This window comes from Stenella coeruleoalba (assembly GCF_951394435.1).
Source record: "Stenella coeruleoalba genome assembly, chromosome: 18".
Lineage (NCBI taxonomy): Eukaryota > Metazoa > Chordata > Mammalia > Artiodactyla > Delphinidae > Stenella > Stenella coeruleoalba.
Window position 1 is genome coordinate 51789648 of NC_137164.1, and position 72089 is coordinate 51861736.

Sequence of the window (72089 nt, forward strand, 5' to 3'; positions counted from 1 at the left end):
GGAGGGAGAGAAGGTAGGGAGTTTTACCAGGTGTTTGGTCTTTAGCAAAGCAAAGCAGTGCTAAGCATTTGCTCTTTAAATCTAAATGAAGTAGTTTGGGGTCTAACTTAACTCAGAAAAAAAATCTCTCCATCAGTATGTATAAAAAGAAATTTGTAGCTGCTATAATGGAATAGAAAGAAACCAGAAATAAATTTGTTTAATAAAGGAAATTGAGCATGCTGTATATATCTCTAGATATTCTAGCCAAACTATCTCACTAGCTTAATCTAGTTACCTAGTAGTAAGGCAATTACACAATGAAGATTTAGCGTTTGGTGTATATTTAGGGTTCTGTTGTGATCCTGGATGCTTATTAACAAAATACTTCTTGTAGGAGAGCAAGCCCCCTGGCAATATTTGCATTGTTATATTCAATTAAGCAACAATTTACTCTGTTTTTGTTTTTAATGGGACTCACCATTTACTGTCACCACTGGTCCACCAGAGAGAACACTTAATGCTCTCTACTTTTCTCTTCAGAACAGAATCTGCACTAAACCATCAGAGTTTGCTTTTCTAGCAATGAAAAAGCTTGTGACTTATGGAAAGCCGGCTCCATCTAGCTGTCCATCCTGTATCATTCCTCCATCCATGTTCCATAAATATAAAATAATATATACAAGCTATCATTAAAATAATATTTTCTTCTAAAATGGACAGATCAGTGACCTCATGTATAAATAATTTTAAATATATAGATATGTATCCATTTATTTCTATCACATTTTTGTCTTTACTGAAAATAGAGCTGGTTATTCTAAGGAAAGACTCTAAGATCAGCATTATATTAAAACACACACACTTTACTTCCTTTCGAAGTAAAGTTTGAAATCTAGTTCTAACATTTCATGAAGGTTAAAAGGTTACTAGATTAAATGTTCAAATGATATTACATGTGAGGTTGTTTATTGAGTGCATAGGGGGTCTTTATCAGAAATATGCTAAAATGGTTCTCCTGAGACTTCTGAAGGAATGTTCTCCAATCTCTCATGTTGAAATCAATCTAAAAATATTTAGCACTGTGTAAATCTTATAATAGCCTCATGTATCTTTATTAGGTCATGCCAATATTAAAGAGATTTACCAAAAATATTGAGTTTTGTAGCATATATTTTCTATATTGTTATTATTAAATTATTCTTAAATTGGAAAATTAATAAACCCTATAGTTAATCTACGTTCTTGGATGAGGTTAGGAATTTCCATTGTCACAGCAATTTTATCACTAAAAAGATGTACTAACATCTTTATGAATTCACTTAAAACCATCATTTCACTTCAAAGAGCTCTACAAACATTTCAAAATATGTTGCTTTAACACATTTTCAGTGCCATTTTCACCAATATTTTATTTCACTATCACTCAGCCTTACCTCTAGTCACAAACAATAAAGCAGGGCAGTCAGGCAGTTTAACACAGCTTGAGTTCAGCAACCACCTTACACTATGATCTTCATTCAAATCTCAAAATGAACTCTAAGGGACAAAAAAGAATTTATTCACAATTAGAACATATGACTTTACAAACTGCTCAAAGTTTAAAAAACTCTGAACACACTCATCACATTGGACTTCTTACAAACTACCATATTCTATTTGACTTAGAACGTATATTTGTACAGATAGCATCGCTATTCATAAAGAGTAAAAAGAAGGATATCACAAGTGGAAATCCACTTAAACTGCCCTTCTGCTGAGGCTGAATGCTGCCTATCAACTCATTCATTCATCCTAACAGTACAATTTGCAAGTCTGCTATACACATATAACTCTGCAGTGTGCTATATCCTTAGATTCTTCAAAGAAAATATAACCTGAATTTTCCTACCTGCAAGCACTATACAGGCAATGTAAAGAGTGATGACAAGCTTCATATTTCTGCCACTGGTTCTCTTCAGGGTTAACATATAAGCCTTTGTTAAAAGACATTGATGGCCACTAATACCATAGCATGATTTTGTTTATCAGAAGAACCAACAGAAAGAGATGCACTGAGGAAGAGGAGTCAGGACTCATAACTCTATCAGAAGCATGACAACCAGTAAGAATGGCCAGCATCCAAAACTTTACAAATAATAAATGCTAGAGAGGGTGTGGAGAAAAAGGAACCCTCCCACCCTGTTGGTGGCAATGTGAACTGGTGGAGAACAGCATGGAGCTTTCTTAAAAAAATTAAAAATAGAGTTATCATATCATCCAAGAGTTCCACTCCTGGGCATATGTCTGGAAAAGATGAAGGCTTTATTTCGAAAAAAAACATACACCCCAGTGTTAATAGCGCCACTATATACAATAGCCAAGACATGGAGACAACCTAGGTATCCATCAACAGATGAATGGATAAAGAAGATGTGGAGTGTATATATATATATACACACACATACACACACAGACAATGGAATATTACTCGGCCATAAAAAAGAATGAAGTATTGCCATTTGCAACAACACGGATGGACCTAGAGATTATCATACTAAATGAATTCATACAGAGAAAGACAAATATTATATAACACTTATATGTGGAATCCAAAAAAATAACAATAATACAAATGAACTTATTTGTAAGACAGAAATAAATTCACAGACATAGAAAGAAACTTATGGTTATGGCAGTAGGGGGAGGGATAAATTAGGAGTATGGGATTGACAGATGCACACTACCATGTATAAAATATTCATAGATATATAAAATGTATTTACTGTAGAGCACAGGGAACTATATTCAATATCTTGTGATAACTTATAATGGAAAAGAATCTGCAAAAGTATATATATATACACACACACACACACGTATATATATATCGCCAAATCCCTTTGTTATACACCTGAAACTAACATAATATTGTAGGTCATTTATGCTTCAATAAAATTTTAAAAAAGGAGAAGCAGCAGCAGCATGACAGAGCACCAGGCAAAATCTAAGCTAATGATGAAGAACATAATGAGTGGTACAGAAAGAGTGCGTGTCTAGAGTCTAGTGTCAAGCGTGTGTGTTGACTCCCAGCATCACCACCACTGACCGTATGGCAATAGTGATGCATTTTGTTTTGCTGAATTTCTGTTTCTTCACAGGCATACTAGAAAGAACAAAATTTTGAGGCTTCCCTGGTGGCGCAGTGGTTGGGAGTCCGCGTGCCGATGCAGGGGACACGGATTCGTGCCCCAGTCCGGGAAGATCCCACATGCCGCGGAGCGCCTGGGCCCGTGAGCCATGGCCGCTGAGCTTGCGCGTCCGGAGCCTGTGCTCCGCAGCGGGAGAGGCCACAACAGTGAGAGGCCCGCGTACCGCAACATCAACAAAAAAAGAATAAAATTTTTTCAAAGGTCTAACATGAGGATTAATGAGATAACATATGTGGAACTACAAGGCACTGACAAATCACAGAATTTTGTAGCTGCTTTTTCCCTCCTTTCTTTGGGATGGACACAGGTGTGAAGCAGAGGGCTATCAGAAGATACTAGGCGTTATGCAGGTGGGGAGGACTAAATTTGGGTGACCAAAATTCTATCAGCTTAGGGGCCTGAAAACCAACTTCAGACTTGCCTAGGACAAGGACACACCCTATCTTAGATCCAAAAATCAAAAAAAAGTTTTGGTAGAGCACACAGGAGGGCTTTACAGGTCCTTCTAAATGCTCTAAATATTTATATGTACCCCAGGTGTTCCCAAAATCTATTTGAGCCTCTAAAATGTGCTCTTACCACATGAGATTCGTCCTTAGTCGGCAGAACACTCTCAAACTCAACTGCAGCGCTTCTTCCTTCTTCCATCCTTTCTCACAGCACACCCCTACGGTTTCTCTCCTGCTCTACGCATCTTTAAATGGTTCCTACTCCTTCTTGGCCTCCGTAGTGCGTAGTGCGTCCTCTCGTAAAGCGACGCGCCTAAGAGTGACGCCATCCGAGGGCGCCGCCGCCAGGAACCGCGTGCGGGAGGTCGCGCCGAGAAGCGCGCCTAAGGCAAATGATTCAGTCGCTGGTTTGCCGCGAAATTCCTCTACGGGGAGGGCTCCAAGGCCGCGTGGACCAACCTCTTCAAGCACTACAAGCAGTGCGTTCAGAAAGCAGTAGAGGAGACGGAGGCTCCCACTGAAGGACTGGAGTTCATGTGCCATGGCAAAGCTCTTCTCGACCTTGACAGTCATCTTGAAAATGGAAATCAGGAGATTGAGGACTCTGGATTGTGTCAGTTAAAGCTGTGAAGATAGCGATCAAGCTATTTGATGAGTTTTGGAGGGAGAAGTTTCCTTTCCACCTTCTTGATGTTTTTCTCTCACTTGCAAAAGATGATGAACCATCACTGCTTTGAGACGATTTCTGGCTTTGGCTTCTCATAGAAACTCAGTGTGCTAAATAATGGGATTTTTCAGGATTATGGTTGCAATACTTGGTCTGGGATCAATTTTAAATATACCTTGTATGTGAATACTGATAAGCTTGTCGGGATGATCAAGGTTGCCTGACCTCTTGGGTTAGGCTGTGAAGGACATTACTACACTGTTATTGTTCATGGAAACCACTTGTTAGGACCTCTCTTTTCTCTCACGGAGCTAATGCTCTGGAAAGGGTTCCCAGCACAACAGTTTCAACCAATGCTTGGGAGCATGGTTCTATTTTTATATAGTAACTTAACTGTTAAGGTTGCTGGTGATCGGGGTTAGCCAAGAGGAAGACAACTTTTAACAGTTCCCTGCCTTAACAAGAGGTGTCAGATCTCAAATTAAGATGCGAAAGCTTCAAGAATGCTGCGGTGAACACCATTTCAGAACTCAGTGTAGTTCGGGAATTGAGATCCTTGAAGTAGCTATGGAGGAAGATACTAAACTGCAAAGATTTGCTGTTGCTAGCTTTTAACCCGTCAATGAATTAAGTCAACCTGTGTATCATAAAAATGCCAAAATGCTGCATCTGGTTAAATGGGGGGAGAAAAGAATTTGTTTTATTTTCCTTGTTTACCCTGTCCTGTAATGCCTGTAATCATGAAGATGAAATAAACTGTAACATTTAGTTCAAATAAAAAATAAATATTTCCTAGTATAGAAGTTTGTGGAAAACATAAACATTCCCCTTAAGTTTCAGGATGCTCAAGAAGAGTTAATAAACCAACTAGACATGCTAAGTGAAAATGTTTCCAGAGGAAATTTAATCATTGTACAAATCAACTAAATTCAAAACCTCCATGAAACACAATAGATTAGAAACTATCTCCTCTCTTCTCATACTCATCTGCTTTTATGAGATTACTAACATGGAGCCTCACACGGAGTAGAATATATATATATTTATTTATTATATTTATTATATATCTATATATTATATTTATTTATTTTATATATGTATATAAAATAAGCATGGGCAAATTAGCCAAATCACTGGGTTCTAAGGCCTTTGGTTCATCTATTTTATCTAGTCCAAGCACCTAAAAATGTAGAACCAACCTCTATGGAGACATATATTATAGGGTGCCAATACACAATTTTTCCTTCCATTCTTGAATTTGGCAAATATCTTCAGCACTGTTATGGCTGACACTTATGCAAATTAGCAGTCATTTTTTTGTCCATAATTAAATCACTTGATCTTCAGTTAATCTACCATAAACTTTATATTTATTAATATATAAACTCTCACTAGTCTTCTCTATAATGTCCTTGAAGTTTGGGAAACTCTGAAGAGGCTATTAGTGAATAATGTTTAATTGATATTGAAGAAGAACCTTTAACCTAGTGGTACCAGAAATGACCCTGCTAATCCCAAAAGATACGAAACAGGGAAGATTACCTAAACTATAAAATCAACAAAGCCCAGAGTTTTCATCCTCATTTGTGAATTTTGGCAAATGTGGTTTGATTTACCCTAATACTTTTTTTTTTTTTTTGCAGTACGCAGGCCTCTCACAGTTGTGGCCTCTCCCGTCGCGGAGCACAGGCTCCGGACGCGCAGGCTCAGCGGCCACGGCTCACGGGCCCAGCCGCTCCACGGCATGTGGGATCTTCCCAGACCGGGGCACGAACCCGTGTCCCCTGCATAGGCAGGCGGACTCTCAACCACTGCGCCACCAGGGAAGCCCTAATACTTTTTATTTACAAAATCCTCATGCAGTGCTCACTACATGCCAGTCACTACTCCATGTGCTTTGCAAATAAATACCATCTATGCCAAAATTCCTTTTCTAAAACATATTGTTGAAACTGCCTTTTATTCGAAAGACAGACACAAAAGTAAAAGCTCTCTTCAGCTACTGTGTCATGTCAAGAACAAAACAGGAAGCAAATTAGCTTTGATAGCACTGGTTCTCATTTCTATTAGAATCCCCTCTCTTGCTACTCTTACATATTCATAGCATTGTAACAACTGATGATTTCTAAATTTCTTTAGAAATCAATTCAGATTATGAAACTTGACTCTCAGAATACCTAGCTGTTACCAATCTGACTTTACCCACGGGGACAAAGTGTTGTTTCATTACATTTCTACCTTACATTGATCTCGTTTCACGGTGAAAATCAAGCTCCAAGCATTCACAAACTCCAAGTTGTTCTCACCTCCCAGGGAGATTTCCTTGGAGAGCCATTTGCTTCATCTTTAAGTCCCTGCAGCTCCCATAAACCTCACAGGGGCAATACTATAGAAAGGGAACTGAAAGATGAAGGAGGTGGCTCCGTAAGACAAATATAAAGGCTAATTTAAATGGCTCATAGGAATTCACCACACTGCAGTGGGGAGACCAGGTAAACAGGCTACCACTTCCACATTCACTATGCTGAGATGCAAGCCCAGCAGCACTGCACCTGACAGAATCTACCTACTCTGAATACCAAAGAGCTGAAAGGTGCCAAAGCAGATGGCAATAGCATCAAGGACTCGAAAGCACCTAGTTTCTACACTCTTCTGCATTCTGTTTCAAGAAATGTGGTCCATCTATAAGCAAAAACAAAACAAAACCAAAAAATTAAAAACTGGAGGAGCTAAGATGAGAATGATCAAAGAGGGATGGAGGCTAGTCACACTTGAAGTCTCTACTGAAAATCTGAGAAAGCTTCAATGCCCCAAACAAAGGACAAAGCAAAAGTTGAAGATAAAAAGACTGAAAGGCAACACCATTCATAGTTATGTTTAGACTTCTGTTTAAAAAAAATAATAAATTGAGAGTAATTTATTGGGGAGAGGGGAAGCTTTTTCTCTTGCTTATTTCTTACGCTTCCTTACTGTGAAGCAAGGATATTACCATCTTTCCAGCCTCTTCCTCATTCCAGTCCCAGGGAGGAAGAGTGGCTTTGTGCTTGGTAAATGTGGAGAAGAGTTTGGTGACTTATCCTTGTGTAGTGGCCTGCCCCAATCTAGTACTGCCAAGATGGGGTGCAGACAGCAAGTCTGCCCAGTTCTGGGTTCAAGATCAGAAAGGTCACTATAGTAACAAGCCCAAAGCTCTGAACTCTACCAGTGGCAAAGGGAGTTGTTTTTTGTTTTTTGTTTTTTTAATATCCCATATTTATTCTCTGTTTTATTTATTAGTTTGCTTGGAACCCAGGTGAGGAAAAGGGCTGCTGATTATTGGAGGCCACCTTGGAGATTCCTTACACCTACGCTGTTCAAATAAAATATGACTCAGAAGGCATTCTTGCACACACAGGGCTACTTCTAGAAAAAATCCAGTCTTTAGCTTGTTCGAGGTCCCCATCCTTCAAATTCCCCACTCCCCTTTCACCAGTGACTCTTCAGGCATCTCCTTCCCAAACTCCTCCTACCCTCTTGCCTCTCAACTTCCTGTCCCTATCAAAACCTTCTTCCATTTGCTTCATTCACACCTATATGTAAATGACTGATAACAATTTATAGTGTACTCGCTCGTCACAATCCATCCCTTTGTATCCTGTGGGATTCTTTAACCTACCAGACCCGGAAGACCTCAAAAGTAAACCTGATATCCCTATAGGAAATGCAGTGGCAATGGGACAACCAGAAATAACAAATGCGTCTGAGAAAAGTTACTGATTTTAACCACTGTGTCTTTGTGGGAAGGAAAAAATCTGGGACTATTCATTTCCAAGTGTATTTTTACCATATAAGCAAATAACTGAGAAGGAGAGAGATTAGGTTAAAAATATTTTTTTCTAACCAATTTGTAGTCATTCTTTAAGAGTGATTTTATATGTTGCCCTCTTGTTAAGATCCGATCCAATTTTCCCATGTATGGCAAGGTTCTTCCTCATCGGTGCCCCTCACAAAAGCCACAGGGCTCTTCTCCCCCCCTGTTTTCTACATTGCTTTGGATTGTCTGCATATATGTCTGCTTAAGCTTAAGGTCTCCTCAAGGATACAGGCATTTCTGCTTGTCTTTGCATTCTCAATCTGCTACCCAGAATTTTTTTATAAATATTTGGGGAGTTGAATGGAATTGTACCAAATAATCAGAGCTCAGTGAAAAACAGAAGGTGGCTCACATGTCTTGAAAAAGTAACCTTTTCCTGAGAAAACAAGAAGTATCAGGGAAATTCTAGGAGGCAGAAGAAAGCAGAAAAATGGAAAGAGAAGAAAAGTTGAAGAACACAATAGAAATAACTTCAGAGACAGATGAGAGCATGACAGCCACATTTAGAAGTGTCCGAGGGGTTGGAATATCAGAATATGACAGCAGAGAGGACAATCCTGTGGGGACAGAATGGAGAATGACTGTGCAACAGCACAGTCACCACAGCGGTGGTGGCAGTACAAGGACAACAAGGCAGATGATTAGGACCACTCAGACCCGGAAGCAAACGGCCACAGCCCAGGACCTTAAGAGGTCCATCTTCCACTATGTAGGAAACATGACTGTAAAACCTGCTCACTCTCTCAAGCAGTATAGCCAAGGTCAAAGACCTGTAGCTTTAAGCTAAAGAGTTAAAACCCCCAAAGAGGAATTTTAGTAAGTATGAAAAAATTTGAAGACATAGCAAGGTCTTCCATTTAAGGAATTGGATCTTTTGATTAATAAAAAAAAAAAGAATAGGGCTTCCCTGGTGGCGCAGTGGTTGAGAGTCCGCCTGCCGATGCAGGGGACACGGGTTCGTGCCCCTGTCCGGGAGGATCCCACATGCCGCGGAGCGGCTGGGCCCGTGAGCCATGGCCGCTGAGCCTGTGCGTCCGGAGCCTGTGCTCCGCGATGGGAGAGGCCACAGCAGTGAGAGGCCCGCGTACCGCAAAAAAAAAAAAAAAAAAAAAGAACAAAGACAAAACTGAATAAACATTCAAAAGTCAAATTTTCATAACTTTTATATCATGCAGCCTTAAAAAAGAAGGAAATTCTGATACATGCTAAAATATGCATGACCTGAGGTAATTATGCTAATTGAAATATGCCAGTCACAGTTGGTCACAAGACAAATACTCTATGATTCCATTTACATGAGGTATCTATGAGTAGTCAAATTCATAGAAACAGAAACCAACATAGTGGAATGGTGGTTGCCAGAGGCTGAGGAGAAGGAGAAATGGAAAGTTGCTTAATGGGTATAGAATTTCAGTTTTACAAGATGAAAAGTTCCGGAGATTAGTTATATAAGAATGTGAATATACTTAACGCTACTGAACTGTATACTTAGAAATGCTAAAGATGGTAAATTTTATGTACTTTTTACCACAATAAAAAATACAAATTTTTTACATTAATAACTTCGTTATAAACCAATAATGTCACAAGTGATTTTCATTCAATTGGCTTCAAAACAGACAAGAAAGGAAGAGAAATACTTCCATTATAGCCCACATCAGATGAATATATTGGGATCAATCAACCATTTTAAATTTTCACAGAATTAACAACCATTTCTCTTTAAAAAAAAAATCAAAAGTCCAAACCAACAACCAATATGCTTTTAGTTTATTTCACAGCTAAATCTTGAGTTTGGTTTAAAAAACACAACGTAAAAAATTCTCTGATACTGGAAATATTCAATATTTCCCCACCCACCCCAAAACTAGATAAATTCTGCATTCTTGTACATTTCTTTCTGATTTTATGCTTAGATTACTTTTTTCTTTTGGCCTTTCAAAAGCACCTGAAACCTTATACCTATGCTGTAATGAGAAAGAAAAAAAATGCATTTGTTTAATTGGAAATATTTAGGGGTGAGCAGAAAAATTTGCATTCCTGCTGACAATTTCCGTACTGAGTTTGGTCTAGTGGAATTAGAAGTCTCTGAGATATTAAACCCTGGAAAGAAGGATTTGTAATGGAAAGGCTGAAAGAACTGAATTATAGCCAGTAGCACCACTTGAATACTTTAAGCATACTCAAATGTGCTGTGTTATCATAAGAGCTTTAAAAAAAAAACAACACGCAGAAATGATGGAGGTTATGGAACAGACATTAGACATCGCCGGAGAAGCAGCTTCACCTCTGGGTCATTTGAGGTGGCCAGCCTAACCACAAAGGAACATCTGCAGTGCTATTCAGGGAGCTAAGAGAGATGCCACACTCATTTAGACTCCTGAGATCGTTAAATCTGACAATGACTTTGGTTAACTCCTCACAGGCATCTCACTCCAGACACCTGTCCTGCGTGTATTTGATGTCTAGACTGGGGAGAATCAATTGAGTTTCTCTTCTTTTCAAATAGAAGACACATTGAAAGGTCTTTGTGTTTATTTGCAAGAAATACAATTCTCCTATAATATATCCCAGAGTTGTCCTCCCTTTCAGCAGAAATATCTTTCCAAGTCCACCTCTCTCAGCGGCCCCTCTGAGCTGGGAAATGTGATGATCTGCTCACAGGAAAACACAAGGACATTCCTGAATTTCTCACTTTCCTACACACACCCCAGCTGAACACAGGGTCCCGCAGGAAGGATCTATCCCAAACTTGTGTGCGCCCGTAGTGCTGGGGAATCAGTTCCTACATCTGGCAAGATGAAAATAGTCTTTGACTCCAATAATTCCTGTGTCAGAATAATTAGACAAGTCCTATTTTCTGAAAGGTGCTCTCATTCTTTTGGCCCTTCGAATTCCTGAAATCCAATCCCTTATCTATCTTAACCACCTTTCCTACAAGTTCTTCCTCACCTTGATTGATTTCATGACTATTGTAGCTTTAGCTTCCTTTTGTATCCAAGACCACAGACTTCTGAAGTCAGCTTGATTTCCTGGGCTCCAAGCACATGGTGCAATTCTACCCATTAATTGCCATTAATCTTATGACCACTGATACCCTTCCTCTTTCCCAAAACTTAGTCCAAACTCTCAATAGCTATTAGAATTGAATTTTCTGGGGCCTGAATTCCCGCCCCCACACACACCCAAATCCTTCCCATTTCTGATTCCTTGCCTGAATCCCTCTCTCTTCCATTCCATGGACTAACATATCTTCTCATTTCTCATGGATTTCTAGGATCTGGGGGACTGAAGTTGCAGATAATTTTCCATGCTCTTTACTTCAATTCTGAACTCCAAAGTTACAAAAGTAACACAATGAAGTACTAAAGTATTAAAGTATTTCCTTCATCATTCAGGTAAATTTCCACAGTCAGTTGGTGTGAAATGATTAAAGTTGTAACCAGGAGCAGACTCCAGGCCATATCTTGCCTGCCTGGGAAACCTTTTTAATGTAACAACTTCAGAGCATTCTGCCCCTGGAGGCATCTTTCTTACACCTTTAGACCATAAAGAACACCACTGATAGAAATGCCTTCCTAGAAGACAGCTGGAAAACAGAGGAAGTTTTATAAGAGATAACCTCGGCCATGGGGGTCAAATAATCTAGAATCTACCTAAATAAAAAAAGTCAAGCCACTCCCTTCTTAATATATGTTATTTATTTCTATATATTCATGTTTTTCACTACGGAATAGACAGCAACTAGACAGGAACCCTGCCCTCAAAGAGTGGACCCCTCATGGCTGTCTGACTGATTTGACTAGCTCTTTTTATTCTTTATCTTTTTCACTGGTCATATCAGGAGCAGCTGTGAAACCAATTTGTGATTGTAGCTACTTAGCGCTAATCTCTTCATTCAATTATGTACAGTCTCTTTTCCTATCAGTACTTCCAAGTTAAGCTTTTTTTTTTTACTCTTTATATGCTTTACCAAAATAAATTGCTCATTTTGAGGCCATTTTAGCATCACAAAAGACACTTTCGTGACCCTCCTTAAAGCTGTCAATATGTACCCAGCAAGCCAGATGTATCCTGTTGATACTGAACTTCATATACTGCTCTGAATATAAAATGATGTAATAGGGTTTCAGATAGGTTTGCAAGGTCATCTTTCATTGGAGGACATTGGTTAGCCTTTAAACCAAACCAAACAAATCACAACAGCAATACAAACACTTTGTGAGTAGAAAATACAGTAACTCTTACACACTCTGTAGATGATCTGAATCAAATTTCTCATACAAGCAACCTTTCCTTAACCTTTGAGCCGTATTACCTTTCCCCACTCTTACCTCCCCCCAATGTCAGTCAGTATGATTTACAAAAATACACTCATTTTTAGTACCAGCCTAGAGAGTGAGGGTGATAAAAAATGCATATGATGCATTATAAACTCAAAATATGAGATTTTTAATTGCCTACCCTAAGAATTTCCTGTGATGTCGTTCTGTCTCTAATAGAAAGTATTTTACAAAAATTAAAATTTCTAAATAATAACTCTTTAAAAAGAGAGAGAAGAGATACTTCCTTCTCATGCAATAGCATGAGAAGGGTTCCATGGCAATAGCACATTCAGGCTAATGAAGATGGGGCACATTCAGGCTAATGAAGATGGGGACTACTGTTTATTAAAAGCCTTAAAACTTGCAGCACCAAAGGTTCGCCATTGTGGTCTTATTTATCTTCACACAACCCTAGTAAGTAGATATTAATATCCTCCTTTTCTAGATGAAGAAACAGAGTTAAAAAAAATGAGAGTAGATTAAAATTAGTCTTAAATTAGACCTTATTAGTAACATTTTCTTCTCTTTCTCTTCTCTTTATGTCACCATTCCCTCCTTAAAACACACACACACACACACACACACCTCACAACACAGTGTTAAAGAGCTTATGTTATCCACATACCTAAAAAAAAGGCAAGTTAACATTAAAAAATCACTTCATTGTGCCAAAACTGTGAACCAAAGGCAAACTTATGGAAGGATCTAGAAATTAGCGTATTCTGAACTAACTTGAAAATCCTCACTCTAGACTGAAAATCAGATTTCCAGTGATGAACTTCACATATGCACTTCTTGGGTGGAATACAGGGAACAGAATAGCAATACAAAGTCTTCCTCTGTTCCACATAGATCAAAGCAATGCTTTCCCTGCCTCATAATTCCCATGAAGTTTAAACTCACCCACCTCGGACTTAATATCTTTTTCTTTTCCCACAGTGAGGACATGCTGCCAGTGAGATGACCCAGGCAGAGGTTCAAGGCCTTGGTACTCTTGTGCCTCAGGCCTTTCACTAAGAAAATTGAGTGTGAGAACTTTATCTCCAATAGCTTCTGCCTATTGTGACATCTCTCCTGGGTCTCTTCGCCCCTAAATTCTTCACTTCTTCTCAGAATTTAGCTGAAGAGCACTTTTCCCCCACCTGTTTATCTCAATGTCTGTCTCTCACTGCTAGTATTTATTGCATATCACTGTAAGTCTTTATTGAATGTAATCTGTTTGGGGATATAGTTGGCATGAAAGATGCTTCACCAAATGAAGTTGTAAAGTATTATACATAAATACTTAATTCCTGGATTTATTTATTATCATCATTACTTATTTACATACAGGACACCTTTGAAAGAAATAAATCTGGTCGGTTACTCTCCCAAATTTTATCAGAATATTCTTTTATCAAAATGTCTCCCAAATGGTATCAAAGTCTCTTATAAGATATAAATTAATGCTAATATATAGTAATTATTAATATTCTTCACACACTATAATTTACAAAACCTTGTGCACATATAGCGTTAGTTATTTTATAATTTAATCTCTCAGCTATCCAGTGCTAGGAGAGTTTTTGTCTCCATATGACAGGTCAGGAAAGTGAGACTCTGAAAGTTTGAATGATAACCCAAAGGTCAGATGAATAATGAGTTTCAGAGCTGGCTTCAAACTCAGGTCTCCTGCATTAGGTCCTAAGTGTTTTTTCTCTCCCACAGCTGCCTATAGCATCAGCAGGATGAAGGGAAACCAAGCAAGGGTCAGGTTGAGAAACAAAATGAGCTCCATTGTCTCCTTTGTGAGGCTTTCACAAGAGTCTACGGTTTGGTGTGGATATATGTGTCACATGCTGCTACATTAATTCAACTTGATATTTAATTTGGGGTTTTTGGAGACTGAGTTTAAATTTGAAGTCCCCAAACCGAATTAATTTTTATTTGCAACAGTAGGCATTCTGGAAAGGGTCATTGCAATTAGCTCTAATTAATGTAATTTTTCTCTGGGTGCCCAAGAAATGCTAGCGATGCCTGGGCTACGATGATGCCATGAAGCGGAAATACCCCAGGAAGTACAGGATTGGGATCCTGATCAGAGAGAGGTGCACCAGCTAAGGGGACACAGATCTGTGTGGAATACAGAAATGGTGTTATTGGTTCATATGAGTGGATATGCACATTTGGAAGTCTGATGGGCCTTGGCATTACAATCAATCACATTCATTTCATCCCATACATCCTCACTCTCCCAATTGTGGATACAGAGAAACAGAGGCAGAAACTCTATGCAGTAATACTTTCCATGGCTAAACAGGGAAATAAATTTTAGAGGATCCTTAGAAGCACTTCATTGGGGTGGTAAACTCATAGCCTCTTGCAACTTCCTTTCTCTGGTGTGTGTACACCTCTCCTTGTTTACGAGAGTTTTCAACATGGCAAATTACTTTTCCATCCATTTTTTTGGAAGTATTCTAGATTTTACCATCTTTTTCAGGAAGATCCCTACCTTTCATTCAGGGATTCCTACACTAAATCCAGTCTCACATGCTCACTCAGGGAATAGGAAAAGGAATGTGAGTTATACATTCCTGTGGGAAGTCTCCTGAACAAACCAAAAGAGAGAATTTCAAAATAATGTTTGCTCCTGTTGCTGGGAGTTATGCAAACAATCTTTGCTTATATAGTACTTTTCAATATAATTGATATTACAATGAAACTCCAGCTCTAGAATCCCTTCCTAAAGGAGCATTTAACTGCAAAACCCAAAGGCTGTGGACATGCTATTCCATAAGAGGAATAAATTAACTACCAAATCTTACACTGGCAGTCCACGGAGTACATTAAGTCACCACAAAATACACTGCCTGGGAAATTTGACTCAGTTCATAATAAAATAAATTGTCACCTCGAACTGAAAAATAATTACTCTTGAACTAAGTATAACAGACCAGATACATCCATTTTGGACAAGAAAAACAAAGAAAAAGGAAGAGTAGAAAATGTAATTTCTAAGTTTACCTAAAAACCATCAGAAATGAAAGAAATAAACAGAAAAGAAGGAATGTAATTAATCATTTATACAAGCAAACAATGTAAATGTCTTCCATGTTTTCTATTCACATCATTGATTTTAGCTGTGTAATTGAAGAGAAGTTAAGAAACACATAGATTGAAAATTGGGTACCAAAATAACTAACTTATTCTTTATGTCAAGTGGGTAAAAATTAAGCTATTATGGTGAGACCTATAATATGTTAATCTACAAGTCATTAATAGAGTTAGTAGTAATTTAATTTACCGTATTTATTTATATCCCAAAAAGAATGGATTATAATAATTACCAGGATTTGTGGTGATTTACAACAAAGGTTATTTAGACAAATATAATAAAATGGAAAAGTAGGAAGTCAAGATTTGAGATAGCAGACAAGTTATGCTAACTGTGAAAACTATAACATTATTACAAATCAATATACAAATTTGGCTCTGAGTGTCCACTGAACGATGAAAGAAAGGAAATATGACAAGACGTTTCATGTTCATTATCTCAAAGAGGGAACACCAATTTCTTCGAAGTTACAATGTAGTTCTGGGCACTAAATCTTTTTTTTCTTTTTAACATCTTTATGGGAGTATAATTACTTTACATTGTTGTGTTAGTTGCTGCTGTATAACAAAGTGAATCAGCTATATGTACACATATATCCCCATATCTCCTCCCTCTTTTTTTTTTTAACATCCTTATTGGGGTATAATTGCTTTACAATGGTGTGTTAGTTTCTGCCTTATAACAAAGTGAATCAGTTATACATATACATATGTCCCCATATCTCTTCCCTCTTGCGTCTCCCTCCCTCCCACCCTCCCTATCCCACCCCTCTAGGTGGTCACAAAGCACCAAGCTGATCTCCCTGTGCTATGCAGCTGCTTCCCACTAGCTATCTATTTTACATTTGGTAGTGTATATATGTCCACGCCACTCTTTCATTTCATCTCAGCTTACCCTTCCCCCTCCTTGTGTCCTCAAGTCCATTCTCTACGTCTGCGTCTTTATTCCTGTCCTGCCCCTAGGTTCTTCAGAACCATAAATCTTTAAATAATATTCTCAAGTAGACTTACACAGAGTACTCTGAGTAAAGTAATGGACAAAAATCCTCAATAACAACAAAACACAATTTGTTGTTGTTGTCTGTTTGTTTAGAATTGCAGAAGTTTTCTTTTTCAGATTGCTTTTATTTGTAATAAATCTCAAAGCCCATGTACTAAATAAATGTAAAATGTATTAAAGGCAGTTTAGTAGGAACTACAGTAATATAGCCCATATATTAGCTTTCTGGTAACCTAACTTGGTCTAAGATTAGGAAAAGCATGTTCCTGAGACTGCCTTCTTTAAATATCATGTCTCTTCAGTCAAGTTTAGCATAAGATCCAAAAAGCTTATTATTGGAGTTTATAGTACCCCAAAATGGGGTCAAGACTTTTTTAAAGAATATATTTTATAAAGTACAATTCTCAAAATCAAAAAGGAAACTTCATTGAGCCATGCCATCTGTCTGCAATCCCCATTTCTGAGCTTTCTCATTGTCAATAGCAGCTAAATTGTTCAAACGTTGATTCTACACAGCCAAAATGGTTTGACCATTTTATCTCCATTAACTGGCTAATATCTAATAGCTAGTATCTGTGTTGATTAAAGTAGCTTGACCTACTACAGTAATAAATCTGATCTGGGTTTACTCAAGCAAACTGAACTGAAAATAACTGTGTGAATTCAACTAATTTGAACACATTTTAAGTTTAATCAAACAGCCAGTACGCAATCAATAAATCTGTAAATATGGTCAAATTTGATCCTTTGTGTCAAATCTGGCTTAAACTGTACTCTGAAAGAAAGGCCAGTAGATCTCTGTGGTAAAACCAATTTTGATGCCCCACCTAGATCCCCTTTGCTGGGATAATACACTCTCTCCAAGAGATCAATTAGTTAGTTAACAGCAAATTGTTTGCATCAGACTTCTCCCATCCTGGAAACGAGAGAGATGCATTCTAACCAGGATTAACACACACGTAGAGGTTTGCCTTTCTTGTCCACAGGTTCTCAGCCAGTCCCACTACCCAAGGGCTCACATTATGTCTGACTCATGGAATTCTGCGTGAAGTCACTCCAGATCAAGAGACCCCACTTTATGGCCAAGAAGGTGTGGCAGTGGGCATATATATCTATATCTATATACAGATATAAATATAGATACATATATATGGGATACACAGTTCTACCACTTTCTATACCATCAAAAAGCTCCTGTGCAGATAGAGTGATGAAACAGCCTCTTAAAGATATAGCCAAGACACCAGCTTGAACCACTTTAATTAACATTTTGAAGTTGTAAACATCCTTGGAATGATAGGTGCTATTCTGCATGATTTGATAAATTCCTTAAAGCAAGGTCCCTCGCGTGGGTTGTGTCTCCACTAAACAGAATATGTAGATCCAGGTATCAAGCAGTAGAAATGTAGGAGTAGCCCCGCTCACCAACACTTCCAGTGATTCACCTAAAGAACCTGTGCTTCCCATTTCCATATGTTTACAGTCTCTGAATCTCGGTATCCTGATTGCAATATAGTGGACAGGCCTACCCAAAAGACATAGGAAAACTAACTGCAACCAAATTCAAAGCAATGGCTGCTACAGGTCACACTGAGCTCCTTATGCCAGTAGTCCAACAGGTACCAAAAAGAGCTATCCTAATCTAATGATCAGGAAAATCAACGCTGATCATTATGAGGAATTAGAACTACCACCTAATAATAAGGACATAAATGAATATGTCTGATACCTCTGCTGGGGCACTTCCTGGCACATTCATGCCATTTGTAGCAAGTACAGTAACCCCAGGTTCAAAAAGGCATGGTAACCAGAGACTTAGACTCCTCGGAGATGACAGCTGCCAGATTTTTTTTTTTTCCAAAATATATTAGATTTGGTTTTTATTGTAGAGCACACATAACAGGGCAAAGTGCTGCACACACAACTACAAATCATTTTTGGGAAAAAAGCTGTAAAAAAAATAATAAAACTGCAACTGCTTTAGTTATGCAGCCCCAACTTGAGGAATCCACACTGGAAAAGGAGTTCTGGCCCCTGAGAGGGGCTTCTTGATGGTGGCTGCCCCCCAGCTTTCTGCAGCCTCTTCTGTAAGACCAGCCCCCTGGGATGGTAGCAGCCTGGGGACTGGGAGGGCCTCTGCTCTCAGCAGGCCTGGGTCTTGGCCCTGGCTGGCAAGAGGACATTCCTAATGAACCCAGATCAGCAAAACCTTGCAGCCTTCAAGGATCTGAGCAGGTGGAAACTGCCAAAGACTTCACTTATTTTTTCCCTTCCTTCCCCAGCTCTCATGCCCCTGAGGCGGAGGAGGCACCAACCCAGTCTGCAGGCCTGAGCTCTGGCCTTGGATGCATGCTGCAGGCGGACAGAGGGGACGGGCAGCTTCCTATGGGGACCGACATAGGGAGAAGGCGCAAGGAGGGCTGATGGAGAAGAAAGGAAAGGGAAAGGAAAAAGCCAGGAGACCAAAGGAAAAAATGAAAACTCAGAACAAAAGAAAACAAAAACCCTACCACACACCACAACAATTTTCCGTAGCCCACACACTAGAGTCAGAAGGACACCAGTCCCTCTAGCTTGAAACCTAGAGGCAAGACACCTAGATCAGTCAGAGTGCTAGCTGGGGGTGAGGGGTGTCAGAAACAGGTGGTAGAGGAGGGAGATGATGAGTATCAATTAGGACACTGGTGCCAGTTGCAGTAGCGGGAGCTGTAGTTTATCCCACCAACCCTCCTCTTAAGTTTCCCTAAGAACTGTGATCATGGGATCTGTATTATCAGAGTGAATTTAATGTGAGAAGCAAGTGGACCTGAGCAATGCAAGGGGTAGACTGTGATGAATGCTGTTTTAATGCCCCACCCAAATCCCCTTAACCAGACCAGGGCACTCAGGTCCCAGGTGTTGTAAGTGTTGGCTGCCAAAGGGTTCACAGCTATGCCCTTGGCAGCAAGATTGCCCTCTGCTCACAGGAACTGCCTCACCAGGAAAGGTCTGCACCATCTCTGCCACCCTCCATCCCGATACAACCCACGACTTATGACCACTTGAAAGCACAATGCTAAATACTGCCACCCTTGCCTCCAAGGAGGACAGCTCCATAGCCCACCTCCTGTGGATGAGATGAAGGCTAGACTTTACCCAAGACCATACCATTGCTCAGCCCTTTTCTCTTTCCCTATATTGCTTCACTCTCAACCTCACAGATTTTTCTGAAAAACACTGCCTCAGTAAATCATGTGCCATGACTGAAACCATCCTGTTGAAGGCTCTGATTTTAAAGAAGCAGAACCAAGAAAATCTCAAAATCATTGTTTATAAGAATCAACAGGAGAGAGTATCTTAAACGCACATTCTTTGGCCCTGCCTCCAGAGAAGTAAATTTAATAGGTGTACGGTGAGCCCAGGTACGGCATTTTTCACAAGGACTGAATTTGGATTCAATACCGTTGTCTGCTAAACACTCTTTGAAATGCACAGGGCTAGACCATCAGCACACACCATCCACAAAGGAAAGCCAGAAGCATCGCTGACACAGCAATATTTTCCATCCCTGCACGTGAGAATAACTTTCTCTATAGTTACTCTCAGGACTTTAATATTCCAGCATACGACAAACCCCTAACCTCAACTTTGTGATATGGCTGTCATTCTACTCATGTTTACAACTTCAAAATGTTAATAAAACATGATAAGTGCAGAAGTCAAAATAAAGTAGAAGTAAAGTAGAAGAGGTGGCATTTTAAGTAATGGACTGCACATTCTTAATTTAAATCATATATATTTATTCACTCACTTGGTAACTGGATACTAACCAAATGAATTTGTAATATACTCCAGTCTAGTTTTATTAGGATTTGTACTGTATGTGTAATGTGAAAACAAAGAAAATATATTGCTACATCAACTTATATTATTCATGCATATAAAGTTCTGTGTATCTGCTCCTGCCATTGAGAAGATGCATTAGGAAGTCGATTACAATAACAAGAAAAGGTTATTTGAGTCAAATCAAAACAATAAATGGCTAGAGAAAAATTGTAAAATATTTGTTTTACATTTTCCTCCGGTGACACATAACACATTATCTCTTTCTCTAAGTGATTATGAACATTTCTACTCTGTCGTACAGCATAAAGTGGAGATTTATTTAAAATCATTTATGTCTGGAAAGTCACACAAGCCTCCTTGTACTTCAGAGAAAGTATATTTTGGATCACCTCAGTTGTTAAAAACTCACAGCTTTTATTTGTAGTTATACTTAGATGAAAATATAGAAGCTGTTTTAACCAACCTCTAATTAACTAATCTATCAGGTTCACCACACTTTCCATCCTCTCTATAAAATATACCAGTGGTTGCTGGGAGTATATAGAACAATCTCAGAAAGTTTGACTTCTCTCTGCTATGCCCGTCTGTTTCTTTTCCTCCAGGTACGTAGTACAATTCATCAAGAGTCAGTTGTGTTAAACTAGTGGTTACCAGTGGGGAGAGGGAAGGGGGCAGGGTCAAGGTAGGAGTAGGGGATTAAGAAGTACAAACTACTGGGTATAAAATAAATAAGCTTCAAGGATATATTGTACAGCACAGCAAATATAGCCAATATTTTATAATAACTATAAATGGAATATAAACTTTAAAAATTGTGACTCATTATGTTGTACACCTGAAACATATAATATTGTACATCAGCTATACCTCAATTAAAAAAATAAAAATAAACATTACACAGAGTTGAAACCACCTTCTCTCTCTAGAATAAACCCCCTTCTCACTTTCCTGATGTTGAAACGTATCACTCGCCTCCATTTTTTGTGTATATAAAACAGTCCTATAGAGAGTACTATTTTATGTTTTGAACTTTTTGCATACATGACACCATGCTATTCTTACTCTTTTGTGACGTTTTTATTCTATATTATAGTTTCATGATTTATCCATGTTAATACATACATATGTATTAATGTATATGGCTTATTTCAACAGCATTCCATTATATCCTAATTTATTTATCCATACATTTGTCTGTAGATCTGTAAATAATTTGCAAATGACAGCTGTTAAAAACAATGCTGTAACAGCCCTGCACATGCATTCCAACATTTCAACATCAGGAAAGTGTATTCTAGAGAAAGAAGGGGGCTTCAACTCTGTGTAATGTTTATTTACTGAATAAAAAAGATCGGTACACTGTTGATGGGAATGTAAATTGGTGCAGCCACTGTGGAAAACAATATAGAGGTGCCTCAGAAAACTAAAAATAGAACTACCATGTGATTCAGCAATTTCACTCCTAGGTATATATCTGGAAAAAAACAAAAACACTAATTCAAAAACATGCACCCCAGGGACTACCCTGGTGGCGCAGTGGTTAAGAATCTGCCTGCCAAAGCAGGGGACACAGATTCGAGCCCTGGTCCAGAAAGATCCCACATGCTGCGGAGCAACTAAGCCCGCGAGCCACAACCACTGAGCCCGCATGCCGCAACTACTGAAGCCCATACACCTAGAGCCCGTGCTCTGCAAGAGAAGCCACTGCAATGAGAAAGCCATGCACCGCAACAAAGAGTAACCCCAGCTCACCACAACTAGAGAAAGCCCATGTGCAGCAACAAAGACCCAATGCAGCCAAAAAATAAACTAAAGAAAAATGCACTCCAATGTTCATAGGAGCACCACTTACAATAGCCAAGATATGAAAGCAATGCAAATGCTGATCAACAGGCACATGGATAAAGAGGATGTGGTACTTATATACAATGGAATATTACTCAGCCATAAAAAAGAATGAAATAATGTCATTTGCAGCAATGTGGATGGACCTAGAGAATATTATGCTTACTGAAATAAGACAGAGAAAGACAAATAATGTATAATATGACTTGTATATATAATCTAAACAGTAATACAAATGAATGTATGTGTAAAACAGAAGCAGACTCACAGATATAGAAAACAAACTAGTGGCTGTCAAAGGGGAGAGGGAAGGGGTTGGGGCAAATTAGGGGTATGAGATTAAGAGATACAAACTGCTATGTATAAAGTAGGTAAGAAACAAGGATATACTGTAGAGTGCAGAGAAGTATAGCTATTATGTTCCAATAACTTTTAATGGAGTATAATCTATAGAAAAAGACTGAATCACTAATATAATATTGTAAATCAGCTATCCTTCAACAAAAAAAGAGGTAATGATGAGACAGCACTTTATAAAGTGGGATGTGCTATATGAATTCCAATTACTATTACAAATATTAACGTTTTTATCCCATGAAGCAAGAAACAGATTACAGAGGATTTTCAGAAATGTTGCTTTAGGCTTACTTATAACAACTGGAGAATACTTTCTTTTGGTAAAAAGATTCCAAAGAACTATTCTTAAACACACTTTCATAGCAATCATTGACTTCAATGATCTAAGAATACTAACAAATACTACATTAGAGGTAGAACATTAAGGATTAAATGTTCACAAAAATATTTTCAAGATTTTAGTGCTACATGTTATAGTTCTGACTTTTAAATAGGGGCAATCTACCTGTATTTTAGGTTACACCAACTCAAACTTATTCTGGAATCTGAATGTATGAATTTAATACCAGTTTTTATTAAATGTAGAAAAATAGAAAACAGGAAAATCTTCTTATTTTGGTAGTGCTCATTATATTTGGAGTCCTTATTACATATCAAAATTTATACTTGGCTAATTTATTTTTTAAAAATAGTATATAATAAAATATCAGTGAGGGGGACCTTCAAAATGGCAGAGGAGTAAGACATGGAGATCATCTTCCTCCCCATAAAAAAATCAAAAATACATCTAAAAGTGGAACAACTCCGAGAGAACACTTACTGAACGCTGGCAGAAGACCTCAGATTTCCCAAAAGGCAAGAAATTCCCCACGTATCTGGGTAGGGCAAAAGAAAAAAGAAAAAACAGAGACAAAAGAATAGGGACGTGACCTGCACCTCTGTGAGGGAGGAAATGTTTCCACACACTAGGAAGCCCCTTCACTGGCAGAGATGGGGGATGGCGGGGGGTGGGGGGAAGCTTCAGAGCCACGGAGGAGAGCGCAGCAACAGGGGTGCAGAGGGCAAAGCGGAGAGATTCCCACATGGAAGATCAGTGCTGACCACACTCAGCAGCCTGAGAAGCTTGTCTGCTCACCCACCAGGGCAAGTGAGGGCTGTGAGCCAAGGCTTGGGCTTCTGATCCCAGGGAGAGGACTAGGGTTGGCTGCATGAACACAGCCTGAAGGGGGCTAGTGCACCACAGCTGGCCAGGAGGGAGTCCAGGAAAAAGTCTGGAGCTGCCTAAAAGCAAGAGACAATTGTTTGGGGGTGTGTGAGGAGAGGGGATTCAGGGCACCGCTAAAATGAGCTTCAGAGATGGGCACAAGCCGTGGCTATCAGTGCAGACACCAGAGACAGGCATGAGATACTAAGGCTGCTACTGCAGCCACCAAGGAGCCTGTGTGCGTGCACAGGTCACTATCCACACCTCCCCTCCCGGGAGCCTGTGCAGCCCACCACTGCCAAGGTCCCGTGATCCAGGGACAACTTCCCCGGGAGATCACACGGTGACCCTCAGGCTTTTGCAACGTGATGCTGGCCTCTGGCACCGCAGGCTTGCCCCACATTCCGTACCCCTCTCTCCCCCCAGCCTAAGTGAGCCAGAGCCCCCTAATCAGTTGCTCCTTTAACCCTGTCCTGTCTGAGCGAAGAACAGATGCCCTCCGGTGACCTACACGCAGAGGTGGGGCCAAATCCAAAGCTGAGCTCCTGGGAGCTGTGAGAACAAAGAAGAGAAAGGGAAATCTCTCCCAGCAGCCTCAGGAGCAGCAGATTAAAGCTCCAAAATCAACTTGATGTACCTGCATCTGTGGAATACCTGAACAGACAACGAATCATCCCAAAGTCAAGGCAGTGGACTTTGGGAGCAACTGTAGACTTGGGGTTTGCTTTCTGCATGTAATTTCTTTCTGGTTTTATGTTTACCTTACTTTAGTATTTAGAGTTTATTATCATCGGTAGCTTTGTTTATTGATTTAGTTGCTCTCTTCCTTAATTTTTTTTTAAATATATATATATATTTTTTTCCTTTTTCTCTTTTTGTGGGTGTGTATGTCTATGCTTCTTTGTGTGATATCTGTATAGCTTTGCTTTTCCCAATTGTCCTAGGGTTCTGTCTGTCCATTTTTTTGTTTTTTGTTTTAATATAGATTTTAGCACTTGTTATCATTGGTGGATTTGTTTTTTGGTTTTGTTGCTCTCTTCTTACTTTCTTTTTTTATTACTTTTTTATTTTTAATAACTTTTTAAATTTTTTTATTTTAATACCTTTATTTATTTTATTTTATTTCTCTTCTTTCTTCTTTTTCTCCCTTTTCTTCTGAACTGTGTAGCTGTCACGGACTTGGTGTTCTGGGCGGCTCTCAGGTCTGAGCCTCTGATGTGAGAGAGCCGAGCTCAGGACATTGGTCCACCAGAGATCTCCTGGCCCCACATAATATCAAACAGTGAAAGCTCTCCCAGAGAGCTCAGTCTCAACACTAAGACCCAGCTCCACTCAGTGACCATCAAGCTACAGTGCTGGACATCCTATGCCAAACAACTAGCAAGACAGGAACACACCCCACCCATTAGCAGACAGCTGCCTAAAATCATAGTAAGTGCACAGCCACCCCAAACCACACCACTGGACACTATCCTGCCGACCAGAAAGAAAATATCCAGCCTCATCCACCAGAACACAGGCACCAGTCCCCCCACCACCACCACCAGAAAGCCTACACAATCCACTGAACCAACCTTACTCACTGGGGACAGACACCAAAAACAACGGGAACTCTGAACCTGCAGCCAGTCAAAAGGAGACCCCAAACATAGTAAGTTAAGCAAAATGAGAAGAAAGAATAATACACAGCAGATGAAGGAGCAAGGTAAAAACCCACCAGACCAAACAAATGAAGAGGAAATAGGCAGTCTACCTGAAAAAGAATTCAGAGTAATGATAGTAAAGATGATCCAAAATCTTGGAAATAGAATGGAGAAAATACAAGAAACGTTTAACAAGCACCTAGAAGAACTAAAGAGCAAACAAACAGTGATGAACAACAAAATAAATGAAATTTAAAATTCTCTAGAAGGGATCAATAGCAGAATAACTGAGGCAGAAGAACGGATAAGTGACCTGAAAGATAAAAGAGTGGAAATAACTACTGCAGAGCAGAATAAAGAAAAAAGAATGAAAAGAATTGAGGGCAGTCTCAGAGACCTATGGGACAACATTAAACGTACCTACATTCGAATTATAGGGGTCCCAGAAGAAGAAAGAAAAAGAAAGGGACTGAGAAAATATTTGAAGAGATTATAGTTGAAAACTTCCTTAACATGGGAAAGGAAATAGTCAATCAAGGCCAGGAAGTGCAGACAGTCCCATACAGGAGAAACACACCAAGACACATATTGATCAAACGATCACAAATTAAATACAAAGGAAAAATATTAAAAGCAGCAAGGGAAAAGCAACAAATAACATACAAGGGAATCCCCATAAGGTTAACAGCTGAACTTTCAGCAGAAACTCTGCAAGCCAGAAGGGAGTGGCAGGACATGGTTAAAGCGATGAAAGGGAAAAACCTACAACCAAGATTACTCTACTCAGCAAGGATCTCATTCAGAATTGATGGAGAAATTAAAACCTTTACAGCCAAGCAAAAGCTAAGAGGATTCTGCACCACCAAACCAGCTTTACAACAAATGCTAAAGGAACTTCTCTAGGCAGGAAACACAAGAGAACGGAAAGACCTACAATAACAAACCCAAAACAATTGAGAAAATGGTAATAGGAACATATATATCGATAACTACCTTAAATGCAAATGGATTAAATGCTCCAACCAAAAGACATAGACTGGCTGAATGGATACAAAAACAAGACCCGTATATATGCTGTCTACAAGAAACCCACTTCAGACCTAGGGACACATACAGACTGAAAGTGAGGATATGGAAAAAGATATTCCATGCAAATGGAAATCAAAAGAAAACTGGAGTACCAATTCTCATATCAGAAAAAATAGACTTTAAAATAAAGACTACTACAAGAGACAAAGATGGACACTACATAATGATCAAGGAATCGATCCAAGAAGAAGATAGAACAATTGTAAATATTTATGCACCCAACAGAGGAGCACCTCAATACATAAGGCAAATGCTAACAGCCATAAAAGGGCAAATCGACAGTAACACAATCATAGTAGGGGACGTTAACACCCCACTTTCACCAATGGACAGACCATCCAAAATGAAAATAAATAAGGAAACATAAGCTTTAAATGATACATTAAACAAGATGGACTTAATTGATACTTATAGCACATTCCATCCAAAAACAACAGAATACACTTTCTTCTCAAGTGCCCACGGAACATTCTGCAGGATAGATCGTACCTTGGGTCACAAATCAAGCCTTGGTAAATTTAAGAAAATTGAAATCATATCAAGTATCTTTTCCGACCACAACCCTATGATACTAGATATCAATTACAGGAAAAAAACTGTAAAAAATACAAACACATGGAGGCTAAACAATACACTACCAAATAACCAAGAGATCACTGAAGAAATCAAAGAGGAAATCAAAAGGCACCTAGAAACAAATGACAATGAAAACACGACAACCCAAAATCTATGGTATGCAGCAAAAGCAGTTCTAAATGCGAAGTTTATAGGAATACGATCCTACCTCAGGAAACAAGAAACATCTCAAATAAACAACCTAACCTTACACCTAAAGCAATTAGAGAAAGAAGAAAAAAAAAAACTCCAAAGTTAGCAGAAGGAAAGAAATCATAAAGATCAGATCAGAAATACATGAAGAAGAAATGGAGGAAACGATAGCAAAGATCACTAAAACTAAAAGCTGCTTCTTTGGGAAGATAAACAAAATTGATAAACCATTAGCCAGACTCATCAAGACAAAAAGGCAGAAGACTCAAATCAGTAGAACTAGAAATGAAAAAGGAGAAGTAACAACTGACACTGCAGAAATACAAAGGATCATGAGAGATTACTACAAGCAACTATATGCCAATAACATGAACAACCTGGAAGAAATGGACAAATTCTTAGAAATGCACAACCTTCTGAGACTGAACCAGGAAGAAATAGAAAATATAAACAGACCAATCACAAGCACTGATATCGAAACTGTGATTAAAAAACTTCCAAAAAAGGAAAGCCCAGGACCAGATGGCTTCACAGGTGAATTCTATCAATTCACCTGTGAAGAGCTAACACCTATCCTTTGCAAACTCTTCCAAAATATAGCAGAGGGAGGAACACTCCCAAAGTCATTCTACGAGGACACCATCACCCTGATACCAAATCCAGACAATGATGTCACAAAGAAAGAAAACTACAGACCAGTATCACTGCTGAACATAGATGCAAAAATCCTCAACAAAATACTAGCAAACAGAATCCAACAGCACATTAAAAGGATCACACACCATGATCAAGTGGGGTTTATTCCAGGAATGCAAGGATTCTTCAATATATGCAAATCAATCAATGTGATACACCATATTAACAAACTGAAGGAGAAAAACCATATGATCATCTCAAGAGATGCAGAAAAAGCTTTTGAAAAAATTCAACACCCATTTATGATAAAAACCCTCCAGAAAGTAGGTATAGGGGGAACTTACCCCAACATAATAAAGGCTATAGGTTGTGACAAACCCACAGCCAACATCATTCTCAATGGTGAAAAACTGAAACCATTTCCACTAAGATCAGGAGCAAGACAAGGTTGCCCACTCTCGCCACTCTTATTCAACATAGTTTTGGAAGTTTTAGCCACAGCAATCAGAGAAGAAAAAGAAATAAAAGGAATCTAAATCAGAAAACAAGAAGTAAAATTGTCACTGTTTGCAGATGACACGATACTATACATAAAGAATCCTAAAGATGCTACCAGAAAACTACTAGAGCTAATCAATGAATTTGGTAAAGTAGCAGGATACAAAGTTAATGCACAGATATCTCTTGCATCTCTATACACTAATGATGAAAAATCTGAAAGAAAAATTAAGGAAACACTCCCATTTACCATTGAAACAAAGAGAATAAAATACCTAGGAATAAACCTACCTATGGAGACAAAAGACCAGTATGCAGAAAACTATAAGACACTGATGAAAGAAATTAAAAGATGATACCAACAGATGGAGAGATATACCATGTTCTTGGATTGGAAGAATCAATATTGTGAAAATGACTATACTACCCAAAGCAATCTACAGATTCAATGCAATCCCTATCAAACTATCAATGGCATTTTTCACAGAACTAAAACAAAAAATTTCACAGTTTGCATGGAAACACAGAAGACACCAAATAGCCAAAGCAATCTTGAGAAAGAAAATCAGAGCTGGAAGAATCAGGCTCCTGGACTTCAGACTATACTACAAAGCTACAGTAATCAAGACAGTATGGTACTGGAACAAAAACAGAAATATAGATCAATGGGACAGGATATAAAGCCCAGAGATAAACCCATGCACATATGGTCACCTTATTTTTGATAAAGCAGGCAATAATACACAATGGAGAAAAGACAGCCTCTTCAGTAAGTTATGCTGGGAAAACGGGACAGCTACATGTAAATGAATGAAATTAGAACACTCCCTAACACCATACACAAAAATAAACTCAAAATGGATTAAAGACCTAAATGTAAGGCCAGACACTGTCAAACTCTTAGTGGAAAACATAGGCAAAACACTCTATGACATAAATCACAGCAAGATCCTTTTTGACCCACCTCCTAGAGAAATGGAAATAAAAGCAAAAATAAACAAATGGGACCTAATGAAACTTAAAAGCTTCTGCACAGCAAAGGAAACCATAAACAAGATGAAAAGACAACCCTCAGAATGGGAGAAAATATTTGCAAACGAAGCAACTGACAAAGCATTAATCTCCAAAATATACAAGCAGCTCATGCAGCTCAATATCAAGAAAACAAACAACCCAATCCAAAAATGGGCAGAAGACCTACAAAGAAGATATACAGATTGCCAACAAACACATGAAAGGATGCTCAACATCACTAATCATTAGAGAAATGCAAATCAAAACTACAATGAGGTATCCCCTCACACCGGTCAGAATGGCCATCATCAAAAAATCTACAAACAATAAATGCTGGAAAGGGTGTGGAGAAACGGGAACCCTCTTGCACTGTTGGTGGGAATGTAAATTGATACAGCCACTATGGAGAACAGTATGGAGTGTCCTTAAAAAACTAAATATAGAATTACCATACGACCCAGCAATCTCACTACTGGACATATACCCTGAGAAAACCATAATTCAAAAAGAGTTATGTACCACAATGTTGATTGCAGCTCTATTTACAATAGCCAGGACATGGAAGCAACCTAAGTGTCCATTGACAGATGAATGGATAAAGAAGATGTAGCACATATATTCAATGGAATATTACTTTAGCCACAAAAAGAAATGAAGTTGAGTTATTTGTAGTGAGGTGGATGGACATAGAAACTGTCATACAGAGTGAAGTAAGTCAGAAAGAGAAAAACAAATACCATATGCTGACACATATATATGGAATCTAAAAAGAAAAAAATAAAGGTTCTGAAGAACTTAGGGGCAGGACAGGAATAAAGACAGAGAGGTAGAGAATGGACTTGAGGACATGGGGACGAGGAAGGGTAAGCTGGGACGAAGTGAGTGAGTGGCATGGACATATATACACTACCAAATGTAAAATAGGTAGCTAGTGGGAAGCAGCCGCATAGCACAGGGAGATCAGCTTGGTGCTTTGTGACCACCTAGAGGGGTGGGATAGGGAGGGTGGGAGGGAGACGCAAGAGGGAAGGGATATGGGGATATATGTATACATATAGCTGATTAACTTTGTTATAAAGTAGAAACTAATACACCATTGTAAAGCAATTATACTTCAACAAAGATGTTTTAAAAATAAAATAAAATAAAGTAAATAAAAAATAAAATATTGGATGCTAAGTTTGAGTGATTACTATAAATTATAAATTAATGTGTTTCCACCGATGAGGTATTAGTATATGAATCCAACGGAATAAAGCTCTAGTGGTTGAATGTAAGGTATCTTTGGCAGGTAGGTGGGCAGATTATTTTTAGAACTTTCTTCTTCTGTTTTGACCTAATATAAAATCTACCCTTCTAAAGCATTTAAGAGTTTTAAATTTCAGTATTCCTGAAGTGAGGCTATTCAGAAAAAGAAGATAACTTCAGACTCTGGCTTCACGACATTTAAATATTTAAAGTCAACTTCATAACATACTCCACATTTTAACAAATTACTTGGTGAACTAAAATGTGGTATTGCTTCATTGTTTTATTCTATAAATATTTAGCTCTTGATGACATTCTTGACTACTTTGCCAACTAGCATTCTTCCATATTCAGTAAAATAGCAAAACAAAACAATTTTTTTCAGATATCCATTCTCTTCTGAGTGGCCGTTTAATCAAGATAGAGCTCCCAATCCTCAGCCCTGAGGTGAGTTCTGCTTAGTCCAAGCCTATTTTGGTACCACTTTTCCTGTGTCAGTGATTCACTGAAGGCTAGGGATATGACAAATTTCTGGCCAATGAGCTAGTAGGAGAAGCCTGACGGTGGGGTGGGGGGAAGGGATGAGGGGGTCAGAACTTTAACAAAAATAGACACAGAAAGGAATAAAGGAATGAAACCCTTTTCTTCTGCAGGATGTTGCACGTCTGGTGTGACGGCCACCCCAGAGCCATCCTAGAAATGAAAGAGCAGAAAGATGTGAAGAACTTGAATCTTGGATGATATCATGAAGCTAATGAATCAAGCAACCCTGGAAGCACCCTACCTTTGAGCTTCTTACAACACGAATACAGAAAATCCTTAGTAGTTAAGCCATTTTGAGTTAGGTTGTCTGTTATTTGCTGCCAATAGCACCCTCACCATTGTTAAGTATAATAATATGACAGGCACGATGTCAAGCCCTACAGGTGTAAAGACAAATAGGTCAAAGTTTTATCTTTAAGTTGCTCTTATTCTAGTGGGGGAGATAGAACCTATGAAAACTTAATTGTATTATGAAATGGTAAGAACAATGATGGAGATGTGGGTGGACACTGTGGGAGAAGTATGGTTAGTGCCTGGCTATGCATAACTTAGTGAATATGTGAAGCCAGCTCGGTTATTTATAAACAGCTTTTTGGAGGTACTAATACTGAGTTAATATTTCAATGCCTTGGGGGTATTGGTCATCTGGTCCTCTTCCAAAAGACTGAAAAATTCAAATTAATTTTAAGTGAAAAGTGCCAAAGAAGATCACTAAGCTATTCCATTCTCTAAATGAAATTACCTGTCCACTCAGCCAGGTCACAAAGGCACATTGTCTCAAAGAATTTAGGTTGGAGAATACATTTTTGTGACAAAGAGAATAAGATCATTAATAAAATGTAAAAGACTGGTTGTCCAGATAAACATTAATTTGATAATAAGAGATTTGATCTTCCATAGGAGGAACTGAGATAATCACCTTTTCTTCAGAAAAAAATTCTACTACTTTCCAAGCATTTTTCATACAGAGAAATTTACTTGGTCCTTACCTTAATCCTTTAAAGTATCTAAATTCAATCCCATTTTGCAGATGAGGAACTGTGATGTCAAAAAGCAGAGTTATTTGTCAAATGCAGAGTCAGAATTTGAACCCAGGTCTCCAAATGCCAAGGGAAATGCTTGTTCCACCACCCCACTCCAGGATAAACTGCTGACGCTCTCTGAGACTGTCTCTGACAACCTGCTGAAAACGCATGGATGCACACAGGGTAAAGGATCAGAGTGGGGACCACTCACAGGCCAGAGGATTGTCGGCAGATGTCCCATGGCACATGCCAGAGCATTCTGTCAGCCCCTTGAGGCACCAGAGCTTCAGACGACCAAAATGACAGGTTGTACAAAGATCCAGACTCATTACAAATGGCCCTTCTTTTCCTTTTGTTTCGTTCGTTCTGAGCAGCTGGCATCTTTCAGCGAACAGTCGGTATTATTATTTAAGACATAGTACATCATTAAAATAAAGCTCGGAGCTAATAATTATGTCTTGTTCAGGTGTTTTATGACTAAAGATTCTGACTTTCCCCCAAGGTCTCCGACTCACTCTTTTCCAAATTGCTTCTCTAAGGGCATTTGTTACATTGTGGATGTGTCCCCAACAATTAAATAGCAGTTTAATCCTCCCCCTCTAGATCTTTCTTTTGAGGTAGTGTCCCGGAGCCTACGCTACTTCCACTTTCAAGATGGTATTGATGGAGTTCTCAGTTGGCAGGGCGAGTGTGACTGCACACAGAGGTTCATCAAAGTGGAAAGCCCAGCTCCCAGCCTCCGTGTAGCTCACACTCCACAACTTGATCTGTGTATCAGCAATACTCCCGCCCCTCCCTGCCCTGCCTCCATCTCAACTGCTGTTCAACAGCTAGTAACACACTCAAAGCGCCACATTTCACTCTCAGGTAGGGAAAAGAGCGCAGGACCTAGATTATACAAGTATTTGAACTCTAAGCCTTATCTTATCTATAAAATCGATGGACAGTAGTCCCCACCATCGAGACTAATTGTGAAGATCAAATGGTTGTAAAATCACTTGGTAACTTGTGAAGAAGTTAGTAAGTACTTTAGAATTGGCAAAAACATTTTCATGTGGATTACCTCTTCAGAAGTTGGTGAATCCTGGTAGTTTGTGAGGGATGTTGAGGGGAGGGGGGATGGCCTTTTGCTTACATTTGAAGCAAACACCCTCCTGGACCATTTCCTCCCGTGGGCTGGTCTCTATCATGGCTGTGCTGGGTGTCAAAGTAAACAGAACGAGGTGTGGCAGCTACTCTGTGCAAGGCAGCAAGAGCACCAGGTTTATCTCAAGGACCGCCCCCACCCCCCCAGCCGCTGCTCTTCTCACATCCCTGAAAGAGAGAAACTCCAAATTAGCTTTTCTACACACATTTATTGAAAGCAGGGTCTGTGTAAGTATTCTTTCATAAACTATCGATTTACTTGTTCAACGTCTTAGCTTTCCTACCGTATAGGATTCACAAAAAGCATTTTGACCCAGACATTCAAATTACTGCCCCTTAACCGAGATTCTTGTAGGTTGCTTCTACTTAACCCAGTTTAGTTGGATATTCAGTAACAAATAGCTGAACTACTTTGATTCAACAGTTTTTAATCAGAAATAAATACCTTGATATGGATATCCAAATCTCAGAATCATATACACATACTTTTTTCTTTCTAGTATAAGTGATATATTTGATATGCTTTTGTATAATTTAGACCCATCAAGGGATTTTGACCCTAGACCACTCCTTATTTTTTTAATCAAATGTTTTCAGCCTCTTTTCAGGGTGGGCACTTTCCTATAGGCTAAGGATTCAGAGATTAATAAAAACTGAGTTGACTCAGCCCTCCTAGAAACTTGTAGTTTAGTAAAATTATCAGTCTCTTTTGCCCAAGAGGCATTCCTCTCCACCTACGTGATTTAAATGATCTTCAGGCTTCATTCAGGTTTGCCAAACTTAGGTAAGTTCAACTAGATATAAGCTAACTGTTATTTTATGAAATATTTTCATGGAAACAGAGTAGATTGAAAAACCCACTTATTCATATTAAGTTCCCTTTGGCAGTTGATTTTGTTCAAATCGATGAAATAAGCAAAATCCCAAACTTTCGCAGGCATTTTGGCTTTGCAAACAGCAACAATTGTTAGATTTGTCTAAATCATATTAGCTAACGTTTTTTAAGCACTAACAATGTGGTGTGACCTTAACATGGACTCTTCTTCTCAAGCCTCATAATAACACTACCAACATGATGAGGGATTAAGATTATCTCCTTTTTACAGGTGACAAATGTAGTGGGGACTAAACCAAGAATTTCTCACAGCTGTAGCCCTTGACACACTAGTAAAATAATGCAATGTTTCCTCACTCTTATATACTTGTTTTAATTTAACATTTACTGAGCACCTGCTTCGTGTAAATTACAGTCCTAAATTCTGGAGAAGGGAGTGAAATTAGATAAGATACAGTTTGCACCCTCAAAGGAGTTTAAAATCTACTAGAGCATACAGCCACAGACAGAAAAAATATAAGACATTGAGCTGGCAGAGGCAGTGGTGGAAGGAGTCCAGTGAATGGACCAAGGATAAAGCTTCCACATGGGAACACAGCTGCTATGGAGGAGTGTGTGCTGGGTACCCTTAAATCCACCCCCAGCAATAGGGTTAATGGTGTCAAGAGCATCACTCAGAGTCTTGGACAAGAGACCAGAGTGAGTTAGGAGGGCCTGTCTTGAATCTCTTGCATCAGAATGGCTGATGGAAGGACATCCTACCTCCACAGTTCTCCCAGATCGGCCCTCAGCCGTCTGCCCAACATCCCTCATCCACTCTCAGGTCTGCCCTCTGTGGTCCCACCCCAGCAGACCACCTACACTAGGCTCCTTCCTGTGGAACCTGAGGAACTCTCCACTTTACCATTTTTCTCAGTCAGTTCAGGCTGCTAGAACAGAATACCACAGACTGGTTAGCTCATAAACAACAGAAACTTATTTCTCACAGTCCTGATGGCCGGGAAGTCCAAGATTAAGGTGCCAGCAGGTTTGGTGTCTGGTGAGACCCACTTTCTTGTTCATAGACCACCATCTTCTCACTGTGCCCTTACATGGTAGAAGAGATGAGAGATCTCTCTGGGGTCTCTATTTTATGGGCACCACCTCACGACCTAATCACCTCCCAAAGCCCCCATCTCCAAATATCATTACATTAGGGAATTGGTTTCAACATATGAATTTTCGGAGGACACATTCAGTCTTTTTTTTAAGTTGGTCTTTCCCTTATTGGAAAAGTAACCTGTGTTTATAATAAAAATTCAAACTATTCAAAAGGACAGGAAGGAAAGTACAGATTTTGTTGTTTCCCATCTGCTAGCTGCCTGGGGCTAAGTAACAGGCCACTGGGCACCTGTCCCTCTGAGCTTCTCCTCGTAAACACAAGGACACCCACACCGACACCACACACATACACATTTGCCTCAAACACACTGGAGACGAGAGTCCTGCAGCACCCAGAGGCACGGAGCAAGAAATATCACGGAAGCCTCAATGACTGACACATACCTCCTGAGCAAGGGGACGGCTATAAAAATGTGAAGCTCAGATTTCGAAAACAAACTTCTGGTTACCAAAGGGGAAACGTGGGGGGAAGGTGCAAATTAGGAGCTTAGGATTAACATACACACAGTACTATATATAAAATAGATAATCAACAAGGACCTACTGCATAGCACAGGGGACTCTACTCAATATTCTGTAATAACCTATATGGGAAAGGAATCTGAAAAAGAATGCATATGTGTGTATGTATAATGATTGACTTTGCTGTACACCTGTAAGTAACACAACATTGTAAATCAACTATATTCCAAATAAATAAAATAAATCACATAAATAGCACTTTAAAAAAAACAGAAAATAAAAATGTGAATCTCCTGTCCAAAGGCAGGATCTCACTCAGAGCAAAGCACTCACAGCGTGGGCACCAACACTGTGAGAGGGGAAGGGTGCTCTGTTGAGCCATTCTCCTCGGGGGATACCTGAGGAGATTACGGGGACACAGGAGGCATCCTATGCCCACGTCTCTCTCAGTGGGCACCAGGCTCAGAGGTGGCATGGCTGGGAGCCATAGGGACAGGGGAGCCTTGCATAATTTCCCCAGAAATACGAATATTATCAAAGCAAGTTGGATCAGGAGAGGGGGAAAATGTTGGAGATGCTTGTGAGTAGAACTACAGAACACAAGACACTCCCTGAGGACTCCTAGGATTGCTGGAAAGAAATTTGCCATGGGTTGTAGGTCCCTCTGAATGCACCAGGACAGAGGCTGAAAAAAATGACTGCTTTGTAGCTGTTATCCTGACTCTCAGGATTCTGATGTGGGAAATGTGGGGGACAGGAGCAATACAAATAGAATACTCCTGACAGGGCAGATAAGACCTGGAATCTGAGCTCGCCGAGACCTTGACATCAGCGGGCTGTGGAGAACATACCTCCCCCACTGCTCACTGCAGCTGACACCAGATAGCACAGAGACACAGCCAGCCCCAGAGAGTCCAGAACGAGAGCTGCAATCAAACAGTCTGGGGGACACAGACATTTTCCTTGAGGCAAGTCACAAGATGCTCTACAACAGAATACAACTGCTTAAATAAACCCTCATCACAGCAAAATCCCCACTGGCGAGTTCTACTGCATAGACCGCATAAGTTTTTAAATAAATCCTCATCCAAAAAATGAATATTTTTTTCTGTCTTGTTTTTTTAAAACAACAACAGCAACAAAGGGTAAGAATGCAAATTGTACTAAATACTGGCTGATTACCAAGAGTGACCCCAGCTTTATGAGATTTCGGTTTACCATGGAAAAATGCAAGCAATTAGGAGTAAATGGGAGAGACTGGTCCTTCTCAGGGTATAGAATCACTAAATGAGGTCACGTCCCTACCCCACCTAAGCTGACGTTGCCAGGAGATAAAATATACTTTGCTGAAACAGGTATGTAAATGTTTACATTTTTGTCATCTCATCCATTTGTTTCAAAATTGTATCCATTACCTATTATTGCTTCTGGTAGATTTTTACTTCTAGTTCTATAAAACAATAGCCTGCTTCCTTTCTTAATAATTCAGTTCAAGGTTTCTATCTTGATGTTTGCTTGAGAGGCTCAGGATAACAATGTTGTATCTAAAAAGAAAAGAAAACTGACTCTCAGTTTGAAACAAATCTTAGAATGAATCAGAAGTTCAGAGGAATATGGAGCGTATCTGGACAGAAAAAAAAATCCCTTTAGCTGGAGAAATTCTACATGAGCAAAGAATTAACTGGCATCTCCTTCAGTCTTCTATTCTTTGATGTCGTCAGGAGTGTCAGACTCACCTTAGTTTGACTTGACCTCATGGAGCCTCTTCTGTCGTGGATTGATGCCCTTTGGTTTCAAATATATGTTGTCTTCTGGAGACTTTACTCCTTTTCTGGCCGTCATCCCAGTATTGATCAGCGTGGTGCCATTGCCCTATTCTACCTCAGAATGGTGCCAGAGGGATCGTCTAAAACCCAGATTTCATCGTTTTCTGCTGCTTATACCCCTGTGGTCATTCCTTATCAACTCCCAGTTAAAATGCTCAATGTCCTTAGGAAGGGCTGAAAGGATCTTCATAATCTGGGCGTCCCAACTTCCATTTTCCAATGAGAAAATTGGGAGCCAGTCCAGTAAAAAAGCTCGCACACGTCATCACTAACTGATGATGGATTCGTTTCCAAAAAGACCCCTGTCACGTGGAACTGAGCCGGGGTTTGTGATTTGAATTTCCCCTCTCAGAAATTCTGCATTCCCTCCAATGAAAACTGAAAGTTATTTTTTATTTAGAAAAATAGGAATCACACACTATTTCTAGCATATTTGTTATTTGAAAACTTTAGAGTTGAAGCCAGGTCACTAACGACGGTACTCAGAAAGCCGTGCCAACTTGTCAGAAAATAGTTTAAACTACGTTCTTTATTTCACCTCCTTCATCTGATAAGCTTTAATTTTCTATTTGTTTGCTTAATGCCAACAATCTGGGAGTCTCTTTTCATTGTTTCCTATGAGGCACCGTTTCCTAGATCATGATGATCATGATGACTCTGGCATTTCACTACCTTTAAAGAAACCCACCCCCGAAGAGCTTTAGGTAGTGCTTTTCGCCTTCTGAGGTCATCAGACCCTCAGCAGAAAAAGAATGCTGTGGGAGCCCTCCTCATTCCTGCCACCCTCTCCCATCAGTCTAAGGGTTTTCTCTCCAAACTGTGACTTCTGGTTCTGATAATTCCTACAAAGACAGTAAAAGACTCAAACCCCAAGCATCTCCAGAGTTTGCTCAATGAAACACAGGGTCCAGAGCCAGCCAGAGAATAATACTGAAATCACTGGCACCTTTGCCTCTAGAGCGATGCTCCTTGCCCTGCAGGTGGCTGCTGCCCCACGGGCTATCGAGGCTGCAGTCTGTGTGACCTGATGTCTCCTGATGTGGCCAAGACCTGGAAACAAACCCTCCTCAAATGACTCAGCCCCTGGAAGGAACAGCCTTGGATGCCTTTTAGCTCTTATTTTTCTGGGCACATCTAGGTGTAATGCATGTAAATTTGCAACCTACTACGCAAGGGGCCTCTTGCAAATATGTATAACTTCTGAAGCTTCTTCTTCTTCCGAATAAGATTAATACCCTAGCTTTTCTGGGTGATACTGGCTTTAGATCAGAGAACTCCTCACAGTTGCTGCTCACAGAAGTCTGTGGGTAATACGATAAAGGGTAGAAAAGAGAAGGAAGGGACTCCCAGGAGATTAAATATGGGAGAAAAGTGTTAAAAGGAGACGTAAGAGAAACTGCATCTTCATTTCCTTCATGTTAGTCTTATTGAATACTAACACAGGCTTTCTTTTTAATTGCAATATGTTACAAGTGTGAAACTGGACATCCAGGAAACAACATGAAATGTTCCCAAACGCTGAACAATACAAAATTTCAGGTGCAGTCTATGCGCTGATACCTTCAGGGATTACTCTATGTGCTGTGTTGGTTTTGTGTTGGAACACAAAAGTCACCTGGCACCAAAGAGTCTTCAGGAATTTAGAAACTTCAGATCCTACATCTCACCGTCTCAAGTGTAGAATTATGGGGCCCTCCGCCTGCTCTCTCCCTCTGATGACACTGTGGGAAATATGAGAGACACGTGTAATCTGTTTGGGGAATGAGGGAAGGTGTTGGAAAAACAGAAAACGTATTCCCTGGAAAACTATTTGAGTTCCACTAAGCAGAAAAATGTACAAACTCACTCCTAATTCACTCTGAAGTGGTGCATTTCTATTCCCTTGTAAAATACAGAAACACAAAATCGGAATGCGTGTCCCAGCCAGAGCTCTCTTTTGAGTGCTTAGGCCAAACAGAGTAAAACTTACGCAGCCACTGTGCTCTGTAAATCATAGTCTACAAAACACACAGTTCCTGCCTGCCGATTTTTTTCTAAAGAAAAAGCACTATTGTGCCTTATCCACAAAACTAACATACTATGAGGATTTAAAACAAACCAAAGCAAATATCTCTGCACCGATTCGCCCTTTGGTTCCACATCTCACTGAGCCCACCCCCATCCTCACCATCCTCACCATCCCCAAATCCCACCACTGTCTCTGGCTCCTGCCTCTTCTGGACTCCCACTCCTTGTCCGTCTTTTCTTCTGTTCCTATCGCCTCTTCCAGAGTGTGGGTCTGACTTGGACCTCACCCAGCAGTCTGCCTCTCTTGAGTTGCCCTCTATTCATTCCTTAGCCGCTCCCCAGGACCATCTTTCCTCTCTCATCCTTTTGGTAAACCTCCCCTTGAGCAACCTTCTTTACGCCCAGCTCAGTTGTGTCTCTCCTTGGCTCCGAATCTTGACATACATCTTCCTGGGCCTGCACGACCAGCACCATGGAGGCATTTAATGGTTTCCATGACCTGCCACTAATTCTGTGTTTTTCATTTCTTGCCCTACACCTTTACTATCTTTCTCTGCCAGAGTGATATCAGATCATCAGCAGTTATTCAAATACCTACCCACTTCCCAGTGTTTGCAAAGCATTTTTCCTTCTAGAATGCTGTTCAACCCACCTGTCTCCAGCCCCGAACAGATGGAAACTTCTTCAAATCTTATCCATAAGGCAAAACTCAGCTCCAAGAAACCTCCTTTGTGATCCTTTCCTGATTTCCCTGATTGAAATGAATGCCACCCTTTCCCACGCCTCCATACATTCTGCACCTCCTTGTCGACACTTCCCACTTTCCGCTCTGTAATGCAGATGATTAGCTTCTCTGGTCTTTCCCATTAGATCATAAGCTGCTGCAGTGCAGAGACCATGTCCCGGCAATGTTTGTGGGGTGAAATATATGAGGCCACGTGCTGGTCAAGACTAACTTCATCATCATTATCGAGTCAATAAGTAAAACGAACTTCTTTATCAGCAGGGTAACGTCTACTGCAGATATGCACAAATTACTTTTCTTTAGAAGTGCCAAATTTTTACTAAAGTTATTGGTATATTTGTACTTAGTAATGTGCTTAAATGCCCTAACTTTCAAAAGTTTGTATGTTTGCATTGACAATAAAGATTTAAAGTTAAATCAGAATCACTAGGTGTTGCAATCTTTTATTACAGGAAATTGTAGGAAGAAGCTGTGGTATTCTAGCAAGACAAAACGCTTAAAGTCAAAAGATCTAAGTTCAGATCTCGCCTCCTCCACTTATGACCTACCTGGTCTTAAGCAAAGCCCTAAATGTTTTTGAGCCTCAGTTTTCTAGTCTGTAAAATAGGGGTGGCAGGGGAGGGGGGAATGCCTACCTACCTCTTAAAGGTACAGTGAGCCAAATAATAGATGTGGCAATACTCTGTGAACTAAAACTTTATTTAAAAAGAATATATGTTACGGGGCTTCCCTGGCGGTGCAGTGGTTGGGATTCCACCTGCCAATGTAGGCGACACGGGTTCGAGTCCTGCCGGGAAGATCCCACATGCCACGGAGCAGCTAAGCCTGTGCGCCACAACTACTGAGCCTGCACTCTAGACCCCGCGAGCCACAACTACTGAGCCCGTGTACCTCGAGCCCGTGCTCCGCAGCAGGAGAAGCCACAGCAATGAGAAGCCCACGCACCACAGCGAAGAGTGGCCCTTGATTGCTGCAACTGGAGAAAGCCCACGTGCAGCAACGAGGACACAGCACAGTCAAAAATAATTTTTTTTTAATGAAATCCTCAGATTGGCTTGAATTAAAAAAAAAAGAATATATGTTGGCATTATCCTGAATAAAAGACAGCTAAATAACTTACTTCAAACAGCAGTCTCCGTGCTTTGGATAAAGCGAATGAAGTAGAATATTGCTACCTGGTAACACCTGAAGGCTGCCGGGTAACATTTGCAAAGACGGCAGTCCTGTCTAGGTGGCTTGCATCCTGCATTTCTATTCCATGCTGGCTGATAACTCTTATATTATACAATAGAAATTTACACAGGTCCAAGGGCATTGCTTATCACAATTTGCAGATATAAATTGATGATAGATAGATAGACAGATTGATCTACTTTTCCCTGCTTTTCCAAAGTCACATAGGATATCCCAAGAATACCTAACATGTGACTTAATTCTGCCTCTTCAGTCTAGTCTGCTGCCTCAAAACACAGGATATATAACTTCTTAAATCACTCAGAGGTTCCACAGATCTTACAGTAGTCATATCCCACATTGAAGGAAAGAGATTAAGAATAGGCAATAGTAGTAAACACCACTAAGAAACACCTTGGTTTGGGAAATCTGGGCAGTATAGAGCTATGGTGGGTTAACAGGATTCCAGATAACTGACAGTTTAACCTTATGGATGCCAAAGATTTCAAATATTTTTTAATAGTTTAAATGATCTCCCCACTTCCCTACCTTGGTGAACAGAGTCCCCGGGGCTTCTTGCTGGTCTTCTAGTCCATCATACTTTCCAAAGCCTTCACCTTTGCATGTGCCAGGTGTCCCCACTATCTGGAACGAAATGATCCACCTTCTCCAGCTGCGGAGCTCCCATATCCTCCTGATCTCCTGGGTCTTCTGTAAAGTCATCTCTGACACCCTCAGAAAAGTTATTCACTCCCTTCTCTGTGTTTTAAGCAATTTTTCCTACCACTAATTTAGCACTTAGCACTTATGATGTTACAATTTTTTTCTGTACATGTCTCTCAAACACATTGCAAATTTCATGATGGTAGAATTTGAGGGTGTTTTTTATCTTTCTGAACATAGAAGTGTCAGGGATGAGTACTTTGTATGTACATGGTAAATATGTAGAAATGTTTGTTAAATGAATGAATGTGTTATCACTAATGAAAATCAATTATTGTACTATTATATTTAAGTGATGTAACTGAGACTTATGTCTTACTTTTTTCTCTACTGAGTTTACATAGACTGGTTCACATTTCTATTTAGTGTATTTTTTTCCTCCTCCCCCATGAATATTTTTCCCATGTACTTGAGTTTCTCTATCTGTGGGTATAATCACTGTCCCTGTTCCCAGTTTTAACGCCCACTGTTTCTATTCTCTGCTACTCTGCTTCCTGCTCCCCATTTTGCTTATTATGTCTCTGGTCCTCTTTCTCTTCTTCTTACGAATTCTTGAAAACTTTTGGCTTAATGTTTCTTGGCCTGGCATATTTCTTTATTTGGTTTTGATATCTATCATGTGCCAATGGAAACACATCTTTCTACTAGGCAGGATTCTGATATATCGAATTAGAATCAAAATATCCTGGAAGTCTCCTTTTTTTCTGTCCCTACCGCATCCACCTTTGTTCTGGTTCAACCTGTTCACATCTGAGCTATTATCATAGCAGCCTCCTAACATCTCGGTCTATATCCAATACTCCCTGTTCTAATCAGATCACATTAATACTACGTTGTTCTTCCTAAAGCACTGCTTTCATTTTATTAATCCGATGCACAAGAGACTTTAACTTCCCTTTGACTATACCCTGGCATTCCAGATTCTCACAGTCTGGCCATATTCTATGTTTCTCATTTCATTTCCCATTTCTCCATTCAAAATGTTTAGTGGGTTACTGTCATTATTAGTGCCAAAGATGTTCACCCCCAAATAATCACACTGATATTCACATCCTTGTATCCCCTCATTCACCTTTGGCTGGCCCTGTGATTCACTTTTTACCAGTGGACTGTGGTGGAAGTCAGGCTGCAGGACTTTGGAAGCTAAGTCATAAGAACGCTTAAGCCACTATCCTAACTTAGGCCTCCATTCTAAGGAAATCTGCTTCCTTTCCTAGGACCACCACAATTTTATCCTAGCCCAAACCACCGTCTTCTCTTCTAGGTCCTATCAACATTGAGAAGGAAAATAAGTCCTTTTTATCTTGTCTTTCCAAATATATTGCCAGAGTTCAGGAAAAATGCAACCAAGCCACCATCTGACTTCCTGGATAGTAATCATGGTTCAGTACGCAGATCATGCGTAGAAAGTCACTGCCCTTCTCCAAGCCTCTTTCCCAAGTTAGTTGTATTGAATCATTGTGAGCTCTCTCTCAGATTGTGGATCCATAAAATTAGCTCTTCTAAGTTGACTGTCTCCAGGTTCAGATCTAACTAGTTCAATTCTCACTGCCCTCTTCAGACTTCTGCTTCCAGTCAAGAAGTAATAACAGAGACCAGATTTACCCCCCTACCTAAAACAACCAAAAAATAGACAAAATATAAGAAACGAAGATTTTCAAGTCACTCAACATCAGGCAACTAAGGATGGTAATCCCTGAGAGATGGAAACAAATGAGATGAGCCTTATGATTGCCCAGCTTACTACCTTGAGAGCATTGCCAAGCCACAGGGTGGAGGAACTCAGGAATAACCCAGCAATCAACTTGAGTTGAAGAGATGGAGCTAAGAATTCAGGGACACCAAGGAGGCTAGAATTAGAAGGACAAAGTAAAAGACAGGAGCAAGCAGTGCAAAGAAAGAACCTTCAGAGATTTGTAGAGGGTCTCCCTTAAGTATTCAGCTGATCAGAGAATGCATGTGAGGAAACTAAAATAAAGTCAAATGCCTACCTTATGCCATACACAAAAATCAAGCCCAGTAAACTAAATAAGTTCAAGAAGCAAAACTCTAAAACTTTTAGAAGAAAATAGAGAACATATCTATCACATTAGAGAATTTTCCTAAGCAAGGCACAAAAAGCACTCGTCATGAAGGAAAAAATTAATTTGTGTACATCAAAATTAAACCTTCTGGACCACAAAAGGCAAATATGAAAAGTGACACTGATGTAAGCCAGACACAGAGAGAAGATATTCACAGTTCATAAAACCAGTAAGAAATTTTTGCTCAGAATATACAGTAAAATCCTACATATTCATTTTTAAAAGATAGCAACCTAATAACAAAAAATGGATAAATGAAACAAAAAGGCAATTTGTTTAGAAGTGGGATATATATAAAACTTCTCAGGAAAATAAAACCACGATAAAATGCCATTTCACACCCACCTCATGGATGTGCAAAATTATTCATTTATTCATCACAGAATTATTAGAACAATGCACTGCTCTATTAGGCACATAGAAACATTAAAAAAGTAAATAAATGACAATCCTTTCATTTACTTTCTTTACTGGAATGAGAAGTCAAAGATGCAGGCACTGCTTTTTATTCCTCGTTGTATCTCAACACATAGTACAGTCCCTGGTATTAAGTAGAATAATATTTGATGATAGAAGAATGATGCAACTCCTACATTGAGGATCTCACAGTGTGGGGAGAGGGAGGAAGGAAAGCAGCAAATCCTAATACCTCACAGGGATATCTTGAAATGTCCTCAGAGGAGGTAGATTTTTGTTTGTTTGTTTTGTTTTTGTTCTTGTTTTTAATTTTTATTGGAGTATAGTTGATTTACAGTATTGTGTTAGTTTCTGCTGCGCAGCAAAGTGAATCAGTTATACATATATCCACTCTTTTTTAAGATTCCTTTCCCATATAGGCCATTACAGAGTACTGAGTAGAGTTCCCTGTGCTCTACAGTATGTCCTTATTACTATTGACTTTGAATGTTAATTGTCCCTTAAATGTTACTTTGGTTGTATGAAACACCTACTTCTCTATATGCAACTTGCTACAGTTTGAGTTTTATTTGTCAAATTAAAACCTTTTTTCTCTCATTTGTTATACTTTGTAATATTTCCATGCTTTGCACTAAGTACTATAAGTTATACACAGCCTAGAAAAGTAGCCAAAAATAAAAGCAGTACCATTTCTGTGGTAGCAGATTGTATTTTTTTTAACATTTTTATTGGAGTATAATTTTGAAGGTCGTGTAATTCTCCAGCACTTTGGTCAGACTTTTTAAAGAGTCAGCGTTTGAAATGGCCTTGAAGAAAAGCTTTCCTTGGCACAGCTCCTTTCAAGTCAGCACAGAACATTTACCATACTACAACACACACACACACACATCCTGCATACACACACACACACCCCGCATACACACACACACACATCCTGAATACACACACACACCCCACATACACACACATCGCATATACACACACACACATACACACCCCACATATACACACACACCGCCTACACACACACACCCCGCATACACATACACACATACCCCCCACATACACACACACACACCCGCATACACACACACACCCCGCATACACACACACACACACCCTGAATACACACACACATACACACACCCCACATACACACACACACATACACACCCCACATATACACACACACCGCCTACACACACACACCCCGCATACACACACACATACCCCCCACATACACACACACCCCCCGCATACACACACACACACACACCCTGCATACACACACACACACACACACACACACACACCCCGCATGCACACACATCTCAAATAACTAATTCCCTGATGGTAAAAGGCTTCAGCTTCAAAATGCCAGAATAAGGAAGAGGAAGAGGAGAATAAGGAATAAGGAAGATGAAGAATCAAAACCACCTACATCCACACAACTTACCATGATGTTACCACGGCTTTACTATGGGCTGTCTTCACTCTTCACTAACAGAACTCTACTATTCTACTGTCTTCATTGATTTTACTTTACTACTTCAGAAAGTTGCCCAAGAAGAAAAAAGTTGCAAATAACTTTATTGTTGGTTCCAGGAACTTTATGAAAATCCCACTAATGTGAACATCAAAATGTTCAGCTCTTCAATCCAATGACTGTTAACTCTCCAAGACCCTTCAAAATTCTCAACTCCACCAATCTTAAACCATTATATCACGATCTCTATTCCCCTCCCACACTCCCCATACCCTTAGACCCCAAATACTTCAACTTCCACTACCCCCCAACTTTAAAAGACCTTCCTTAAACCAGATTTCTATTCTTTATAAGGACTCTGAAAATGTAGTGGTCTCCCTTCAATACAGATAAGCTCAGCTTTGTCTTATCCACAGGTCATTTGGGTGATATTTTCTGAGACCCAACATTCCATCCTGCTTCTAGGCGTCATCATGAGCATGGGTTGAGCCCTGACTATACACATCAGGCACTTGCTAAATACATTAGATACCTGATAATCACATCTCTTACACACAAAAGAGTATTTTGATACAAGTAATTAAATTGTAGGAAATATACACAAATATAGATTTAATATTGATACAAAATACCATCCAAAGAGGAGGTTTATATTGTCCACTGTCCTTCTTCATAAAAATAATGGGAGCCAAACGGGCCCAAGTCTAAAAGATGCTCTGGAGCAGGTTTCCTTGGTGAATGCCACTGAAAGCCACCTGTGATTGCAGTGGCATTGGCCTTCAGGGTTCAGCCGGGTTGAGTTCTATTAAAAGAATTACAACAATGGAAATAAATGGGCTTCTTCTTTCAACAGGGAAGGGAGGTGACCTTCTCACAGAAAATACTAGATGATGAAATAAATAAAGAAGCCATTAGAAACATGAACAAAATAAAGGTAGGGAGTCTTTAAGGAGGAGAAACAACACCTGTGTTTTGTCTTTCAACTCCAAATAGAGAATAATAGATATTCCCTTGGCAAACGGAGCGAGGGAAATGCGGTGACTGAGCTTTGCAACTAAAAGAACATCAACTATATACTGTAATTTCACTTTTGCAGCAACACAATTTTGACTTTGTGGCATCGCCAGTAAAAATTCATTTTCAAGCAGCCCGTCGGAACAACCCGGGCCTCTGCCTTAATTCACTTTTCCTGCTAAGAGCCGAGAGGAGGAGTAGCCTCGCGTAAGGAGGATGGATGGCAGAGCACTCCATTGGAGAAGGCCACACACTAAATTAATCATGTTTCACCTAGAATTTGCAATTCTTTGAGAGATGCTCAAGATGGTATGAAAAATTTAGAGGTAACAGGGAAAGAAGGAGAGAGGTTGTGAAGCAGAAAGATTCAGAGGGCACTTTAAATGTGAAAGATGCATTATAGCTTCTTACACTTGAACAAGGTAGCCTGCCTTACCCAGAAGGCAATAAACAAGGACTGCATTCTCATAGATGTGCCCTGTAAAGAGATGCTCACGCTGGAACATAGAAATACCAGACTTGATGGTCATTTTCAGTGATTAGTATAATATGAGAAATACCCACCTTAAACTTAACATTGATTCGTCAATGCCAGCATGAAAGGATGGTGTCAGTCTGGGATGACAAGGTCTCTTTAAGGAGATCCAAGCACTAGTGCTGAAGATGAGTTTGAGGAGTTTTTATTATTGTTATTTTAATGTAGATATTTTTCTCCTGGCTTTCTGCTACATGTAACTTTATTTCTGAGGTCCAAGGAGCTCTACTTTGCGATGCGGAGTTCACCACTGGTTTTTTACATGAATGTAGTCATATATGGTCTCTCCAATTGTTTCTTCATCTCAAAAATTCCTGACCCATCATAAATAACAGCAATGAAAGGTTTTTTAAGAGGAGTTTTTCTGGAGAAGCTCTTGATTTTTAATGTATTTTTTAAAAATATTTATTTATTTGGCTGCCTCGGGGCTTAGTTGCACCACGCAGGATCTTCGTTGCGGCATGCGGGCTTCTCTCTAGCTGTGGCACGCGGACTCTCTCACTGAGGCGCGTGAGCTCCGAGTGGCAGCGCAAGGGCCCAGTTGCCCCACAGCATGTGGGATCTTAGTTCCCCGACCAGGGATTGAACCCACGGCCCCCTGCATTGGAAGGCGGATTCTCAACCACTGGACTACCAGGGAAGTCCCTAATGTATATTTTTAAAAAGGAATAGAAAAATAAATGCCCTAACTATAATGACAAGAAACTTATCATGAATGAAATGCAATTTAGGGCAATATTCCATGACCATTGTAAGAAAAACATTGTCCTTCTTTCCTGAGGACAGTCGGGTAATATCCTTCGAGAACTATTCTGTCACATTTCACTCCCGATCCCAAAAAACATATCTCTTCCTACTTATGCTGCAATTTCCTTTCTCATGGTAGGAAGTAGTTTCCTGATGACCAGAGTGGAGGAGACTACAGCAAAATTCATACTTAGGAAATTACAAGGCCTCTACCCTCAGTTGCAGATGATGTATCAGATGCTCACAAGATGAATAAGTGCTGTGGTTAAAGCCCTCTCACCCTCTTATCCTCACAGAGCCACTGACGGCCCAGGTCTAACACATTCTCCCTTTCTGACTCAACAGTTTAGTCCCATCTCTTCTCCATTCTCTAAAGAAACTTTCCTGCCCCAAATCCCACATTCTTAATTCCCTGCCTTCAAGCAGCAGCTAAAAATGCATTCCTAGCAAGCTGCTAATAATGACTGATAAGAAGCCCGAAATACAATCCATGTCCCCTCTCAGGAGCTCAGTTATTCCTTGGTTGTGGAGAGACATTTTCCTCTTATCATCAATTAATATTTTATGGGTTGCTGGTTCTTTATATTACCCTCCACCCCAAACAGTTTACTTCTTGAACCCTTTCCCCTCCCCCGTCCCCTGCTTCCCAGGGGCTTGCCCACTCCTCCCAGTGAGATGTGCATTGCACATGGCAAGTTGCTACTAATGCAGCTCATCACTTCCAATCATTGAAGGCAGCCACTCGTGGCCACTTAAGAGCAGCCCTCAAAACTCATGATGTGAATGAGAGAAAGGAACTGAGTCTTACCTAGCTCTGAGTTTTCTTTTAGCTCCTCCAATGCACCACTCAACTCAACCTCACAGAGCTATGTCACTTCTTCCCAGGACAGTGCTCCATCCCCTACAATTCCCAACATCTAACTTGGTCTCATGCTTCTGGTCTCAACATAAACTTTATGACTTCAGGGAGACCTTTGTTACCTTTGCACATACTCACTAAGTTGGCATCCTGTGTGTTATGCTCCCATAACACCCAGAGCCTCCACTTTTTTTTTTTTTTTTTTTTGTGGTACGCGGGCCTCTCACTGTTGCGGCCTCTCCCACTGCGGAGCACAGGCTCCGGACGCGCAGGCCCAGCGGCCATGGCTCACGGGCCCAGCCGCTCCGCGGCATGTGGGATCCTCCCGGACCGGGGCACGAACCCGTGTCCCCTGCATCGGCAGGCGGACTCTCAACCACTGCACCACCAGGGAAGCCCCAGAACCTCCACTTTGATGGCAGCCAGTACAAATGATCCAGCTTCTGTAACAACACCATCACTTATCAGGTTGTCTTCCACACCACACTGTAAAGATCACAGGGTCTGGATCATTGTTGTTTTGCCAGTGGATAGCAAATGTTTATCAAATGATTGAATAAAGGCAAAGATCATGTTTGATTCTTTCTTATATCTGCCATAACATCTAGTAGAGTAAATGAAGTATAATAATAAATATTCAATAAAATGCTCATAGATTGAATGCAAGAATAAGAACACTGAGGATCAGCTGAATTCGGCACTACCCCAAATCAAGTGGGAAAATCCTTCCTACAATGGTTGTTGTCTGATCTCTCAGTGGGCTTCTTGCCTTGCTTCTTGGTTCAGATAAAAGCTAGAAAGGACAGCACTACAGGAAAAAAAAAAAAAAAATGTAATACGCAATGGAGACCAAACTGTCACAGTCAGAAGTAACATTCTTGGGATTCCCTGGCAGTCCAGTGGTTAGGACTCCCCAGCTTTCACTGCCAAGGGTCTGGGTTCAAGTCCTAGTAGGGGAACTTCCCACAAGCTGGGCAGCATGGCCAAAAAAGAGAAAAAGTAACATTCTCATTTTCTTTCAACTTCTGCCATTGAACATCCCCCCATTCCCCAAGAGGGAAAGATCACTGGAAGCACAGCCATTAAAAAAATGTTACCCTGGTATGATTTTTTACAAGATATGTGCTACTGAAATTCCCATTCATGAATATGTGGCTAATACTGACTAATGGGAAACGTAAAAGGAAGAAAGCTAAGGTTTTTTAAAGCACATCCATTGAAATTAGGGTCATAGGTAAGAAATTTGTTTAAAAATTTTTTTCTGAGCCACATCCAAAACTCCAGAGGGCATATTAAATAATGAAAGTGTAAACTATTGGGATTTGGTACTTGTTAGTATGTTGGCACAGTACGTAACTCCCTGGGTGGTTTAAAAAATCAAGAAAACTTTTTCCTCTTCCTTTTTCTAGAAGTTTCCAAAATTAAAACAGTTTTCTTTTCTTTGTGGAATAATACAAGCTAACCAAATTATACTCTAATGTTTTCATTCAATGGCTTGGACAGTCATGAAAATGCTTGTTTGGGGAGTTGCCTATACAGAAGCAGAAAGAAAGGGCCATATCAAGAGGATTTTAAAAAAAAGATAAAACGAAAAATTCCAAGGATTGTCACAATCTGATCTGCATAAATAAAAGATAATGGCTTCAGTGAGCTGGCCAAGCGTTTTGTGGACTGATCGGTCTGTGGAGAGCCATGTCTGAGAGGCTGCAGGTCATTATGGCAGGATAAAGCCTATTTCTCATTTATATTAAAGAATCTTGCCTGTTAAGGGCTTGATTTGGACCTCAGACACAAATGCGCACAGGGCTGCACACCTAGTTAAGTCAATTGCTACATATGCGTTCTCTCCCTAATACACACACAGAGTTTATCATTCACAACTCAACCATTACCCCTAATGTTCTTTTCTTGATTTAGAAAGGATAACTGTTAGGTAGATCAGAAGGACTCATATTAGGGGAATTGGATCATAAAATTTGCTCTTGACATAGAAATTTTTTTCTAATGTTGTATAGAAAATGCTAATTTTCTCCCCCTTAAACAAGACTTGCTATATCAGAAGAAGATAAAATGGTTTCTGTTTTTGCTTTTATTACTGAGCTTGCGCACCTCAGCTAGAGCCTGCGTGCTGCAAACTACAGAGACCACACACTCTGGAACCCATGCACCACAGCTACAGAGCCCATGCACCCTGGAGCCCCTGCGTCACAAAGAGAGAAGAGGAAACCCGCACGCCACAACTAGAGAGAAGCCCTCGCACTGCAACGAAAGATCCCGCATGCCTCAACAAAGATCCCACATGCCACAACTAAGACACAATGCAGCCAAAAATAAATAAACAATAAATAAATTTTTTATATAGAGAGATATATAGATGATACAATAAACAAAGACTGACTACAAGAATGGATAAACATGGAATAAGAAACCAAGGAGAGGGTTTCCCTGGTGGTGCAGTGGTTAAGAATCCGCCTGCCAATGCAAGAGACACGGGTTCAAGCCCTGGCTGGGAAGATCCCACATGCCACGGAGCGACTAAGCCCGTGCATCACAACTACTGAGCCTGAGCTCTAGAGCCTGCAAGCCACAACTACTGAGCCCACATGCCACAACTACTGAAGCCTGAGCGCCTAGAGCCCATGCTCCGCAACAAGAGAAGCCACGACAATGAGAAGCTCACGCACCACAACGAAGAGTAGCTCCTGCTTACCGCAACTAGAGAAAGCCTGCGCACAGCAACGAAGACCCAACACAGCCAAAAATAAATAAATAGATTAAAAAAAAAAAAGACCAAGGAGAGTCATGACTCCTTGGGTCTGAAGGAGAACCATGGGTATAGTTGAAAGGCTTCCTTAGGCTGGGCCTCACAAGGTGTCTGTAGCTTTATTGGGGTCCCCAATTCATAGGTCTGTAGGTTTAGAAATTCAATGTGTCACCTCCCCCAGGCACAATCAGGCCTGCCTGAACTGATTTACATCAACAATAATAAAAATAATTATTATTTAAACACTGGTTTCCAAATAAAAAGCCAATGGATTAATTTATGAGGCAATAATCTTATGCAGGAACGTTCTGGACAGAAGGTTAGAGCTCTGGTCCTGATCTACCTAGTTTCCTCCTCTGAGACTCCTTGTGAATCACTTGGAGTTTCTGGATGTTGGTTTTCCTAATCATATCAGAGAGGTATTAAGAGTTAATTCAAACCAATGAGAAAATAGTTCAATAGATAAATGGGCAAAAGACAAGAATAGAGGACAGCATAGTATGGTGCTATTGCTTTCAAAGAATGTCTGGGCAACTTGGGAGTCCCCCGATCTATCAATAATGGGGACACGTACCAAGAAATTCCACAGCATAGATGCTGGGATTATCTGAGAGAATATGAACAAAAGGCTAATTTTGCAGAGTATTGCTAAATTTGTGACCTGCAGAGATCATAAACGTTTTATGGGAAGGTACTACCTAATGCAATGGTTTTCAATGGGAATGCTGCTGCCCCCTAGGGGAGGATTTGGAAATTGGGGAAAAGGCTAGTTGTCACAATGATTGGGGCACTACTGGCATTTAGTTAGCAGGAAGCAGGGGTACTACAATGCACAAGATAGTTCTGCACAAGGAAGAAATTTTGCACAACATTGCATGAATGAAGCTATATCTATAATGATCTAATTTTGCTTTAAATATAGATATATATAGCATACATGTAGAATTACTTGGCCAGTTTTAATATGCACTGGCTTTCTAGGATGGTAACTGCAAAGTAAATGAAGGAAAAATTATAGTTTGTTATGATTAGATTTTATCAAGAGTTTTCACAGTTTCGAAAATTTTTGCCACACATGATATTTGAGTCCACAATAGGACAGCTGTATCAGTCTGCATTCATGGCTATGAGATTCATGGTGATTCTACATACAGGGGCAAACATCTTTTTAGAACAAATTATTTTCCTTTGTTTCTTATAATAAATTTAGGTCATTGTTTTCATACTTATAGTCAAGATATTACAAATATTTGTTATATAAAAGGGGAGCATTGTGTATGACAGTGTTGAGAACACTGATCTAAGGCAAAGATAATCTGTATGGTAAAAAAGAATTAAGGGGAGTTTTCAACAAATATGAATGGGAAGAATTGTACTTTCTGGGAACAGGTAAAATTTTGTCTGCTTTCTGGGGACAAAAATTTGAAGGGAGAAAGTGGGAGGAGAAGTATGATTGGCCCCTGAAGACATAGTAAATATGTAGCCATCCCAGGGAGATGGAAAGTTAAGCTAAAGGCAGGTGCCTCTGGACCTATTTCCCCCTTGGAATCCTGGAGAGATGACACTTTGCACTATGCCCTTACCCAGAACAAGGTAATCACAGAATAGAAATGACAGTGGGGCACATAGAGACAGCAAGCCAGAAATGGTGGCCCTGAGATTCCGGTGGCTCCATTTGGAGGTTGTGGAAGGGATACAGACATTCACAGTCTGTACTCTCAGTGAGGGAGCCATTTCACAGCCCAGAGCAGCAAGTGAGAAGGTGAGCCACAGGTCACCCTACCAAGGACACAGTGACCCTGAAGCAGAGACTGTGGTGCAGATGGTTGAAGCCCAGCCAGATGGAAGCTGTGGCTGAGATCAGCAGAATGCAGCACCTGCAGAGCTGGGGTAAGGACCCTGACTGTGCCAAGGGAATACATCACAGCAGCAGAGTCATCAGGACCAAGCCACCAGGTGAACAGGGAACATCCAAAACAGCCAGCATTTCAGACCCAAGACCCAATCCCCTTGCCACAAGGTCAATGTTCCCCAATATCCAGAAGCTGTTCCACATAGGGCAACAAGGAGCAGAGACAGCCAGAAAGCCTGAGTTATCACCCAGAAGTGGTGGAGTTAACCTACAAGAAACTGTTGCCCTGCAGAGATGCAGATAGTTTGAATGGCCAAGTTTCAGTCTACCCCTCACCAAAAATTCTTACCATCACTAGACCAGACACTACTCAGCAAAGTAAAAAATAAAGAAGCATCCCTCGGCTTCTTTGCCGCCCTTCTCCACCCAGAGCCTGTGGCACCTGCCTCCACCTCCAGGCCCCTGACGCTCTCTTTCTCTCCCACTTCTTCATGGACTCACTTCATTCCTGTCGCAGGAGAACACGATGGAGAAGCCAGCAAAACTTGGAGTTCATCCACAGTGTGAGTTTCCTCCCTGATGACCTGCCGGATCCTTTCCAGACAGATGTTGGGAGATGTCCAGAGAACTTCACTGAAAGCCACAGGACACAGTGAGAAGGCAGCCGTCTTCAAGCCAGAAGGAGAGCTCTCACCAGGAACCGAATCAGCCGGCACTTTGATCTTCGACTTCCAGCCTTCAGAACTTGAGAAATAAACGTCTGTTGAAAGAAAAGAAAGAAAGAAAGAAAGAAAGGAAGGAAGGAAGGAAGGAAAGAAGAAAGGAAGGAAGGAAGGAAGGAAGAAAGAAAGAAAGAAAAGAAAGAAAGAAGCTACAAGTTTTTGGATACATCTCAGTTTTCCAAGTACCACAGTTTTATCCTTCTCTGGAGTGTTCCTCTCCTTTTCATGTGCATCAGAAATTGTTCATCCCAAACGTGGACCGTAGGAACCAGAACCAAATGTAAGTCCAGCTCAGAGCATTACATTTATCATGAATCTAAGCCTATTAAAATAAAAACAAGAATAAGCATGCCATCTACTGGCATGAAAAGCAGTGAGGGCTCTAACAAATCTGCATGTGGTTTAAATGGAAAAAAGATACAGAAGGTAAACAAGTTTTTTATTACTTTTTTTGTGAAACAGTGATAACAGCCAGAGAATGGAGAGTTCAATATAAGTAGTATTGAGAGAACTGGTCACAAATAAATAAATTTTTTTTCAACTGATAAATCTTTTACCTTCATTTCTCAATTTTGTATTTGCTACTACAGGCCCCAACTGGACACAAAAGAGGTAAATATAGTGATACAAAAAAGTTTTGTTTTACTGATCTAGCAAGCTGTTTTTAAAGCAACCTAACCTTGCCCTCTATCCAATCTTTTAAAAGAAGTATTGATAAATTCGTTTGCCTATGTAAACAGAATGATAGAGAATGTGACTCTATTTGGCTGTTTTCATTTTCTATATATGGCATTGTATTGAATATTTTTTCATATTTTTATAGAAGGCAAAACAGAGACTGATGAACTGGATTTGTCACTATTGATTACAATTTATATGATCATTTGTATGAATTTTCCACAGTTGTCTGGTGAAAAAAAATTTATAAATTTTTTCATAAATTTATTTATTTTACTTCTGGCTGTGTTGGGTCTTCATTGCTGCGCGCGGGACTTTCTCTAGTTGCGGAGAGCAGGGGCTACTCTTTGTTGTGGTGTGTAGGCTTCTCATTTCAGTGGCTTCTCTTGTTGCAGAGCATGGGCTCTAGGTGTGCGGGATTCAGTAGTTGCAGCACGCGGGCTCAGTAGTTGTGGCACACGGGCTTAGTTGCTCCGCGGCATGTGGGATCTTCCCAGACCAGGGCTTGAACCCGTGTCCCCTGCACTGTCAGGTGAATTCTTAACCACTGCGCCACCAGGGAAGCCCAATTCGAATTTTTAAACTTTTTAAATTGAACCATTTATTTCTAACCATTTATTTAGTATCTGGAAAATCTATTCAAACCACGATATTTTATTAGGTTCTTGATAATGATTCATTAAAATGTCTACAATGTCAAGGTTCATTTCATTGCATACAAATATCCAATTGTTCCAGCGCTATTTGTTTTTTTTTCACTTCTACAACAAATATTTATTTATTTATTTATTTATTTATTTATTTTAACCAGCACTATTTGTTGAAAACATTATCTTTTTCCCCAATTGCCTTGGCACACTTGTTGAACACCAACTGTCCATATGTGTGTGGGTTTAATTTCTGTGTTCTCTATTCTGTACCATTAATGTATTTGCTTATCTATATACCAATTCCACATTTTCTTTATTACTATAGCTTTACAGTAAGTCTTGATATAAGGTAGTGTAAGTCATTCAAATTTGTTCTTTTTAAACTTGTTTTGGCTACTTTAGGTCCTTTCCATATAAATTTTAAAATCAGCTTGTTGATTTTTATCTTAAAAAGGCTGCTGGGATCCTTATTGGGATCAATTTGGGGAGAACTGACACCTTAACAGTATTGAGTCTTCTGATCCATGTAATTTTCCATTTATTTAAGTCTTTTAAAAATTTTGCTAAGCAATGATTTGTAGTACAAATTTTAATTCAAAATGAATCATAGGGTTTCCCTGGTGACGCAGTAGTTGAGAGTCCACCTGCCGATGCAGGGGACACGGGTTCGTGCCCCAGTCGGGGAAGATCCCACATGCCGCGGAGTGGCTGGGCCCGTGTGCCATGGCCGCTGAGCCTGCGCGTCCGGAGCCTGTGCTCCGCAACGGGAGAGGCCACAACAGAGAGAGGCCCGCGTACCGCAAAAAAAAAAAAAAAAAAAAAAGAATCATAGACCTAAATGTAATGTTTAAAATTACAAAAATTCTTGAAGAAAACATAAAAAATTCTTAGTGATCCTAGGTTTAGGAAACAGTTCTTAAATAGGACACACACAAAAATCACAAACTGTAAGATAAAATAATAAGTTGGATGTTATCAAAATTAAAATGTTCTTCAAAAGACACTATTACAAAAAACAAAGAGCAAACTTCAGACTGGGAGTAAACATTTGCAAAGCATGTATATGAAAAAAAGTGCATCTACATTATATAAAGAATTCTTACAACTCAATCAGAAGACAACTCACTTTTATAAATGGGTAAAAAATGTGAACAAGTATATAATCAAAGGAGATATACAGATGACAAATAAGCACATTAAAAGATGTCCAACATTAGTCATTAGTGAATTGTACATTAAAACCACAAAGAGATCTCACCACATTGCCATTAGAATGGCTGAAAGACTCTCCATACCAAGTGTTGGTGAGGATGGGCAGCTACTGGAACTTCCAAATACTCTTGGAGGGAATATAAAATTGTACAATCGATTTGGAAAACAGTTTGACAGTTTTAAAAGTTAAACATACACCCATCATACAACTCAGCAATTCTGTTCTTAGGCATTCCTAAGAGAAATGAAAGCCTATGTCTACACAAAAACTGGCATAGAAATATTCATAGCAGTTTTATCCTATTAGCCCAAACTAGAAACAACCCAAATGTCCATCAACTGATGAATGGATAAATAAGTTATGGTATATCTATACAATAGATTACTACTCAGCAATAAAAAGAAATGAATTTTCTCAGAAATAAGAAAGAATAAGCTATTGCCACATACAGCAGCAGAGACAAACCCAAAATAATTATGCTGAAATAAGCCAAACAAAAAGGAGTACACATCATATTATTCCATTTATATAATATTCCATAACATGCAAACAAAGCTACAGTGATGCAAAGCGGATCAGTAGTTTCCCAGGGATTGGAAGGAGGTTGGAGAAGGGAGCAAGGGAGAGATTACAAAAAGGCACAAAGAAACTTCTAGGGCTGTAGATACATTCATTTATCTTTACTGTGGTGATTGTTTCATGGGTGTATACATATGTCAAAACTCATCAAAGTCTACATTTTAAATATGTGCAGTTAATTGCATGTCAATTATACCTCAATAAAGCTGTAAAAATAATGTCACTCAGTTGTGGCAAAAAGCTGGTTACATAAAATATTAATTTTTAAATGTTTTATTGTTCTTTACTTTGAGGAATTTACTTTTGCCTTGGTGTTTCTGGCATTTTAATTGTCAGTGACATTATTGGTACAGTAGTAATAGAGCAGACATTATACTCTTGTACCTATGCAAAAGGTAGAGTGGCAGAGTAATGTGATTGCATTTACCAGCTGGACCCACCCTCCCAACTAAAAATAAATCTGTCACTGAACTCTACCTTTATTTTCAATATGTTAATTAAGAGTTCACAGATTATCTCCACACCTGAGTCTGAGCATTCAATTATTAAATCTATCTATGCTGATAGATGTGAAAATGAAACATTCAGCCACTCTAACTATGGTTCTTAATGATCAAGTTGATTGTGCATATTAAAACACAACCAAACACAAAAACGCAGCTCAACCTGAAATAATTGCTAATTATGTTAGTGTAAAAATAAAACCACTTCCCCTCTACCTAGAGTTAGCCATGTTAACAACGGCAAAGAAGAGCTTTCACATCTTCCTACAGTTTGCTTCCTTTCCATAGCAACTGGGCCTGCTTCCCTTCACTGAGAATCAGGTAAATAACAGTAAGTAGGGATTTTTCATTTGGTCACATGGTTATGAGAGGTGAAAGGAGAAGTTTCACCTATTGGGGTTTAAAAAGGAGAGTTTAAAAGTGGCCTAGAACAGCATTGCAATGATACTGTAACTGGTTGGATACCTTATAAGGCATGAGAGCTCATGTGGACCCTTTCCCTCCATCCCAACAAGAAAGTTTTTCAGTCTCAAAAGATTGTACTCATTTTAAAATGTCTTCAAATCTTCAGAATAGATACGCTTAATCTCTTTTAGAAATACCATTTTCAGCCAGAGCTCCCATGACTGAAGTTCCAGCCAACTCTAAGGAAAACTCTTTAAGGATCAATGAACTTATTGCTTTTGGTTTTCTCTCACAATGTTCTCTCGTTTCAGAGTCCATTCCCAGCTCTTTCTAAGTCCTACCCATGGACACTTTGTTGGGACTTCACAGTCTGGCTGCCAAGAATGACTCTTCCTGGGAAGTCCCAGGGAACAGCTTGATGAGCATGGTTTTGAGGGGCTCCAAAAGGCCCACCTCCCTGCTCACCCAGGGCCTGAGTTCAATAAATATCTGTTAAATGAATGTATAAATAGATCTCAGACATAAACAAACTGGACTGAAAACCTTACATTTAGAATCCAAAATTGGGTTAGACCCAGCAGGTGAGAATATTGTCTCCAAAAACAGAGAATATCTATTTCAAGGGTCATTGTGTGAATTAAATGAGATTTCTGTGGGTAATTACCTCTAATAGGCAATATCTGCAGGAGAAGAATCTTAGAGAATATCAAGACAATAAAACATAATCACAGAAGTTTGGAGCAACTTGTGAAAGTCACTCAGCTCATGATGAAAAGAAGCAGGTTGGAACTCACATATTCCTGTTCCCAGATCAGTGCTCTGCACTTGAGAATATCACCATGGAACTCCAGGAATCCCATGGAACTTCACAGTAAATCGAAGAGCTTCAGGGTAAAGGAGATACAAAATGGACAGATTTCAGTGGGGGGTGTGAGAAAAAGAAAGCAGGAAAGAGCATATTTTAGCTTTTAGTTTCATCTATTGTCTGTCTCTCCCCACTATAATTTCTCTATTGTTTGCAACATACAAAACACTGCATTAGGCATTTTATATAGGTTGACCTCTTTTGACTTGCACAGTGGCTCTCTGAAATAGAGATTCTTATCCTGTTTTAATAATAAGGAAACAGACTCCAGGAAGCTGAATAACTTGCCCAAGACTGCCAGTATACGCTGGAGCAAGAGTTACAGCTCAGGTCTGTCACATCCAAGGTCCATTCTTTTTCACCTTGTGACACAGACTCTTTATGGTGGTCAGATGAAACCCTCAGACAAGCATGCCAGCCAAAGGCCTCTATCGTAAACACTCACTCCTCGTTTTGCACATAAGAAGTTGTTTCTTCAAGATGTCCCTATTGAAATTCTAACCCTGAAAGTGGAGAAATGTCAGTACTTCTTTGGGGTGAATTAGATGACAAGTAAAAAGGGAACCTGTGACATGGGCATAGTATTTAGGGTAGGAGCCTGCAATGTGTAGAACAGAAAATCAAGGATTACAGAAACACCCAGGGCACTGAGGGGCATAAACACATGTTTCACAAACTTCATTTTTCCCAGAGATAAACTAGAACTCATTCAAGGAAAACCATACATATATCACTGCTTCATTCCTCAATTATAGAATTTATCACATGACATAGTAATATATCTGTTAATAAATACACTGTTGTCTTTTTTCACTAGACTGTGAGTCTCTTGAATCCGGGCAATGGAGGGTGATAAAAAAGGAACATTTTTTCTTTTCTCCTGGCTTCAAACACAGACAGTACTACCTTAAATAACACTATTGCAATGGGATTTTAAAGTGATTACTGCATATCATAATAACTAATGTCCCAGTTTAGAGCCATGGGTGATTGGTTCAATACCAAACGACAGTGAATTCTGAGAAAAATGTCTGAAATCCAGGAGCTTATTGGTTAAATATTGTTTTAATTTAAATCTGAATCTTAGCCCGTGCACAACACTTCCCTTCGCCCATGCAACCCCTTTCTGGTTCTCTCTATTGTATGACAGTGTTTGTACCTGTGTCTGGGTACTATATTACACCATAACATTCTTGAAACCAGGAACCATGGCTTATTCCTACAACCAAAAGAGTAATAATGCTTTGGAAATAAAGGGCATTCACATAGCATTTGTAAAAACTAACAGCTAGATTTACAGTCTTCCCATCCTCTCCCAACAAAAGTGAGTGAGGGGCTTCCCTGGTGGCGCAGTGGTTGAGAGTCCGCCTGCCGATGCAGAGGACACGGGTTCGTGCCCCGGTCCGGGAGGATCCCACATGCTGCGGAGTGGCTGGGCCCGTGAGCCATGGCCCCTGAGCCTGCGCGTCCGGAGCGTGTGCTCCACAACGGGAGAGGCCACAACAGTAAGAGGCCTGCGTACCGAAAAAAAAAAAAAAAGTGAGTGAGAATAGGCTTTGAGTATAAGTCAATTGTGATTACTACTTCAAGCACATATCAAGGTGGGAAAAAAATAGACAGGCTACTGGTAAAATAGCTTCATAAACATCACATCAGACATACCACAATACAATCTAATGGACCATGTATAAGAAGACAATTATCATTATTAATTATAATGATAATGATATTAATTAATATTAACTAACATTTACTGATCGTTTGCCACATGTCAGAACTGGTGCTAATGTATTTACATATATCAGCTCACTTAGCTCCCCCCCAAAATACAAAATTCAATATGTACAATTCTTATGTCCCATTTACTGAATGAGCAAATTATGGTGTGGAGACATTGAGCAAATCTCCTGCGGTCATCCTTGAGTGTTGAAGCGGGGAATAAGCAGGTTTGTATGGGCTCAGGGGTTCTGCAGATCTATGATTTTAGCATTATTTTGATTACTTTATTGGGAGTTTGGTTTTTGTTTCTGTTGCCTTGCCATTTAATCTATTTATTTTTTAATTCATCAGGCTGTTCTTTAGACTTTCACAGATTGTCTTCGAGTGTAGGAGTTGAGAGAGTTGATTTCTTGATTGCCCTGCACTGTTCCATCACTTACAGTAATAATTACAGAAGTAAAAGTGTAATAAAATGGGAGGTTTTAACCCATATTTTATGAGTCACAAATGGGCTCTAAAAAGCTGCTATTTTATTATATCCTTTAGAGATACTTAATAGGTAATGTCAGTAGTAAAGTTTAGTGCCCAACTAGCACTTAATATATTCCCTGCCTCAAGAATTATCAACCATCCTTAAAGGAAGAAAAATCAAAGGAGGTTTGTAATATATACACGTGTCCATCCAATTTCATATCACATAGATTAATAACTCAAATGTAAAGGAGTAGGAATTAAAGGGCTGCCATCAACTATACAGATTGGGTAACAAGAAAAGGTAGGAAAAGAACCAAAATGAGGATCTTATCCAAAAAATTAAAATTGTATGTGGCTGTACATGTAGCATATACCACCTGGAAGAAATGGCCTTAAATTGTAGACACAGCATGAAACAGCCATTGCAGAGTTGGTTAGTTTCACATTAACTCATATAATCTGACCTTCTCTGACATAGTTCAGCACCTAAAAATTTTTCATTCCTCTCTAATAAACTCAACATCTCTTCACCTTGGTTCAGCTAGATTTTCCATAACTACCCTCACTAGAAGCAGCTGCTTAACTAAATTCTTTGCAGCTCTTGCCTAGCTGCTGGTTTCTTTGCATTTTCTGCAAAACAAGTGTATGTATTTCTATCAAGGCATCATTGGAAGTAGTTTGTCACCTCATAATTCAGCTTGCAGCAAAGCCTATTCATCCCCTTTCCCAACACAACAACCCAAGGTTGTAGACCCATTTGGGCACTTACTAATCTCTCCATGTGGAGTTAACCCACACAGCTATTGCTGCTCAAGCATTTACCAGAAAGCTTCAGAACTTTTGAGGATCTGGGAGATGTAGGTTACAGGTCAGTGTATATAATACTGATTTTTTTGAAATTTGTTGAGACTCACTTTTTAATCCAGTTCATAATCATTTTTTGTAAATGTTCTATGTGTGCTTAAGAAGAATTTGGATTCCTTAAGAGTTTGATGCAGAGTTCTATTAAATCAAACTTGTTTATTGTGTTGTGCAAATTTCTGTATCTTTATTAACTATTTTTATCTTGGATATGACAATGAAACAGGTGTAATAAAATTTTCACCGTTACTGGCAGACTTATCTTCCTCTGGTTCTTTCAATTTTTGTATTATATTTTATTAGAGGCATATAAGTTTAGAGTTGCTATGTCTTACTGGTAATTTCAGTATTTTATCATTATTTAGTAACCCTCTACATTCTTAATAATGCTTTTCGTCTTAAAGCCTCTTTTGTCTGATAATATAACATACCACTCTTGTTTCGGTTAATATTTGCTTAGTATACTGTCCTTCTATCCTTTAAATCATTCTATTCCTTCATACTTTAGATGTAAACTAGTATATTTTAACCTAATCTGATCATCCCTATCTTTAACTAATACGTTTAATCTATTTTTCTTTATTGTATTATTAATATAGTTGGACTTCTTGTTACCATCTTTTTTATTTCTATTTGTTCCAATTTTTTTTTTGCTGTACACGGGCCTCTCACTGTTGTGGCCTCTCCTGTTGCAGGGCACAGGCTCCGGACGCGCAGGCTCAGCGGCCATGGCCCACGGGCCCAGCCACTCCGCAGTATGTGGGATCCTCCCGGAGCGGGTCACGAACCTGCATCCCCTAGCATCGGCAGGCAGACTCTCAACCACTGCGCCACCAGGGAAGCCCTATATGTTCCATTTTTAATGGACCTTTTTGGATATTTAATTTACTTTTGTTTGCTTATTTGTTACTTTGTCTGTATTGAACCTATCTGATATTTAACTTCCGAGTCTCTTGCCCTACCTATCTTTTATTTCAGCTACTGCTGCAATAACCATTTCACTGTAGGCTCCAACCAGCTTCACACAGAAGCAAACTGACAGCATCTTGCCTCAGCCCCATATTCCAAACATAAAGCAGTTTGTATGTAAATTGCCGTATGCTCTTAAGTTAAACTGATAGACTCCTGTCTGTGGAGGACTCGACGTTTTGTTACAAATATATGGAAAAAACTCATTGCACAAATACTTCCAAGAAAAAGAGAAGAAGTGTCACATAAGAGTAGCAAACAGGGGCTTCCCTGGTGGCGCAGTGGTTGAGAGTCCGCCTGCCGATGCAGGGGACACGGGTTCGTGCCCCGGTCCGGGAAGATCCCACATGCCGCGGAGCGGCTGGGCCCGTGAGCCATGGCCGCTGAGCCTGCGCGTCCGGAGCCAGTGCTCCGCAATGGGAGAGGCCGCAACAGTGAGAGGCCCGCGTACCGAAAAAAAAAAAAAAAAAGTAGCAAACAAACTTTGTGTCTAATTCAACTGGGTCATGAATAACATTTTGCGTTTGTCTCTGATAATATTCTAACAAAAACCATGTTCTCTGTTTTAAATGAAGGGCATTAGGTAGTGAAGCATTTTTCTTTATTAAAAAATTTAGATTACACACATGCTACGTGGATCAGGCAAAGCCTGTACCTTCCACCGTGTAACTGCCCCAGCTTCTAAAACAACATGCACACATACACACATGCACATGCACACACAGTGCAAGGCACAAAAAGATACCTACATCTTTACCACAGCTCATGTTCAAAGTAAACTTTCAGTAAGATGAAATAATTTAACTCAAATTTATTCCCCACCAAAATCACGATGACATAGTTCTGTTCATAAAGAAAGGCCGTTTTAGTTTTATAGAAAAATCTACAATAGCCATATTTAAGTAATTTAATCATCTACTTATTATATACTTTATTCCATTATCCAACATTCTAAACTATATTTAAATAAATTGAATAGGGCAATAGAACAAACTGCATAACACTAAATTTTTATATATTTAAGAGATCCATGGGAGAGTGGTTATTTAGGATAAGGCAGGAGGATGAAGTAAGCAATGGTACTTGAAAAAACAATTACAGGATCCCAGGAGTGCTTTCAAGACCATTCATTCATTCGTTCACTCATTAAACATTTCCTAGCACCTCCTCAGTACCAGGCCCTCTTCTAAACACTAGTGATATGGAGGCTCCTACCGACTGAATGTTTGTGTCCCTCCAAAATCCTAATCCCTAGTATGGTGGTATTAGGACATGGAGCTGGTGATTAGGTCATGGGAGTGGAGCCCTCATGAGTGGGATTAGTGTCCTTATAAAAGAGACCCTACAGGGGCTTCCCTGGTGGTGCGGTGGTTAAGAATCCGCCTGCCAATGCAGGGGGCATGGGTTTGAGACCTGGTACAGGAAGATCCCACATGCCGTGGAGCAACTAAGCCCGTGAGCCACAACTACTGAGCCTGCGCTCTAGAGCCTGCAAGCCACAATTACTGAGCCCACATGCCACAACTACTGAGCCCACATGCCACATCTACTGAAGCCCACATTCCTAGAGCCCATGCTCCACAACGAGAAGCCATTGAAATAAAAAGCCTGCGTACCGCAACGAAGAATAGCCCCCGCTTGCCGCAACTAGAGAAAGCCTGCATGCAGTGACAAAGATTCAAGGCAGCAAAAACAAATAAAAATAAAAATAAATTAATTTTAAAAAAAAGAGAGACCCTACAGAGTTCCCACACCCCTTCTACTATGTGAGGGCACAGAGAGAAGACAGCTGACTATAAACCAGAAAGCAAGCCTTCACCAGACACCAAATCTGCCTGCACCTTGATCTTGGACTTCCCAGCTTCCAGAACAGTGAGAAATAAATTTCTGTTGTTTAAGTCACCCAGTCTATGGTATTTTTATTTCAGCAGTCTGAATGGTAGAGGTAAACAAGAGCAGCAATATCCCTGGCCTCATGGAGCTTACATTCTGGAGGTAAAGAAGACAACCAAATTAGCAAATAGTGATATAATGTCCCATTGTGGTGAGGTGGTGAGTGCTATGAAGAAAATAGAACAGAGCAACATGATGCTTTTAAGCAAAGTACAACGTTATCTCATTTACATTCTTAAAGTATCATTTTGTTTACTGTGTAAAGAATAAACTACAGTAAGGTGACTATGGAAGCAGGGGGACTAGTTAGAATGTATTGTCTTAGACAAGGCAAGAGAAAAGAACAATGTGAATTAGAGTGCTAGTGATGAAAGAGATGAAAAAGGGTCACATGGGAGTTCCCTGTGGCCTAGCGGTTAGGATTCCGTGCTTTCACTGCCGCGGCCCGGGTTCAATCTCTGGTCGGGGAACTGAGATCCCACAAGCCGCACAGCACGGTAAAAATAAAATAAAAATGGTCATATGTGGAATCCATTTTAAAGGAAGAGGCAACAGGATTTTTGAATCGATTGGATGTGGAGTGTGAGAAAAAGGTGCCAAGGATGAGTTCAAGGTTAGGAGATGGAGAAATATTGGCTGTAAGAGGAAACATTTACAGAAATCAGGGATGCTGTGGAAGAATGGGCGTGAAAGGGAAAAATCAAGAGTTCTCCTGGGCACATTGAATTTCAGAAGGCTGTTAAGCAGCTGAGTGAAAAAGTTGAGCAGGTAGTTGAATATGCAAGTTTGAGGTTCAGTGGAGAACAAATATTGGCATCATCAGTATAGAGATGTATTAAAGCCTCAGAAATGGTTGTATCATCTAAGAAATAAAAATTCAAAAAGGAAAAGAAGTCCAGGGACTAAGCTCTAGAGCATTCCAGTATGTAGAGGTCAAGAAGAGGAGAATGATCTGGAAAAGGAGTCTATAATGGATAGATAGCAGCCTTATGAAAGAAGAAAATCCAGAAGGGTGCAGTGTTTCTAGAAGAAGGAAGAAGCCAGCAGAGTGAAATTCTGCTGAGAGACTGAGTAAAGGAGCACTGGGACTCGCCCAGTGGACTAGGCAGTGGGGCAGCCCTCAATGTTCCTGATAAAAGTAGTTTCAGTGGAGTGCTAAGTGCAAAAGCCTGATGTGAGATGATTCAAGAAATCATGTGAGAAGGAAAGTGAAGAAAGCAAACAGATACCACTCAAGCAACTTTTCTGTAAAAGGGGGGAGAGAGGTAGAAGGGTAGGTAGATGAGGGCTCAGCAGTCAAGGCAGGAATTCTTTTTTTTCTTTAATGAAGAATACCATTCCATGACGTATGTTTATGAAGTCCTCCAAGAGAGAAGGAAAAAATGATGATACAAGAGTCTTCAGGTAGGCAAAAAGGGCTGGTATCCTGTGTCCTGAGGTGGAGTTCACCTAAATTAGGATCAGGGACAGTTCATCCAGTGCAACAAGAGAGAAAATAGTGGTATGGGTACAGGTCAGTAGATTTGATAGAAGGATGTGGAAGTTCTTTTCTGGTAGCTTCCATTTTCTCAGTGATAAAAGAAACAAGGTCATCAGTGGAGCATGAGTAGGGAAAAGAGAGTGTTCAAGTTGGAGGAGAGCAGAGTGAGTATAAAACATTCATCTGGGAGAGTGGGAGCAGGAAAATGGAGTGACATCTGGGTACAGAGGTGATCAAGACTGGGAGTGACACATAGACTGTGATGCACCGAAGAGAGAGCCCAGTAGAGAGGGTGAGTAAGGCACAGGGAGCCTGCCTGAAGAACAGAAAAAGAAAAGGGGGATGTCCTAAATAGTCAGCGCCACGGGGAGGCTGTGTGTCTAGGAATAGAGCTTAACTCTGCATCTTACAAGCAAAGCAGTAAAAACATCAGAGCAACGTTGGGCCCTATTGATGTGCTAAAATGAAGACAACATGTCTTTCACATGAAGAAGAGGTACTATGGCACCACAGAAAATGAGGAGGTTCAAACACAATCGGAACAACTTACCTATCATATGATGTTGGATCTATTACTTATTTCTTCTGAACCTCGGATTCCTCATTTACAAAGTAAAGACGTCTGGGAATTCCCTGGCGGTCCAGTGGTTAGGACTTCATGCTTTCACTGCTGAGGGAGCAGGTTCAAACCCTGGTCGGGGAACTAAGATCCTGCATGGCCAAAAAACAAAAGAAAACAAACAAACAAAAACAAAGTAAAGATGTCATATCTCCTTTTTAAGATTGTTGCGATGACAAGATACCTATAAATTATCTTACTGAGTACAAGTGGGACTACTAGTAAGTTAAATAAGTTAAATGTTTGGACTTCTTTTTAAAAACAGGTCAGTTTAAACATACATATCATGTTTTTACTCTCTCAGAAAAATCACAAAAACAACAGAGAAAAAAAAAGAAAATCATAAACCCATAGGGACAAAGAGGACAGGAAATGAAACACTTTTGAAGGTGTTCTATCTGACTTACAGGAGTTGTAACCTGCGTATCTTCCAAAAAGAAGCAAGCAGTTTCCAGCCACAGAGCCCCAGAAAGTCTCAATAATTGGCGATATCAAGTACATATGAAGTGGAGGTTAGACATGGGGTTGAAAAAAGGTGCAATGGATGAAATGCCCAAATAACCCACCTCTACTATATGGCACCAAATTAACATTCCTCCCCAACCCCTCAAGACAGTTTATCAAAGCATTTGAGATCTGGGTAAATTGAATCATAGAGGTTACAGTCACCAAGGACAGGTTGAGGTGAAATATCAGATTGTAAACAGAAAGATCCCAGCTCTTCATCAAACCCTCAACCCTTTAGTCACTAGATCTCTGATAATGAAGTTTCTACTCTACAAATAGGTGTTTGGTGAATTCTGTGCTTATACGACATTATTGCTTTTGTTAAAATGTTCATTTTTTAAAACCGAATGCTTTAATGTCATACAGACCTAGTTTTAGAATTGAAGTTGTTATTCTATTTCAGATCCTGACCATGTGGAAAGCTTGCTTGGTACATAGAAACTTTTGTGTCTATCAAACTCCATCTTTTGAAAATAAAGATGAATTTAAGAGTCTCATATGTAACATAAATCTAAGAAGGGCAGATAATCCCCAATCCAGTTCAACAATCCTGTGGTGTGTGCTACTGAATAACCAGTATGATTATTGCCTTCCTGCCCTGTGTGGTTCAATATAAAGGTATGTGTTTATGGGTATTTAGAATTTTAGGAAAGGAAAGAAGATGGGAGTGGAATAGTTGGAAAAGAAAATTAATTTCAAAATATTAATTTCTGTTTTTATCAAAAATAACACACATAATTTGAAATATCAAAGTTTTTGATGGAAACCACAGCCATCTACCCCTCTGTCCTGTTCCCCAGAGACAACTACCTTCAAGCCTTTGTGTTGTTCCTTACGGTCCTTACCTCTGTACTTCTGGATAATATGCTCATATTGCTATTATATTTTCTTAAATTGATTTAATCAAATTTAAATTGATTAACCACTATGAGAACCATCTATTGACCTGCTACCGTGGTAGATGAGGATATAGTTCTCTTCACTCTCCTCTCCCCCATCAATATAGTTATATCACCTCTCTTCAATATAGTTATGCCATAATTTTTATTAAAAACTTTATTGTTTACATTATTCCGACAATGTAATTTTTATTGCTGAGCAAAATAAGGTACTACGATTAAATTTCTTTTCTAATATAAGTTATTTTCCTGTTATTAATGATTGTTAGTTTTTTCTCTTGCTAATTTTTCTGTGTTATTTTCATTAATTGTTCCCAATCCTACCAACATCGTCTCAATACAATTTTTAAAGTGATCAAATATATCTGATCATCTAGCAAATCCTTCTTCTTCTTGCCCTACCTCCATCCTCACTCCTGAAGCGCTTCATTCTCCTACTCCAGTCTAGGAATCTTTCTATCTTGATTAATGCTATCATCCTGTCACACCTGGGACTCTTAAATTCATATCTTTGTTTTCAGAAAATGGAGTTTGGTAGTCATAAAAGTTTCTATGTTCCAAGTAAGTTTTCCACATGATCAGGATCTAAAATAGAATAACAACTTCAATTGTAAAACTAGGTCTGTATGACATTAAAGCATTCAGTTAAAAAAAAAAAAAAAAGACTAAACATTTTAACAAAAACACAAAACTCACCAAACCCTTATTTACAGAATTCCACAGAAGGTTCTTTTTATGAATCAGTACAACCTAAAATAAAGGCCTTGTTTTTCTCCATGCAGGGAAGTTCACCAATACCATGAAATAAAATAGAGAATGAAACAATAGGTCCATTGTCTGGAATATCATTTCCTTAAATCTGAAAGCATAAAATGCCTTTTGTGTCTTAGAATTAATCTAAGTAACCTACATTTAGATGCTGGAAAATACCTGACAGTTATTCCCATAAAGATTAAAATCCATCTTTACTCTTCATCCTCCCTAGATCTTATGGAGGTTTTGTTTTGTTTTTTGTTCAGGATGAAAACAGCACTGAAAATTGATAACAAATCAAGCCAGCCTAATTTTCAGTCTCAAAGTTAACTGACATTACATTAAACAGATGATCAACCAACAAAATTACTACAGCAGTGTTTATTTTCCAGATCATATTTTGTAGTCTTTGAAATGTCAAATATGCATTCCCACTGAGAGGCAAATGTGGATATACATATGCAAGGATGTCATCAACGTAGAGAAGATTGAAAGCAAATTCACAAGAATTCATTGCAGAATTAATCCTTCCTAAAATTCTGATTAAACAAGGAACTGACAGGTGGCTGGATGTGGGGGGATTCGAGTTATTGATTACTGACGTAGGAACTTGATCTACTCATGGTCTGATCAATCGGAACTTCAGATTTGAAAGTGTGTGGCCTCTAGATAAAGGACATTCGTTTTGGGTGTGGTGTATTCAAACTAACATTCTACAGTCTCTTCCTACCTATAACAGACAGAGAGCTGTCACCTGAAGAGCTGTATTCCTTTTTATCACATTAAAGAGCAAAAGGCCACAAACATGCTCATTAATGTGTCTAAAAGTCCCTTGAAAACATATAAATCTTTTAGAGCAATGATGGGAAACATTATCTCAGACCTCTGTGCCAATTAGTCAACGCAAACACTTAAATTTGCCTTTGCTTTGTGGCTTAGTCAACCCTCCACCTCCCCGACCTACCCCAAACACACACACTTTAAAAAGTGTCTGTAAATGTGTTTAACCATGACACACAAGTGACCGATTTCTCCTGGCAACCACCCTCCTCAATCTGTCTTGTCTTGCCCCAAGTCACAAAACACAAGGCACTAATTGGGAACAATGGCTCTCCTTCAGACTCCTTGTGCCTTTGTTCTTACACTATGTGTGAGGACAATGGCACAGGTTTCTCTTTTTAAAGGGTTCATCGTTTATGTGCCGGAACAACAGCCAAACACAATTTCTGGGTAATAGCTGAGGACTAGAAGAGACTAAGCTAAGCGTGAGGGAGGAGCAGAGGGAAGGAAGGTGCTCACTCGGGCTCCAGTAGAGACTGCATTTGAGGGCAGCCTTGAAGGGCAGGGCAGGCAGGGGTGCCAGCAGGGGCCAAGGGCAACATTCCAGTCTGGGGAATAGCATCTGAACAGTGTTCTCAGGAACCCATAAATGGGTTCCGTGTAACTGAGGCCAAAATGCATTGGTAGAAAATGAAAGAGATGAGGCTGCAAAGTTGTGGGAATAAATGACAAAGGGTCTGGACTTCCCTGGTGGCGCAGTGGTTAAGAATCCGCCTGCCAATGCAGGGGACATGGGTTTGAGCCCTGGTCTGCGAAGATCCCACATGCCACAGAGCAACTAAGCCCATGTGCCACAACTACTGAGCCTGCACTCTCGAGCCCACACACCACAACTACTGAAGCCCACGCCCCTCGAGCCTGTGCTCCACAACAAGAGAAGCCACCGCAATGAGAAGCCTGTGCACCACAACAAAGAGTAGCCCACGCTCGCCGCAACTAGAGAAAGCCCGCGTGCAGCAACGAAGACCCAATGCAGCCAGAAATAAATAAATAAATTTATATATTACAAAAATGACAGAGTCTGCCATGTGCAGCTAAGGAGCTTGGATTTTTATCTTATAGGCAATAGGGAACCACTCAGAATTTTTAAGTAAGAGAATATAGTTCTAGAAGTTTCAAGATTAATCTGCTTCTTCATGTTTTACCACAAATTCGCCTAAGAAAACTCTGAAAAGGCTCTTCTCTCCATTTTAGAATTGATAGGAGGATTCACTCACCAACACAAATTTCTCTCGTGGCCTAAGATCAAGGGCCCATAAACGGAGAGAATGCTTCTCTTCTGTGTGCTTTATACTCCCTCTAATTCCACTTAGCCCTAAGCAAGGGAGCCTTACGTGCATGCTAAATCTATTCCTAGAATTTCCTAAAGTAA